At 34.3% G+C, this 72,089-nt stretch overlaps 1 protein-coding gene across 3 annotated transcripts; it reads right to left on the reverse strand.

The window, feature by feature from the left end:
- Positions 1-7,019: 7,019 nt before the first annotated feature.
- LOC142358651 (uncharacterized) lies at positions 7,020-38,333 on the reverse strand. Of its 3 annotated transcripts, XM_075410135.1 has the most exons (4): positions 38,131-38,333; positions 30,987-33,448; positions 12,444-13,024; positions 7,020-11,015 (listed from the first exon to the last, which is right to left on the reverse strand). In XM_075410135.1, the coding sequence occupies exons 2-4, from the start codon at positions 31,996-31,998 to the stop codon at positions 8,238-8,240; spliced, it is 4,371 nt and encodes a 1,456-aa protein (XP_075266250.1). In that variant the 5' UTR covers positions 31,999-33,448; positions 38,131-38,333; the 3' UTR covers positions 7,020-8,237. The 3 variants fall into 3 exon arrangements, 2 of the variants coding, with proteins under 2 accessions (XP_075266250.1, XP_075266258.1); XM_075410143.1 differs by lacking the exons at positions 30,987-33,448; positions 38,131-38,333 and adding an exon at positions 19,687-19,837; XR_012761840.1 differs by lacking the exons at positions 7,020-11,015; positions 30,987-33,448; positions 38,131-38,333 and adding an exon at positions 13,504-15,181 and having other exon boundaries at positions 12,887-13,024.
- Between the last annotated feature and the right edge of the window lie 33,756 nt (positions 38,334-72,089).

Consider the following 72,089-nt stretch of genomic DNA (forward strand, 5'->3'; position numbering starts at 1 on the left):
AAGGGCTGTCATCAAAAGCGAGAACAGATCTGAGCTAGACAGCCTATATTCCTTACCAACCAAGAAAAGTACAGTACTTAAACCTACACCAACAACTATCATCTCTACCTGGCTTCCAGGTAACCAACAGACGCATCGTTTGCCCGAAGAGAGGAACATGAAGAATTTTGCAACAAATCAACCCAACAGCCCTAAAATGGTCAATTAAACTCTTCTTAGAAACAATAGATTAATACGGTGGCTCTAAATGTCTACATTAAAAAAAGCCCATTCTTCGATTGATCCGGAATGACTAAGAAACGATAGATAGATAGATAGATAGATAGATAGATAGATAGATAGAGAGAGAGAGACCAAACATGGGTACGACTTTTTGTCTGTCTACAAGATCATGTCGACACAACCATCTATCCGAATCTGGAAATCAGGTTTGGATAAAAAATTTCCACCTGGGCCAACTCCAATTGCAGTTTTGAGATTCCATAGGTTGCATCAGAAATCATGGTCTTTTTCATTCCTAACTTCTTCAAACTTTTCTCAAGAGTCGCTCAAAATTGCCGAAGATGATTGACTTGGCCGAAATATGTTTCTATCACTTCCCAATGTAATAATTGCGCCCTTAATATTCTTTGTAAATGATTGATTTTTGAATATAAACGAAATAAGTTGGACGAATTGCTCTCAGATGCCCGATTAAGGCACGATTCTCTTGTTGCCTGCAGCAATATGTTAGGCTATATGAATGTCGAAAATTGTTCCTACCCCACTTTAGTAGGAGAGAGGAACTCTATAACTCCACTGAGTTTTAATCAATCAAAATTAGCTGGTCGATATATGCAGATTTTTTAAAATTTTGTTTCTTCCGGAGATTTATGGAGGTTAAAATTTTTGTGAATAGTAGAACCATTTCCACTGTTTTGTAATTTTCAGTAATTTAAGCCCAAATATTAGAGATTTTTTTCTAAAATGCGTCAAAATTGTTAACATTAGTGTTACTTTTTACCTCTAAAAATAGAGCAGAGCTGCTGAAATGTTTGACACAAGTTTTTTTTCCAATATTTTTGCATTTCAGACCTTCAGACCTTCTCGTCAAAAATGGGGCCAAATATGCTTTAGCACAAATTTTTTAAGTTTGCCAGAAGTAGAGACCTGAAAATTCACACAATCTTCTTAAACTCTAAAAGCGGGCTTCTTTTGTTTCTACTTCCTGTAAAAGTCTTCCTTAATTAAAATACTACCCAATGTTTTGATAATTATCCAAAATGTACCATTCATTTTGATATGTTGAAATATTCCAATCATCATAAAATCTATTTCGCAAATATTTTGAACAATTAGGTGAAATAGTTGGAGGCGTAGCTAAATCAGGGCTGGTTTGTTCTCTTTTTGTACACCTACAATAAGAATTTGGGTCGGATTGTATTGGGGCGTGATCATTGATCATTTTTTTCAAAATTTTTGTCGCAACTTCGTTTTACTTTTTATGTTACTTAATGACAAAATTGATTTCAAAAAAATTCAATTAACGCAAGTACCCGTTTCAGAAAAATGGGCTCCAATCATAATACCATATTAGCTTTTGAATATGAGTTCAGAGTAAAGTGTTTTAAGAATATAAGTTGAATTCTTGTGTTTTGCTTGCTTTTTTAATTCATTTTGCAGTCTCATTACTTAGTCCGACTAAACAACCAATCGAATTGGCATCTTTAATTGGCTCAAGTGAAACATTACCGTGTTTGCAATTGATATTTCAAGACTCTAATGAGTTTGTATATATTTAAATTTTTAAAAAATCTGTGAATTTTTGAACATTAGTAATATGAGTAAAGACAGCTCAATTTTTTCAATGTAAAAAATTCAATATCTCTATTGGTTCTTTTCTAACTAGATTATTTGATTTGCGCATTGGAACTTAGTTTACCTATGTTTTTGTTGTTTTTTGAACTCGTTCAAATATTCTAAATTATGAAATATTTGAAAGCGTTCTTTTGAATGTATGACTGAACAACTCAATAAATTCATATCATAGCTAATGGTTTTAATTCCTTTCAGAAAAAACATTTCAAATGAAAACTCTTTAAAGATTTTTCCCCTGTGTTGTTCTTCATTGAGCCAACATCTAACATGTTTTTTTGTGGGACATCATCATGTTTTTGCTGCACCAAAGAGTAGTCTTTCTGTTGACTAAATCTTTTGACTGATTTTTTAAAACTCAGACAACGTTTTGGTAAAAAATTTAATGAGTTTTCTAAACCGTCAATATTTCAAGTCTTTGACTTTTTCATATAGGTTCTTACACCGAGGACCCAATGAGAATAAAACGAGATCAGAATGAGGATTTAAAATGCTTTCACGTTACCACATTTTTTGACGGTTTTTGATACCTCAAATTTCAAAACACTAATTGTTTAGTTTTGATTTCCGTCCGTGTTTATTGACTTAGTCTCAACAAAAAACAGCCCAATTGAATAATACCTAAGGAGGCTAACAACTAATCTACTTTTGTTTTTAATTGAAAACTTTTGGTATTTTTAATGACTTTTAATGACCAATTTTTGCTTTGAAAAAAATACTACTTTTAAGCGTTGTCATTTTGTCTTCCTGACAGTAGGTAGCTTACTCTAGGAAAAGGCAGTTCTCATCTTCTTTCTCGCTAGCCAAATTCCGATTATAGTAACTATTTAATTTTTTTTAACTAATGGTCTCTTGGCTTTAATACTACGGATCTTCATTTTTAAAAAAGCGATTTTGGATATCTGCAAATATGAATTTGTTATTTAATTCGTTGCCACCACAATATCACACTAATGGGTAAGTTCTGTCGACGTCGAAAAGTTCCGCAAACCTCCTAAATGTTTTCTCAGTGAGCGGATATGGCTGCAACACCGTTTATTTGCTAATTTATATTACTTGTTCATAAGAAATTCTTGCCTGTTTTGTCGTTTTGCTGGTAGTCGTATGCATAATTTCGATAACTACAGGTCCGCTTTGTTTCTTTAAGAGTTTTTGTTTACCAGATTTCATTTGCTTCCTCAATTCTTTATCAAGAAGTATGAGTGAATCTTCTTAAAGGTTCCAGTTATTAGCTAATGGTTTTAATCACTTAGAAAGTTGTTTTCAAAAAAGAAAACTCATATTTGAACTTTGCATTTCGTGCTGTCTTTTTTTGAATTGTTACGGAGTGTCATTAAGGACAGTTTCAGATCTTTTTAGTAATGTACGGATTGGTTTGTTTAGATCAGATGTAATTGATTGCAATTTTCACTGTTTAAGTTTTCTTTTTGTCGTACACAAGAAGAATTGTGTACTATGCTAGAGCTTGACAACTGAGTCAGCCTTCACGTCTTCAGACAGCTGTTTTGCTTGGCGTGTTTGCTTTACTACTGTAAGCGGAATGATTCGCTAGGCAAATCTTCTCACTGAATCTTGTCTTCTAGACTTGGGAATGAAAACGACTTGTAGAATTATTGAATTAGAATGTGGCAACTGTAAGCGAGAAGCAAAAGTAAAGGAATTAATTTCAGTAGTTACTCTAAGTCGTGGACAAATAATGATTCCCAATGCGGGAAAATGAACAGCAGACATATGGGTGAACACGACCAGTTAACTTAGGGTGCAAATGAATTAGACATTACTTATTTTTGATAGACCATCAAATAAATTAAGTAAATCGTATTTCAATTTTATTGCTTTAGATTATATATATATGAATTAGCATTACGATCTTTCCCTTTTTTCGACAAAATTTTGTAAGTGAACTAATGTATAAATAAAGTAACAATATTGATAACATATGTATAATTATTTACCTGTTATACAAAAACTAAAATATATGTACTGGTTATGATAGCTAGTAATATTTAGTCAAAAAAGGAAGTTCGTTCCTCTATACACAGTTTTCAATCAATGTTGGTAATTTCCTCATTTGAATCAAAGTTGTTATCAGGACTGTGATCCGCAGGGCGAATTCTTGGGTCTGTGGGTGAGGCAGTACAATGACGGGCGAAGGGAACCGGTTGGTAATTGTTTCGACTTGAGCCGCTGCATCTACAATTGATTGGACAATTGGTGGCAGAAAAGAATCGATATTGCCTGCACGTCTGTTACGCTTGGAGTGTAGCCAGTTGGGTGGGCATGTATTAGTGGACTCCCCAAATGACTCATCTTTATCTAGTCCACAAAATTTGGGGCTTTCTCTGGATCGTTTACCAGATCATGTGAGAATTTATTGAAATGCTTCCTGGGCTGCCGATGCAAAAGGAATTTGTAAACTGCACTAGATTAAATATAAGAATTAGCCTGTACACTTTTAAATATAGACATAGAGTATTCACTATAATTAAAATTTGTTTTATCTGACTTTGACGTTTGTCTGGTCTCTTAGTGTCAATAATGACAGGTTTTTTTGGCCATCTAATGCGGTAATAGTTTATTCCTTCAATGGTTTGCTGAACAAAATATGAATTTTTTGAAAGTTTTCTTTCTCTTGCTCATTTGCTAGAACTTTAATTTAAAAAAACGGATGAGTGCAATCGGAACATGTGCACTTGCATTTTACCGAGCCACCTTGTTGTCTTTATTAGGAGCTTAAAATGACGTCTTTAGAGGTCAGCGTGGAACCGATGTTTGGCTTGTGGTCGAAACCATATTGTTACGTTGTTGCAAAGTAAAGCAGAAAGGGGGCGATTCTTTACTAGGTACCAAGGGGGAGCAATTAATTAAATTATCGTTCAACTGCCTTGTGCTTGCAGCTTAACAACATATAACCTGACTAACGTCGGATGAATTGCTGTCGAACGACAGGCAGGTGCATTTTAATTTAGAGGGGATTGGGCTTGCAAATGTTTTATAGGTGCAAAAAAATAAACGAACCACCCCACAGTGGTTCGAATAAGTCACCTTTAGGTTCGCAGTCTAAAATTTAAACTACTCGGCTACCAGTCCTTTCGCTCACAATCGCTTTTACCAACAAACTTTATTTCAGAACGAGAGCAACTTAGATCACTCGAAAATGAAGAACTAAAGTGTGAAAATGTCTCAAAAAGTCAAAGCATGTTCTAGAACAAAAGCGGAAAAACCGTCAAGCGAAATTGTTTTCGTGATAAGAAACACGTTTAAAATAGTTGCTTAAAATTTCGTTCGAGAACAATTTAAAACATACCCGGCAGATTGCCGGAAAATAGCCGCCGTTGATTCCAATAAGCATGATTGGGATTGAAATAACAGAAGATATTGAAAAAAAAAGATTTTTGTACAAAAACATTTTTTAAGTCCGATTTGTTTTGATGGCATTTCGTAGTTGAATATACTTCTGTTTCGTAGAGAGAGGCTACAGGGGCTACTATCAATAACAATAAGCATTAGAGAGAGGTAACTAATACTTATAGGAACGACGTTCAAATAGCGGGCATCTAAAATTGGGCTTTATGGGTTTATCCCGTTTCTATTTCTGACTTCAATTTTTTATACTGACTCTGTTCATTTTGAATTGCTTTGCTGAGCAACTGATGTTCAAAATCACTTTTAGCAGAATGAGAGAAGAGAGAAACTAGCCTAGAGAAGTCAAAAAGATTTCACGCAAAATAATGAAAAGGCGGCAAAATGAGGTAAAGCGAAACATTTTTTTATTCGACGAAGTAAAAAAAAATAGGAGCGCTATAATAGCCGGCTGAGAAGATGAGGGCGGCTATTAAAAAAGTTATTTTAGTTGTAACTCCTTTAAACTCGGCAACTGAAACTTTTTGTGTGCACTTTGATTGTTGAATTTGACCTTGTTTTCTACCCGCGTTTCCTTACAGTGCAATGGTATAAGTGGGATAGTTCAAAAGCAAATGAATTGACTTCTCATTGCGGCGACCTCTCAACCTAATTTCAGATTAACTCCGTCAACCGTGAAATTCTTTTCTTGTTATCCGAATTAACCATTGTTATACTGCCCTAAAACATTGTCCTATTTACATGCATTGAGCATGGTTGTTTATTTCTCCTTGTTAATGTATAAACATACCCGGGAGATTGCCGGAAAATAGCCGCCGTTGATTCCAATAAGCATGACTGGGATTGAAATAACAGAAGATATTGAAAAAAAAAAGATTTTCGTACAAAAACAATTTTTTAAGTCCGATTTATTTTGATGGCATTTCGTAGTTGAACATACTTCTGTTTCTTAGAGAGAGGCTACAGGGGCTACTATCAATAACAATAAGCATTAGAGAGAGGTAACTAATACTTATAGGACCGACGTTCAAATAGCGGGCATCTAAAATTGGGCTTTATGGGTTTATCCCGTTTCTATTTCTGACTTCAATTTTTTATACTGACTGTTCATTTTGAATTGCTTTGCTGAGCAACTGATGTTCAAAATCACTTTTAGCAGAATGAGAGAAGAGAGAAACTAGCCTAGAGAAGTCAAAAAGATTTCACGCAAAATGTTGAAAAGGCGGCAAAATGAGGTAAAGCGAAACATTTTTTTATTCGACGAAGTAAAAAAAAATAGGAGCGCTATAATAGCCGGCTGAGAAGATGAGGGCGGCTATTAACCATAACAATTTTAAAATTGTTTACCAAATTAGAAGCTGGCACCTGGAGCACTATCTCTACGTTAAGTTACACCGAGTACAAGACTATACAAAAAAACTGTTTTTTTTTTATTTGAGAAAAAAATCATTTGAGCCAAAAATGAAACCTTTGAACGCTCATATCTCAAAATATCCAAAATAGGGTTCTCAAATAATCCCACAACATCTCTTACGATTCATAAAGATAAAAACCATTTTCGGGTGAACAGTACTATTGTTTTTCAAGCACAATTGTGTTGTTGTTGTCTATAGGTTTACTTGACTCTGATGAAGTCGCCGATAAAACTGACATTAATCGAGAACCACGCAGCAGTTTGAGATACAAGCGAAGTGACTCCAGCAGGAGTCACATAACCTAGCTTGAAACACGAATTTGCCAGTTCGAAATCTGACACTGTATACAGAAAAATCTGGCCTCGAAGTATAAAAAAACGCGAGAAGTTGTCTTGAACAGTTTCAATTCTCCATCTGCAGTTTGTTGTTCACAATTGAATAAATTATTAGCTTGAGCCCAAATTTAGCCACACTGTTTTCTGCTGCATTCAATCATTCTGCGCAAATCAACTGCACCACCAATTATCACGAATCTATCAAGAATTTGTTTGTTTTTCTAAATGCATCACTGTTGTAACTAATTCATCACAAAAATAATATTTCCAGCAATAAACTCAACTTATCGATTCATAAAATATGTGTCGTCATCGAAAGCGCCTCATTCTATCAAAACAAATTAGTACACATCTATAATGCCATTAAGGAATTAAAGCAGGTTGCTAGGAAATAGGATGTCGCTTTCTATTTCGAGTGGAATTGAAATTTACTAATGACCAAATTGTTAGTTTACAAACAGACAAAAATTAATCGCCTTCAAAAAACCTGAACAAACGCATCATTTCACATTGATTTTCATTCAGAAAAAATACGTTCAAAACGAGAGCTGAATAACTATTATTTAGTTCAAAGAAAGTTAAGTAAACAAACGCGATATTGAGAGTTAAAACTCTATAAATAGTTTTAACTTTTCAAAAACAGCCACAAAAAACAGACATATCATTCATATCTTTATTATGCAGAAAAAACTGGCTGAAATGTTAACTGAAATGATGCGTTTTTATTTCAGGTCAAACTCTGTTTTGTTTTTGGCCATTTTGAATTTTCTTATTTTTTTAATATTACGATCAAGCTAGCACATGGAAATTGGTTCGTTTATTACAGATCACAGCACTACGAATTGTTTGTTTGTTTGTTTGTTTCTGTATTTAAATTACTGTCTACTCAGAACACCAAATATTGGTCAATAAATACTTTTTTGCAGTTTGAGAGTTATATACTTTTTATATCACCCCGTGCATGCTTGTTTTTACATTTTTAATATACCATTCTATATCTTATAACAAAATATAATCAAAGCACATTGAAGTATTATTATTCATTTGCACAAATCTACACTGTATTTTTCAATAAACTTTTCATCAAAAATAGATTTTTGTTTGACCTCTGCTAAAAGACAGAGTCAGTTTAATCGCAAAATAAAAATCTCAAATTGAATGAATTGTCCAGACAAAATAGCACACTTAGTATAATTGATCAGAATTATAATCCACCGAAAAAAGACACAAAAAAAGTCCTGGCCACTTTTCAAATTAAAAATTTAATCCATCAATAGGCTGCAGTCGTTAACAGTCCTTGGGGCTTTAATGAGGTGTTGCTGTTGGTGTTGTTCGTTGTAGGGGGCGAGGAAGAGTCATGTGTGTTCATCATCATGTCACGCGACACTGTTGATGAGGTCTCTGAAGTCGATGTGACGTCATCATCATCATCATCTTCTTCCTCTTCGTAAACATCATCAACAGGGTTTTTAACATCATACACTTCGTCCTCGTTGTTGGGTTGGAACTGGTGGTGATTGTGTTGAGGTGTTTGTTTATCTATGACATGGTTGGAAGCTGTAAAAGAGGTATTTGCACATGGTGAAGCTTGCTTAGCTGAAGAGCATTCTTTCTCGTCCGGAAAGTTCTGCTGCGCAAAACTGTTCTCAACAAAGTCTTCTGAACATCGGCCGCCTTCAGCATCTTCGCTCCAGCAATCCGTGTTGTATGGCGCTGTACAGGAAACCACTGCTTGACTCTGCTGTCTAGGCGAGTTCGCCGCTCTCGAATGTTGGTTGTTGGAATAGTTATGACCAGAGTTATAACTCGAGGAGTTATAATTACTACCGCTACTGCCTCCTCCAGCGTTAACACTGCCACTGCTGCCGTAATAGCTGCTCTGATAGTAATAAGTGTTTCCACTGTTGTTGGGGTTTACACTGTTGCCGTTGATAGACCTGCTTGATCCCAGGGGTGGAAAAGCGTCGCTGTATCCATCGTTTCCGTACCCACACACGTACGAAGATGACGCATAGTGAGGAGTGCCCTGCGGTCCACCATGATGGGTTCCCAAAGGCGTCATGTAATGTTGTCCACTGACATGATTGTTGTGACTTGTATAGAAGTGGTTGTTGTGATGGTAAGAATTCAATGAAGCCGACAGAGAGTTGACATGGCCTCCCTTTGAGTAATGATAATTGTAGTTGTCCTTGTTCGATCCTTTGCTCCTGGAACCTCCGTGCCCGCTTTTCGACTGATGATGATGGTGATGGTGGTACTGGTAATGGTGACCATTACCATGGTGGTAGCTGTCCCTGCTACAACCAGAATGCCGACTGCTGGCATTGCTGTTCTGGTTATGACAATGATTATGATAATGCTGATGGTTCATTGACAGCACTGAATGGTCAGCACTGCCTCTGGATGACGACGTCGCAAAGCTTCCAACAGCTCCGCTAATTAGAGACAGCCCGTGGTGATGGAAGTTTGTTGCATACGGTTGCGCATGAATCAACTGCGAAGTTGCCGCGCTGAAATGAATTCCAGTCGCAGACGCCGGATGCAAGAAAGATCCATTGGCGGGCACGCAAAGAGCTGCCAGATCAAAATGTGCCAGTCGACTTGCAGTCACATTCTGAGCACCAGTAATACCAAAAACCGCAGCAGCAGCTGCTGAAGCAGGACTGGAACTGCGACTGGCATTGGACACCGTAGTTCCGTTCATGGACACTCCTGGACTGGAAGAGCGACTGAAGTGGGAGGGACTTGACAAGGGGTTCGAGACAGTCGAGGAGTTCTCGCTGTAGTAACCGGACTCTGCCATGTCTCCATAAAGCTTTACACCTTCCGCCTTTGCAATGTAAACACGAAGCAGATCTGAGATCATTCCATCAAGAAGATTTAGAGTGCACGCACGCTCGATGTTCATCAAACAAACTGTGCTGTCATCAATTATGCGCCTGGCAATCAACAAGAAGTTGATCCTGTGCTGCTCCAAAGAACCATCGTCCAAACTTTTCTCTTTAACGTGAACAGCTGCTGGCACTGAGATTTGGACAGGACTTGAAATGTTGACGGAAACGTTTTCTTTGTCGTCATTTGGAGAGTCTGCTTGTTGTGAAGCAACAATTTGCTGGTTTTGAGTGTTGGTTGAAGCTGATTTTATGTTTTGAGTACTTTTTCTTCTCGATGATCTCGGCGCTTTTCTCAAGTGAGTTCGGAGATAATTCTGCAGTTTATTCTGCTGAGAATTTGCATCAGGAAAATCAATGAAAAACCTCGAACACATGTATCTCTCCATGTTTTTAATATCAGAATCTGCAATGTTGTATCCATTCAGAAGTAAATTGCAGTACTTCAGAAGTCCACCTCCCCGGATTTCTTCTGGCTTCAAAGTTGCAACCAATTTGTTGTTCAGATGGAATAAAGCTTCATCAAATTTGCCGAACTTGCTCTCGGCCATCACAGTTGGGTAAAACTCTTTGGTGAAATTAACAGATTTTCTATCGTTCAAATCGTAGTAGCACAAAAGCGAGTCCAGCTCAATTTGAAAGGAGTCAACGCTAAACTCGTATTGTCGTTTCATTCTATGAACAAATTTAACTTCAACATTTTCACCGTCATTGTTGTAAAGCGAAATGAGGCTCCAACAGTCATTGTTGTTGGACACCTTCACCATTTTCTGCACGTAGCCATCATCAATGACTCCATCTGATAAAGCACTAACATGACTACTGGGAATCATGACGACATCGGAACTCCTCGAATGCTGCTGCTCTGTGGTAGAGTTCGATTCTTCGGAGGTTTGACTGGAACCCTGTGAGTTCTCGAAAGGTAACAAACTTCGCAACGTTGCATAAAGCATCAATCGGACTACTTCGAAGACGTTCTCGTCATCCGACTTCAGTCCAAATATGAGATCCAAGTCGTTGTATCCGATGTCGTCAATCATCTGGCGCATTCCAATCACGTGACTGGCAGCGCCCCCATTGAGTCTGATCGAATCCAGTGGAACTTGTTCATACTCCAAATTCTTCTTCAATCGCACTACGAACTCTTTCAGTGTCACCTGCAAACGAATCACTTAGTAACATAAAGACAGCAAATTTGGGACACCACATATAAATTCAATTCTATCTTCAGCCAATAATTAAAACATAGCTGGCAGATTGCCAGAAAATAGCCGCAATAGATTCGTAGATCGGCAGTCTAAAAAACAGTAAAAAAGACAGACCAAAATAATTCGTCTTTTCATTGAAGGCTGATCTGTTATATTTTTATTAAAAATCTGTATAAGCTATTGCTGCCTCTATTAGCTGATCTCAAATAACCTTCATTTAGAGTGACACACACCCATTTGACCTTATCTCTTTGAATTAAAGTAAATAAAAGTCAATTTCAACGTAAGGAAGTCATTTTTGAGAGTGAGGTAAGTCAAGTGTGACCAAAAATTTAATCACGCGCATGAACAAAAAAAAAACTCGCTCCGCTAAGAGCGAAAAATGACGTCACACATGGAATTCAGTTGAAGTTGCATGAAAGAATGAACAAAAGGCAGATTTGAAGGGGTTGTGACGTCATATGGTCGTAACAAAAATCATGACGACGAAATAAAAAAAAACCAAGAGAAGTCCAATAATAGCCCCAGCTATCGCTGTGCGGCTATTAAACATAACCGACTAACTTCGGGCGAAATGCTCCCAAACGACCGGCGAGCGGTTGGCTTCAGTAGTAGCCAGCTGGGGCTTAGGGATGCTAGCATTGACCGGAGTGTGTGGGGGGGGGGGCGAGGTGGAAGTTGGGGGGGGGGGGGGGGGGGGTTGGTCAACTGATGGGGGCAGGGTTGCGAAGGCTATATGATAGGGGGTTTAAATTGACAGGCGGAGGAGGGGAGGGAGGATAATGGAGTGTTGAGGGGGGCTAATGCGGGGGGGGGGCTGCTGCGAGGGTCAAACTTTTAAGATTAAGAAACGCCCTTCACATCATAAAATTGTCTCCTCAAAACAAATGTGTTGAATCGCATTCTTAGAGTATAGTAAAGCTTAGGGCTCTAAGAGAACTTAATGCCCTCCAAGCACTACCTAATCGAGGTTCAGCCACAATGCTGATCGCCAGAGATCCCCGGTTATGAGACTCATTCATGACAACACCCTCGGCCCCAGAATGGTTAATTTATAGTCTTGGCTCACCCAAATTTTAGTTGCCCAGTTATTGCTGTGCGAGAACTTGTTTGTCAACCAATGACAAGGGGACAATGCTCACTTTTTTTCCGTTCAACCCGATTGTGTGGCTTGATGAGGACGAAATTTCGTATGAGAGCAATTAAACAATTGCAAACATAACTTACTAACGTCGGGTGAATTGCTCTCAAACGACCGCCAGGCATAGCTCTGGGATAAGTATCTAGCATTAGTGGGGGTGGGGTGAGCGAAGTTTGTGAGCAAACAAACCAATTTCTCTCATTATATTTGAGGTGTGATCTATTTATAAGACGTACCTTGATGTTGGGGAACGTGCCTTGTCCATGGATCTCAATGTCTGAGTTCATGAGATTGTCCAACTTAGTGAACTGTTCAAAGGTGAGCACTTTGTAGCTGGACGAGTAGTTCTTCCCACCCCCTGCCCCATTAGACGAACTTCCATTGGACGATGAAGATGATAATGCAGTTGCTGATGATGAAGAGTTGCCACCCCCGTTGGGCGACGATGCTGGGAGGGTGAAACCGGCTGACTGCATCTCGATAGCTGTCGGGTTCTGACTGTTATGATAACTTTTGCCTTGATTATTGATGATGCTGCTATGGTGAGCCCTGGTGCTGCTGTTGGTGTTTACCTGATGTTGTTTACCTTTAAAGCTCTGTTTGTTGCCCGACTGTTGCTTTCGCTTAGACTCTTTGTTTCTAATGGTTGTCGTTGTTGAGTTTTCTTCGCTGGTCCTGTGATTGTTTGGTGCTGTTTGTTGGCCGTTGCGTTGCTGTCGTCTAGAAGTGGCTGCTGCTGTTGTCGATGTCGCTGAGGATGGACATAGTCGAAGAGGCGATGAGGCTTTACTCGATTGGTCGGCAACCGTTGTCGTTTCTAAAACAACACATACGTGATAGAGTTTACGGTTACATGGCAATGTACCCAAGATACCCAATGTACTATTATATTCCTCTTTGATCTTTTCGTTCAATCATTTTATTACAAATTAGCACTCGGTATTTCAACTATGTTTTCGCATACCTATGCAATAATTTTGAAAATAACTTCTGGCGAATAACAAGAAACGAACAAACTATATGAGTCAAAACTCCAGTTGAATGACAAAACTGACTTTAATATTTTTCAAATAATTGAGACTTCAAAAATACAATATTTCTTCAAACTGCCACAAAGTAATTTCAGCTCACGGTAAAAAAAGTCATTTAATAGTAATGTTAAAAACCGCCATATTTCTCTAAGAATGCAGAAAAAAAGCTTGAAAAAAATTTGGAAAATTCCACAAAAACCCTAATTTTGTGCAAAGAGGCATAAAATGCGGGTCCCAGAGAGTACTCTAGGATTCGTGTACTTGCCTTAAAAGGAAAGAAGCGCTCAAACTGTGCAGAATGGAGATTTGAAACTGTTGCAAGACAAATAATGACCTTCTCGTTGATAAGGCCTTAGTAAATTTCTGGAATGCTAAGATGGATTTCGCGTGTAAATCACCCAGTTGACAATATTAAACTAATCTGCTCAATTTTGCTATTTAAACTAATTTTTCTTGGGTTTTCTTGGTTTCGACAGAAAAATAGAAAGTTTAAATTTATAGACAAACAGTAAACTGAGAAATGTTACAGCGAAAGTAGCAAATTCCCTCTCAGATTTCCAACTTCAATTTCGTTGAGTGGAAATCCAAACTTTAGCAGCCTCTCGAAATTGGATTGAAAGTGGCCGGCAATCGTCTGCGTGTATAGGTACGCGCGGGTGCGAGCGTGTTTGTCTAGGCACGTTTTGGTAATATTTCTGGGCCTTTAAGCAATCCCAATTGTTTAAACTTTGTTATGTACTGACGACGTCTAATGTGTTCCCTATAAATCCACAAAACTGCTAGTCTAATACCAACAGTGGTGTTGAATATGTGGTAAGAGAAGGAAAACTGGTTAAAAGACGTAGGTGTTGGTTAGTATATATTGGTTGCTAGATCGAGAAAGAGAACAACGAGTAATGTTCTCAAACTTGATAATGTATGGAGGAGCGCTGCAGTTATAATTGGTAAGTTAAAGAGTTGGTTGGTCTCGTGATATTTTGCAGATATCTACTCTAGTTATTATGTTAGAGCGAATATTATAAGTTAGAACTGAACTGGAGTTTGCTCGATCGTACGGCGTAGTTTAGCTTACAACAGTTTCAAGTACAATGACGGCTCCAAATTCTGTAACTTTCTAACTCCTTCTAACTCAATTTGTTCGCTTGGTCTCACCAACACTAGCAAAAGCTGCAGTTTATTAATAAACGTGACGATTATTCTTTAAATAATCTCAACTCTTCACACTCTTAACCAGCGCTCCCTTTATTGGAACTATGCTTGTCATGCAAAATTCTTTCTCTTTCTCGAAGCATGCTCGAACTATAACTTGTTCACACACGATACCAACCAATCCCTCAAACTATTACGAATTTGTGGCAATAAGAGCTCTAGTTATCATTTTAAAACCTCATTTGGGTTGTAATAATTAACCTATCTGCTATGATAATGAAATAACTTAATGGATAAACGAATAGATGGTGGACCTTGATATCGAAATTTGAACGAGGACAAACTTATCAAATATGAATTTGGGGCATGTCTACTTAAGTGGATTAATGTTAAACAGAATATCACTGCAATTTTCAACATTCAAATTGTTTGTCAAAACTCACAGACACTTAGTTTTAAAGGAACAAAAAGTTGATTGCATGCTGACATGTTTATCGCAAAAATAGACTTATCACATGAGCACTAACCCTCGCAAGCAAAAAAATACTATTGTTTTCAACTTACAGCAAACTAAACATTATGCATTATTGTCAAAGAATTTGGTCCAAGAAGATTTTTGCCTGTTGTAAAATTATTTGTTCAAACATGACACAATTAAACGTGGACCCACAAAAAAGTCAGTTTCCAAATGGTGTCCCGCTTTTTCACCCCTATTCATTTAACCCCCTATCATTTAACCCTGATTTATTCACCCCTGTATCATTTAACCCCTCTATCTTTTCACCCCTCTATCATTTCACCCCGATTTCAATCTTTCTGGAAATAAGGATTATTAAATTAGCAATATAATCATTTGGCCATGCCTTAGCGGCCCCTGGGAATTGATATGAAACTATCACAACCAACAAACTATCTCACAACGTGAGATTAATTAATCCACTTAATTATGACAAAACATTCCTTTACTGTCGACTGCTAATTGGCGGGATGAAATGACAGAGGGTTGAAATGATAGAGGGGTGAATAAATTAGTCTCAGTTACTGGCTATTACAGAAAAAATGTCTTAAAAAGTCCAAAAGCTGACTACTTCAAAAACCTAAACATAAACCGGCAGTGCGACTGAACATTTTTAGTGTAGCAAGCGGATGACCAGAATAGCTGCAAAATAGACATGTGCTATAGAAAATTAAAAATAGCTACGTATATAGAACCTTATATTTAGATTATTAATTCAAATTTACTACATTAGATAAGACTCCTTTATGTACTTCGAAAATGTTCAGAATATCCTCAGTTGATTACAACATTAGTGTTAGAAAGTCGTTGAGAGAAGAGAGAGGACCGTCTTTTATGATCAAAAACTCAACACGCAATTCAGCTTAAAACTCACGGCCAATTATTTTACGCAATCAAATCAAGCCCATAAAAAGCAAAAGAAAAGTGGAAGAGCAGAATGAAAGTGTGAACGCAACCGCTCTTTTGACGCGTGCAGTGTAAAAATACCAAAAAGACAAGAACGTCAGACAGGAAACAAACAGGAACATTAGACGAAGAAAGAGTACCGCAATTCGTCAAAAAACAGAAAAGTTCGAAAAATATTAAACACTAAAAACAAAACATTAATAATTAACATATGTACAAAACTGCTGGTCAGGAAATTTGATTGATTTATTCAATCACCCCTAAAGAAACGGATAAACATTGGACAAATTACTCTCACGCAAAAAGCGGCAGAAAGGGGGGGGGGGTTCGATTAAATCGTCTATACCGAAGCGGGGGCTGTAGGATATAGCGTCACTGAGCCTCTAAATGATATAATTAGAGTTTGCTGCAGGCAAATACAATAATTTCAAAAGAAAAATATACAAATTTTGGCCGACTTTTAATTAACGTTTGAGAGTAAAATGTGGATAATTGAGTTCATCTGCCTACGAATCTGAATGAGATTAACGTAAACCGCGTTCTTATTCAGAAGAGCCATTTGAAGCACGCAAAACGCAAAACATAGCTGGCAGATTGCCAGAAAATAGCCGCAATAGCTTTGTAGATCTGCAGTCTAAAAAAAACAGTAAAAAAGACAGACCAAAAAAAATAATCTTTTCATTGAAGACTGATATGTTATATTTTGATTTAAAATCTGTATAGTTTTCTGCTGCCTCTATTAGCTGCTCTCAAATAACCTTCATTTAGAGTGACAGACTCCCATTTGACCTTATCTCTTTGAATTAAATTAAATATAAGTCAATTTCAAAGTGAGGAAGTCATTTTTGAGAGTGAGGTAAGTCAAGTGTGACCAAAAATTTAATCACGCGCACGAACAAAAAAAAACTCGCTCCACTAAAAATATCTGGATGAACATAAACCGAATAACTTCGGAAATACGACAGGCGAAGTATACTAATTCAGAGGGGGCTGTAGCACGGGTTCACAAAATCCGACCAAGGAGGGGTTCGATACCCCAGCCTCTAACTGACAGTTATGACGAACTTGCCTCTCTGCTACCCGTGTCTTGGACTAGCCAGGAGTTAGCGTGAAAAAGTCACTCGATAAGTGAAATCAAAATGCTCTATATGTTCCAGAAAAAAATTTTGCATACAAAAAAGACACACACATTACAATAATGTCTTCAAACCTCGTTCGAGAGCAATTAAAAAGACGACCCACAGGACTAATATAATTGCTAGAAACTTAGTTTGCGGGCAATTAGTCATGTAGATATCAGAAATTAAAGCGTGAATTTTTTTCGAAGAAGAAACTAGAACAAACTTAATCAACAACAGACTTTATTCGTTAAGTACTCTAAGTAGGCGCAACTACTGTGAAAATGGACCAGTACTAGTTTCAAACCAGCAACGTTTAATTGAAAGTCATTACACCTACTTTTCTTAATATTTCAAACACTTCTTATAACCCCTTCTCCAGTTCTTTCTTGTTCCTCGAGACTTTATCTCTCTGGCCACGTATACGTTCAACAAGTAGAGCTTCTTGTCAAACTAATCTTATGCACAATCTACAAACAATAGACTGTTCTCTCTAAAAACATCTAACATAAGCCCTTGTGTTTTCTCATCAAATGACAATCAAAACAAAAAAGAAACCTTTATTCAACTTCATGAAGCAACATTAAATGACGGAGTCATAAATTCTCGCAACGCAAGTACTAACTAATTACTGAAAAAGCCCATAAATTTAATCAACAGAAATCCAATTTCAATTTTACAACCCAAAATCTAATTAAATTTTGAGCAGATCCCCACCTCCAAAACAAACGGCCCAATTCCAATGGAACTTCGGACAGAACCATACCATAGTTCATGTAGACACAGTGCCATGTATAACCACATATACACTGCACAGTTTACAGACTACTATAATTTGTCATGAATATGGCAAATGTACTTTAAGGAATTGAACTTATGTGTGGGGCACTTCAGTTCACTAGTTAATAACCCCTTCAAACCAACTGACAGCTACAAATGCATTTAAGACCATATTGCATCAATATTCCCATTATTACCACCAGGGAGTCCAATGTCAACAGAAAAAGAGGAGAACACATGTGGGAAACAAATGAATAGTTAAACTTAGGACTGACAAGCGTCTCTGCTGTGAGCCTAAATAAGAGAATCTTGTCGAGGCAAAACTCAAAAAAATGGTTGGTTGTCTTATTTGTCCAGTATCAAGTAATAAACAATCTGGAATAAGCCAGAAAAAAATCTGAAAAAAATGTAGTTGCTTGATCGCAGTAGAATGGCGTCAAAACATATTGATAAGGTATGTGACACTCAAATACCATAGGGCAGGTAAAAAGAAAATCTATGACCTTTAACTTTTGATCTGTTTTCCGGTTCTGATTTTAAGATCAAAAAGCTCTTAAGGTTAAGTACACTACGCTACATTTTTAGGCTAAATGCACTCAGCTGGCCTTATATTACAAAATTACAAAAGGAGAACAAATTGCAACGATTACCAACTAACTACTCAGGCAAGGTTAATGACTTTATAAGAACATAAACCGACTAACGTCGGACAAATTAACCTTGAACGTCTAGCGGGGCAAACAATCTAGAAGGCGGCATAGGCTAGAGAAACTTTTATGATAAAAACATTTTTGACTAGGGATGGGTTCCAACCCGTGCCCTCCCGTATAAGATTCCTCACCATTAACCACTACGCTACACGCGCCATGTACACTGATCTCTCACAACCGGTTTTATTTTTCCAACAGACTTAATTTCTGAATACTCGCAATTGAAATCATTCAGAAAAAAATCAAAAAGTCAAGCGTAAAAAAGTGACTCGAGAAGTGATATTCAAGCTGAAATTTGCCTATTTTGACACACAGGTTTACAAAAATTGCTTCAAATTTTGTTCGAGAGCAATTAAACACTGTAAAGCAGAAATCAAATCAGAGCAAGAGATATATAATCTTATTGAAACTTATTGTTTTTTTGCTTTTTATTTAGCTATATTGACAGTTTTTCAATTTAACACAATTTTAACTTAATTTTGTTAAATTTATGCCATCTCTTTGAGAGAACTGGTGAGTTATTTATTGAAACTCATTCCTAAAACTTTTTTGTTGTTATGTATGCAGTCTAAGAGCACATATATCCCTCAATTCGAGTAATCCTTATCATCAAACCACCATATTGTCAAATTAAGCTAATAAAAGTCACTAGATATCTAAACCTACAGCGAGAGAATTTTAAAAAATCAAGAAACCAAAACAACCGATAACTGTCGGCAAAATTATGGTGATGGGGTGACTTTGGAAGAAAGCCATTCAAGGCCTTCATGCCCACGAGCTTTACCAGTTTTTTTTTGAAGAAAAATCAAATCTCTCAAGCGAGAGAAGACCCCTTTAGGAAAAAGGGTCATGTAAAAGTTTAGCAGAAAAACACACCTTGACAATAATTGCTTGAAACTTCGTTCGAGAGCAATTAAAAACCTGCTCGCCATCCATAAAGGACATAGTACAAAGAGTTATTATGACAAATATTTCATTTTTAATTCTCAGACACCCACAAAAATTATTTGAAATGTTTTCTTTCTAGTTAAGGTGAAATATGTATAATCAAAGAAGCTATCAGAAAAGTACAAAAAGCGGTGCGGCAAAACGTCAACAACAGAAAAATGATGAAAGAAATCAAAATTTTGGATTATCAAGAGATGACAAGATGAATGCAATATTTGTACGTCATCGTTTCGCGAATTTGTCCTGAGAAACGATAGTTAGCTCTTTGTTTCAGGTTTCAAAAGCTATGTGAATAGAAAATATATTGCAAGATCATTTACCTAACATTTTACCGTTGTTCCCAGCTCAACTTTGAACACCTCGAGGATAATAGATGGTAACGAATTTCCAATTAATAAAGATTAAGAAATCTAAACTTGCAAATAAAGAGAACAAAAAAACCAAGTATTTCCTTTTATGGTACAAATCTAATTTTAGTCGACTACGTAATGCTTCATAGATTACAACAGAACGTAATGTATAAAACAGCACTGAGCTAAATTTAGGCTGCTAAATTCATAATGAGATTACGCAACGGTGCACATAGTAGATATGTGTGACGTAATTGCATCTATTTTTCGCAGTAGCTAAAAAATGGAACATCCCTTGACAATCAAGAAGCTCAAAAAAATAGTTCACTCGATGGCTGCTCTACATGTAACATGTCTGCATGACTGCATTAGATAGTAAAAATGAAGATGAATTTATAACTCTTCTTCATTACACAGACAAGTCGTAGATTAAGTATGAATTATTTGATCACACAATTATTCTAAATTTATAAGTTGAAAAAAGACATGCGAGCAACTGCAAAACGTTGCGGGCGGTCATCACAACTTTAAACACGGCTTTTTTAATGTAGAAAACGCGTACATTTTCACATTTCGCGAAAGTGAAGGATATAATGAAAGTCAAAATAAGAAAAAAAATGATAGTTGAAATTCCAGAAACCAATCCGAGCAGCGAAGTTCAATTTTTTCCAAAACAGTCAACAGTGAACTTGCATGAGTTACAACGTAATGAGCAGTATTTTGTGACGCCGTGTAAAAACACCTTCAACATCTCAAACAAACGCATTTTTTTTCAATTACTCAAATGACATATTTAACAGCTTACTTTAACTTTATTATTTACGTGGGTGCAAAGTGAAACTAATCAAATCAGTTGGCCCAGCCAAGTCTCAATAACTGCTCAAGTGCTCAAAAAGTAATTAAACAAAAACAGACTAAACTGATGCAGTTCAAATGCAAATTATTAATTGACTTGAATTTAATTAGATGAAAATAGAAGCTCGATTAGTTTTTATCGATCTGCAAACTTTTTCTAATTTCCAGTTCATAACTGTAAATAATGCTCCATATACAAACTGCACAAGAAATTTAAAAGAGAAAACATAACCGACTAATATCGGGCGAATTGCTCCTAAACAACCGGCGAACGGTTGCCTTCGATAGAAGCTTTGGGATGCTAGAATAAAGGGGTGGGGTCTCAGGGGGGATCAAGCGTGCGGGGTGGAATGAGACTTAGGGGATTCATGAAATGGAAAAAAAAAATTAAATCGAAATGAATTTTAAAAATGGCAAAAATTGGTCAGAAGTTGCTTTATTTTAGATTAATTTTAATTTTACTTTTCAAAAATTTTGGGCGCTGCCTTACTTTTGACGCTCAGCATAATAAAATCAACTGATATCAGTATTTCGTTGATAAATTGCACAAATTTTTGAAGTACACTGAACGTCAAAATTAACTTAGCACCCATTAGATTCACGAAGTAAAAACAAATTTTTGACGCAATATCACTCCATCTTGCAATCAAATTTCGGAGGAAATTTATTCATCATTGATCCAATTGGCTTAAGATCTTGTATGCTTTTAGAATTTAGATAAAACGTAACGGTAATCGACCAGATACTCAAATGTAAAGTTGACAGACTCCAACCATGTTTCATTGTTAAAAGAAAGTCGTCTCAAAATATGATGTCTTCACGTTTGTTCAACAATGATTGAGTTGATTCAATAGCTTTCTAGAAAAAACAGTACAAAGACAGACCAAAAAATTACTCTTTTCATTAAAGGATGAGATGTTATATTTTTATTAAGAATCTGTATAAGTTATTGTTGCCTCTATTAGCTGCTCTCAAATAACCTTCATTTCTAGTGACACACATTCACTTGAACTTATCTCTTTGAATTAAAGCGAATGAAAGTCAATTTCAAATTGAGGAAGTCATTTTTGACAGTGATGTAAGTCACGTGTGACCAAAAACTTAATCACGCGAATGAACAAAAACTCGCTCCACTAAGAGTAAGAAATGACGTCACGCACGCACTTTAGTTGAAACTACATGAGAAAATGAACAAAAAGCAGATTTGAAGTGGCTGTGACGTCATATGGTTTTAACAAAAATCATGACGACGAAATTAAAAAACCGAGAAAGCCAATAATAGCCCCAGCTATCGCTGTGCGGCTATTACAAAAAAGTTATTTAGTGACAACTTACTTTTTTGTGAGAGTTGGATGGAGTTGATCAACTTTATATTGCGGTGCCTGGCAGTTAACCGTAACGTATTATCTAAATTTCAAAAACAGACACAATCAATAGACAAGGGGATCAAAGGTGTAAGAATTTTCCAAAAACTAATTGCAAGTTGGATTAATATTGCGTCAAAATTTGAATTTTTACTTCGTAAAGCTAGAGGGAGCTAACTTGTTTTGTACGTTCAGTATATTTTTTGAGCAGCCTTTGACTGCAAAGCAGGAACAACTGCAACGGCACGGCTGATTACAAAAGGATGATGCATAAACGACTGCATAAGAGCTTCATAAATAAAGAACTGTGGGAGACAAACATTAATGCAGTTAAAAAATCAAATGTTCACTTCAATAAAAGTTTAACAGACAGACTGATCGTACAAAGAAATTATACCTACAGTCACAAAACACAAGATTGTCACTTTTTCTGAAAAAAATTTTAAAAAAATTTGCCGGTTAATTTTGCTTCAAAACGATACGTAAAAGAGCGGCGATAAAAGTAGAGGATCTCAACCTCTGTCGTCGTTAAAACGAAGAAACGCACCAAGGATCTCTAATGATGAAAAAATATGGGGGCAAATAGAATGGTTATATGGGACTGGGTGCCAAAAACAGAAAAGATCCATAAAACGGTCAATGAATGCAAGATTTTGCCAGATAATCTTTTTTCTGGCAAATTCTGCCATATAAACCGTTTTCTGGCAGAATCTTGAAAGAACATCATTTTTCTGTCAGATATTGGAAGTTAATCATATATCTGTCAGAATCTGACAAATTCCTACAAGATGAACATCCGGTCCCGACTAGGGTTATAAGTTAATTTTTTTATAACTAAAAAGCGTTTTACGAATTGCTCTCAATCGAAGAGTGGGATTAAATGGTCTTTCTCAAATTTGTTCTAAAAGCAAGACAAAAAACTTCACTAGATAGAGCAGGCGAGCGGTTTAAATTGTGAATTTATCAGTGTTCATTGATTTCAATTGAACAACAAATTTACATTTAAAACAGCATTTGAAAAAAAAATTTAAATTTAAATTTCTTTAGTAGAGCGCTTGATCAAAACTGCAGTTGAATAGCTTGCTCAATTAAAACTTCTTTCAATCATGTGCAACAACGATTCGCATAGAGCAAAAATTGAATTTTCCTGAGCCAAAAATAATTTTAAAAAACAAGTCGGTCAGACAAAATTTGATCAGCAAAAATCGCGGATAAAGGACGTACAGGACTAGTAATATTGTGACAATCTTTGAGACCAATTCAGGGTTTTATATAAAGGCCAAGCTTGGCCAAAACAATCTCTTTGCCTATAGTACCGGTACAGAATTATAGACATACATTTCCCCTTCGAAAACAACCGTTAATTTGCTAAAATTTGAGCTCTATTTAGATTATAAGCAGAACTTTACATGCGCCTCAGTTTTTATTTAATAAATATTACAATAAATATATCGTAAACTTTAATATCACCAATCAATTAACTGTCTCAGCTCAATTCTGTTTCCAAATTCTCTTTCTAAAAAGCATGAAAGAAATCTTTTGAAGTCAACGCTCCGCAATTAGTAGCAAGTATTACATTTCACAATTACGTTTTCTTGCCTTTTCTATTCAAATCGCAGTTCCGGACTACAAAACACGCACTTAATACTGTTCCTTTTATATACCTGAAAATAAAAATCGAAAATTGACATAATAGGTAACGCAAATATTTTATTTCACTCCTCGAGGACAAACACGTGACGTATTAACACGCTCGGCGTCATTTCTCGTCTTCTGTTTTGTGTGTGTTTGTGTGAATGAATACGTGTTTTAAGTCAAGAGTATAAATCTGTTTGATGAATTGTTCCTTTTCTGTTCAGCCGAGTGCACAAATATGAAATTTACAACGACGCTTGTGCCTGTATACCAAAGTGCATAGGGGACGCTTACGTCAGAGACAGCTAAAAATAAATAAATTAAAATAACACGACGTATCCTCACAACGTCAAATAAACCAATCTTTCCTCTTTTACACGCTGAAACGACGCGAATCGGAGCAAGTGGAGGGTCGGGGGGGGGGGGGGGGGGGGGGGGGAGGAAACGGAGAATAATTGGAAACTGGAGAACAGAATAAAAATCGTCGTCTTTTTAAAAATTGTATAAAATAATTGATCGTTTACAGCTAGTGGGAACAATTTCAATGGGTATTATGATGGGGTTTTGTAACGACTGAAAAGGCAACAATTTTTCTATTTCAGTCAGGGAGAAATTACTTTTTCACGTTTACAACAATGATCAGAATTTTTTTACTCAAAAGACAAGCGGTGTATTCATACAACAGCTGGCCTATTTTGAACTATATTGAAACGGATCACACGTCAAAACTCTCATATACTGCCAAGAGTTTTTCTCAGCATAGATTGACATGTGAATATGCTGTATAACTCTTTACGCAATCGGCATTTTGCTGATTTGGCAACAAAACTATAATCTAGCTGGCAGAAAATAGCCGCAAAAGCTTCGTAGACTTGCAGTCTCTAAAAGATAGTGAAAAAAACAGACCAAAACAAATTTTTTTACAGGGCTGAGATGTTGTATTTTGAACCGCAAAAGTAAGTATGCACCCCCTATTTTTACGAAGTAAAAGTTCAATTTTTGAGGCGATTTTACTCCAACATAGAATCACATTTTGAAAACAATTTTTACAACATTGATCCCGTACACAAGTCCCTTCGCCTAATTATGAAATATCAGATAAAACTCAACGTTCACTTACCGAAACTCCCAATGCAAAATTGATTAACTTCATCCAAGTTTCACAGTAAAAAGAAAGTTGCGACGAAATCACTTTTTAATAACATCTTTTTCTCTAAAGCAAATGCAAACTCAGCCATTGTTGAACAAACGTGGAAGCATATCACATTTTGCGACAACTTTCTTTTCACTGTGAAACCTAGATGAAGTTCGTACACTTTAAATTGGGATTTCCGATAAGTGGACGTTGAGTTTTATCTGAAATTCGTAGATAGGCGAGAGGACTAGTGTACGGGATCAATGTTTTTAAAATTGTTTTCAAGATGTGATTTTAAGTTGGAGTAAAATTACCTCGAAAATTGAATTTTAACTTTGTAAAAAATAGGGGGCGCTAACTTACTTTCGTTGGATTCGGTAGTAGCCAGCTGGGGATTGGGGATGCAAGCATTGGGGGGGGGGGAGTAAGATTAACAGGGTGTGTGTGTGGGGGGGGGGTCGGGGTGACTGAGGGGGTCAAACTTTTAAGATTAAGAACTGCCCTTTACGCCATGAAATTGTCTGCTCAAAACAGTACGGCCAATCACATAATAAGAACTAAGTAGGGCATAATGCTCTAAGTGAGTTGCTCAGCGACTTGATGCCTTCCGAGCGTTACCTGTTTATCAGGTTTGTGAGGAAGAAAAGTCAAAAGAGTCAGACCAAAAATCGTTCCAGCAAAAAATCGTATGAAATTACCACAGGGCTAATTAAATTGCTGCAAACTTCGTTTGAGAGCACGTAAAAAAATTCAAAGATCAGAATATCTTTGAAAGTCAGTGACGTCAACAAAATCCTTCCATCAACAGAGAAAATGGTCGACGTAGTTTTGTTCTGAAAATTGAATTTAACGGGCCGGAAAATAACCACGATAGACCTCCTTCACTATCATTGGAAATCAGACAGTAAAAAATAGCAGTTTCGAACTATCAGTGTTAGATACGGAGTGTAGTTTTTTATGGCATGAAGGAGCAAAGCACTCGAACAATAAAGCCCTTTAACAAATAATGTTTAAGATGAGCACACTAATGACCCTCATTTGAGGACCAAGTTTGAAATTTAAACTTATCTAGTGCGGATAAAATTCAATGTTTCGAGTAAAGTAAAAACTTGCTCATACAGATTACACAAACGCTGAAGCAACTAATACTGGCAAATGACTTAACGCACCCAGATTAAATTGCTGAGAGGTAAAAGTTACGGAAAAACATCTTAGTCAAATAGTCGCAAAAGAACATTATTCAGACCAATACTACCCTTGCTATAGCTTCGAGGCTCATAAAACTGTTCTCTTAAAAATTGTTGCCAAATAAATTTCTTTAGAGTCTCTTTACATTGGAAATGACCGTATTCTGTCAATTTCGACGCAAAAAAGAGCAAACGCTTAAGTTATTTTAATTTAGTTTTCGAAAAATTATCTTAAAAGTTAAAGCGGATTCATTTAAGACTGTGATCTGTTGTCTGCTTCTTTAAAAAAAAGACCAACGCTCAAATAAAAATTGATTCCTTTCACCCAATAACTAACCAAACCTTTCCGACATAAAAAATGCTCGCAAGACCATCGGGCTTTACGATTTCTACGTTTGAACGTTAAAAATGATTAAGTGCCGAGCAACTTTACGTAAAATTTAATTTTGGTCTTAAAATTACAACAACTTTGAAAACACATAAATTTTGAATGAAAAATGCCTCACTGTTACTGACACTGTTACCTTTAACTATCTAAAATTTGAAGCAACTGTGGCCTCTCTATATTCTTAATGTAAAAAATTGGCTCCATTAAATTTTTGCAGTTAGACGATACATTCGTTAACGGCAAAAGCAAGTTAGCAACTCCTATTTTTACCCAGCAAAAGGCCAATTTTTGAGGCAATATTACTCCAACTTAAAATCATATTTTGAAACCAATTTTTTCACTATTGACCCGTACATTAGTCCTCTCGAATACCTATGAAATTCAGATAAAACTCAACGCTGACTCACCAGAAAGCCCAATGTAAAGTTGATTAACGTCATCCAAGTTTAACAGTAAAAGAAAATTGTCTCAAATTGTAATATGTTTTCACGTTTGTTCAACTATGATTGAGTTCGCAGTTGTATTAGACAAGTGATTAATGTGATTTCGTTGCAAATTTCTTTTTACTGTGAAGCTAGAATGAAGTTCATCAACTTTACATTTGGATTTCTCGTAAGTGAACGTTGAGTTTTATCTGAACTTCATGCAAAGGCGAGAAGACTAGAGTACGGGATTAATGGTGTAATTTTTTTTCCAGATGTGAATTTAAGTTGCAGTAATATTGCCACAAGAATTGAAATTTTCTGTAAAAACAGGGGGTGCTAACTTACTTTTGCCATTCAGTACACATTGTAAATGAGGTGCAATTTCATTGATATGTGGTGCAATTTCAGTAGTTATCTGATTTCTGTTTCCGTTAAATACTTTATGAAGAGATTGAAAATGAGTAAAATTTTATTTCATATAGACTCTACGGAAATCAAAAGAATACGGAAATTTTCCAATGTTCGGAAGAAGCGCTAAGTTGAATCCCAAGTGAAATTGTAGAATTTTACCATGAAACTCTTGAATTCACAATGAAATTGATTATACATGGGACTCAACATCTCAGAGAAAGTTGGCAAAATTATATTTAAAATTCCGTCAATTTTGTCCACAAAAATGTATTGAATTCTGTCAATTCATAAAACAACAACAACAAGCAGTTTACCATCTATATAACATCCGACGACAAAAATAAGTTGGAAATTTTTAGTTCCACGAGGTAAAAAATCAGACTTTGACGCAATATTGCTACATATGACAATTTCGTAAACAATTTTCACACAATTGCGTTACGGAACTTACAACATACCCCAACCAAACAGGACGAATTCTATTTAAATTTAACAAAAAAAGAAAGTTCTTACGAGCTTACAATTTATTCACGTGTTATCTCTCTCTCTCTCTAATGTTTAAAGCAAACGCAAACTCAACCAGAGTTGAACAAACGTGAGAGCATAACCGACTAAACGTCGGAAGAATTGCTCTTGAACGACTAGTGGGAGCTCTAATCAATTGCAGCCTGCTTCCGTCGGGGGGGGGGGGGCTAAATGGGACTAAGAAGTTCTATAGTGGGCTTCAAATAACCACATTAGAGGTTAACATATACCACTATTAACATTTAAAGTAAAAAATGACACCAGTTTCGGCGCACTTTTCATTTGACTTTTAGTATTAAATTACCGCCAATTGAGTTCAGCTGCTTGGAATTGTGATTGAGAGGGAATTTTAGATCACGCGAAATACAAAAAGTCAAGGGCGCAAAAGTCACTCGAAAAGTCAAAACCGTCAAGCGAAAATTTTGCATAAAAAAAGACACACACGTTTACAATAATTGCTATGAACTACGTTCAAGAGCAATTAAACATCAAATTTCAATAGAGTGTGCCTTCCTTGTGAAACTTGGGTAGAGTTCGTCAACTTTACGATGGGGTATCTGCTAAGTTACCATTTCGATTTTATAGGTAGCCCAAAATTTGGCCGCAAGATTTGATTACAAGATGGACTAATATTTGTACTGTATTAAAAATTTGAGCTTAAACTTCATAGAAATAGGTGATACCAACTTCGTTTTGGCATTCAGTCTAATTTTGCATTGTAATATTTACTTTTGATAACGGGTGTAGTTGTCACGAAACGAAATTTATTAACATCGTTTTCTTTCAAATGTTTTTAGCGCAAGCGCAAATTTCAGTTGAATAAATGTGAAAATGAATCACAAATTAAGACAATCGTTTTATTGTAAAATTAATCTGGAGTTCATCATCATGACACAAGTAACAGACTGCTGCATTTTTATTCAATTTTAGATGTTAAAAAATGAAAAAAAAAATTAGCGAGAAGCTGCTTTAATTTCAGATTAAATTAAATTTTACTTTTCAAAAATTTTGTGCGCTGCCTTAGTTTTGACAATTATTGATATCAGTATTTCGGTGATAAATTGCAAAAGATGGACATTTTTGAAGTATACTGAACTTCGAAAGTAACCTAGCACACCCCAGATTTACGAAGTAAAATTAAATTTGTGACGCAATAATGCTCAATATTGCAATTTGGCAAAACATTTTTCACACCATTGATCCCCTATGCTAAGCTACTTATGAAATTGAGACAATGCGCAGTGGAACTTACTATATATCACAACTAAAGTTGACCAACTTTACAAGTTTTACAAGAAAAGTTTTTTTTACAAATTCACAATTTATTCACATATTTTCTCTCCCTAATGTATAAAACGAACGCAAACTCAATCATAGTTAAACCAACGTGAAAAAATCAGACTTTGATAAAATTTCTTTTTCTTGTGAAACTTGGATGGAGTTTGTCAACTTTACGTTGGGGTATCTGTTTGGTTACCATTGCGAATTATTTCGGTTTTATAGGTTGCACGTTCTGGTTGCAAAATTTAGCTGCAAGTTTTGATTGGAAGATGGCTTATTATTGGTATTACGTTAAAAACTAGAATTTATACTTCATGAAACTAGGTGATACAAACATGTTTGGCGTTGTCACGAAACAAAATTTATTTACATCGTTTTCTTTCAAATGTTTAGCGCAATTTGAAATTTCAGTTGAACAAACGTGAAAAAAAATCACACACTAAGACATTCATTTTATTGCAAAATAATATGGATTTCATCATCATGACACAGTGATCACAACCAACAGACTGTTGCATTTTTATTAAAATTAAATTTTTTTATTTACATTGAAAAAATTTTGGGCGCTGCCTTACTTTTAACGTTCAGCATTTTAAGATCGACTGATATTTGTCTTTCGGTGATAAATTGCAAACGATGATAATTTTTTAAGTACACTGAACGTCAAAAGTAACTTTAATTGACGAAGTAAAAACTAAATTATTGACGCAATATTACTCCATCTTACAATGAAATTTGGGGCAAATTTTTACACCCGGAATTGGGAGGAGTTGGTCGACTTCTTATTGGGGTGTCTGGTAGTTAACCGTTACGTATTATCTAATTTGCAAAAATAGACCAAATCACTAGCCAAGGGGATCAAGGGCGTGAAAATTGCTTCAGAAAAAAATATCAAGATGTATTAAAATTGCGCCAATAACTGAATTTTTACTTCTTAAAGCGAGAGGGTGCTATCTGGCTTTGGACGTTCAGTATACTTTTTGAGCAGCCTTTGACTGCAAAGCAGTAAAAACTGCATTGGCACTGCTGATTAAAAAAGGATTATTCATAAACGACTGCATAAGAGCTTCGTAAATGAAGACCTGTGAGAAACAAACAATAAGGCAGTTAAAAAGCAAATGTTCACTTCAATACAGTAAGAAATGACGTCATGCACGCACTTCACTTGAAATTGCATGAACGAAGGAACAAAACGCAGATTTGAAGTGGTTGACACCTCATATGGTCGAAACAAAAATCTTGACGAAATTAAAAAAAAAACAAGAGAAGGCCAATAATAGCCAGCCCAAGCTATCGCTATTCAACTATTTAAAAAAGTGATTTCGTGCAACCAAACTTTTTCTTGTTAGACTTGTATGGAGTTGATGAACTTTATATTGGGGTGTCTGGTAGGTAACCGTTACGTATTATCTAAATTTTATAAAAATTGACAAGATCACTTGTCAAGGGGATCAAAGGTGAAAACATTTTCTCCAATAACTAATTGCAAGATGTATTAATATTGCGTCAAAAATTTAATTTTCACTTCTTAGAGCTACAGGGTGCTAACTTTTAGAGCGGCCTGACTGCAAAGCAGTAACACCTGCAGGGGCACTGCTGGTTAAAAGAAGATTATGCATAAACGACTGCATAAGAGCTTCGAAAATGAAGAGCTGTGAGAAACAGACAATTAAGCAGTTAATTAAAAAAAATCAAACGTTCACTTCAATAAAACTTTAACAGAGACTGAAAGGACAAAGAAATTATACCTAAAATCACAAAACACATGGTTGTCACTTTTTCTAAAAACTTTTTTAAAAAAGATTTCGCCGGTTAATTTTGCCTCAAAACGATACGCACAAGAGCGACAAAAAAGTAGAGGATCTCAATCTTTGTCTTCGATAAAATGAAGAAACGTAACCAATTGCCGTCGGAAAAGTTGGAAAAGTCGGAAAATTTGCGAAAAGTTGCTGAAAAAAAATGAAATTAGCGAGAAGCGCTGTGGTGGCAGAATTACTTAACAATGATGTGATTAGGATGGTACTTAAGTCAGGTGAAAATGAATGAAATCAAACATACACTTACCATTCTCTGAAATGCTTTCTCGGCTATCTGAGTTGTGTTCTAGAAGCCTACGCATCTGAGCTGAGCTTGAGCCTAGTGACGTTGTCAGACTATTTGAGTGGTATTGGTACTCGGGTTCGTGATCCTCACAATCGAAGAACGTCTCGTCCTCACTACTTGCACCTGAATCCGCCTCGGAATCCGAAGTCTCATTGTAGCACGTGATTGTGGGAACCGGTAAAGTGCTGTTGTTGATATTGTGGGCTAAGAAGAATTTGGCCAGCACGTTGTTGGTTGTGGTGCTAGATTTGGCGTTTGGGGTTGTTTCCCCATCACTACTTGGATCCTTTCTGGAACAGAAGCCACCGTTGTCCTCATGATTTAGGGATGCTCGTTCAGTACGAATTTTGAGTTTTTGATTAACCATTAACTGCCTATTTGAGAGCCTAGAGCTAGGCAGCATTTTTATTCTAGTTTGACTCAAATTCACTTGGGGCTCACAGTCTGTTTCTGTTAGCGCGTTGTCTGACATAGAGATCCCAGTTCCTGATGACGTCATACTGCTTCTTCTCGAACATTCGTCATCGTAACTAATGACGTCACACTCTGTATCTTGATCACAACTGCAGTCATGACCGCTTTCAACAGAACTAAAGCTAGTTATAATATCGGAACTAGTGCTGGGTGAAACGTTGGGATTTTTAATGTTAAAAGGAATGGATTTTTGAGGAATGACATTGGCTGCTCTGAGGAGTTTGGACGCTTTAGAGACTACTGAAATATCACCGCCGTCTTCATTGCTCGGTGGGGTTAAATCAGAACTTCTCACATCACTTGATGACGACTGGAGTTGTTTTCGGTGGAGTTGTGTAGGGGTTCCCGTCACAGTCGAGGAGTTTCCGGACGTTGACAGACCCTCATCCTCGACGTTTTCTAATGCTGTCCCTTCTGTTTCAGCGCATTCTTTGGTATCACCAGATTTCTGGGCTTTCCCTTTGAAACTGGAAAGAATGTTGTCGATATAAGAAAGCATAATTTCCACAGCACAAAATGGATGACGGATAATCGGAATTTTAATAGAACGGCGTAAAAGTGAAGTAACTCAATTAAGCTGGAACAAACTTTTAAAGGGGACTGAACTTTGAAGCCAAAGTTCTGTGTGTATGTAAGCCAGTAACGGTGGAACTAACTATACACTCACTGTACGAAGAAAAAACAATTTAACAATTGGAACAAAATTCATTTTTGGTGCTGCTGGTTTTTTTAGCTAGCATAGCTGAGCTGTATAGCGATATGTATTATACGGAAATACATTTTGACAAAAATAGCCAGAAGTGTGGTTTTTCATTTTTCATGCTAAAGCTTTTTTATTATAACCAGCGACCACATTAAACGAGGGGAATTTATTCAACAAGAGCACTTTTTTTCTAATCTGTGCTACAAGTTTGAAAGTGTGAACAAATATTGGATCAAATGTAACTGTGGGGATATTTAAAAATAACCAGAGAGGAAAAAATTGGGAAGGATAGACGACAAGAGAGGAAAAGAAGGCGATAATGTGGAATTAATGTACCGTTATCAGTTTTGTTAGATTCCTTCTTTTTATTACAAAACTCTCAAGTCTTTCTTTAATTAAGCAACAGATGTTTGGTCGCTTATCGTTATTTTTATTCCATATCTCCACCACACTCACATTAACACCAAAATGTATCTGAGCACAGCAAAGTCCAATTATTATGTCTCATTCTGAATCAATTCAAAATATGATGGAGCATAAAATCTTTTCCATGTCAAAAAAAATAAGGATGCAAAAATAATCAAGTTTTATGGTTGCGCGAGTTTGTCACTTGTCCAAAATAACAGCGTCTGTTTTTTCTCTTTAGAATAAATTAATTATGGCCCCAGTCAGCAGTACCGTTCAATGAATTCTCGAAGAAACGTTTTTTGCTTCTTTTTGGTACAATGGTAACAAAAACAACGAAATGCTCAAAAGTTGATTAAGTGTTACAGGCGTTTCCTAACAAACAGACAAGAGAAAGCAATTTTCTGCTGTTCTTTTTGCTACTAAATTGTAACATGAACAAATTATAACTTGAGGCGAATGAATAAATAATGCGAGGCAGTTACGAAAATGTTGGGAAAAAGTTGTGCCTGTTTAGCTGAACAAAACGTGTACACTTTTTATAATGGAGGGTAAAATGTGAAGAAAGGAGAAAAGGAAAACTAATTTAGCTCTGATGTAAATAAGTCACCAATTTCACTTGATAAAAATGATAAAGGAGGCGAAAGAAGCGAAAGAACTAAATAAAAGTCATCTTCTTGATACGTAAGCAAACAATCTTCTTCTCGTTCAGATTTGCTCCATATATGATAAAGTAATTGGTAACGGTTCAATTAACTTGAATAAATAACCGCGAGCAAACTTAGATGAGAGAAACTGTCTTGTTGATTGTAAACAGCAGGTCAATAGCCGCTACTGTTACCTAAAACAAAAAGCAATTTAACTTAGATCAATTAATCCATAAAATTAGTTAAAACTGTTTTTTAAACGCAAAATAGAACTTGGACGGTTTCTGAAAAAAACCTCGTAAACCCCACTTAATTTTAGATAGGAAATAAACCCCCACGGAAATACCCCCCCCCCCACACACACACATATATATATATATGACTTTTAAAGAGCTGCACATTTAGCGCGTTTGCCGGCTGTCACGCGGGCCATGGCTATGCCTCAATATAAAAAAAATTAAAATTCAATATTTAATTAAAAAAATAACATTCAATAATTTTAAAATATTTCACAATGAGAATGAGCGTAAAATAACTACTAAATGTAGAAAATTATGCGTGCAGTTATTTTTCACTGGAAATTCACACATCAAATTGGAAGATTTCTAACTTTAAATTCTGTTTGCTGAGAGATTATTAGCAAAGCTAATTAATGCTTTGAAAATTGTTTCTGGTTTTGAAACGTACCATTCTTGGTTTTTTTAAAGGTCCCATTCTCTACAAAATTCAAGCAGAGATGAAAAAGGACGTTTCTAAATAATTCTCGATTCTTTTAGCGATAATAATAATAATAATTGTGGTTCCTGCGTAATCGCGGCGGAACAGCATTATGCCACAGTGGGATGTTCTCAGCTGTCCTTTTTCTTATTATTCCCCACATTTCAGACTGTTCTTTTCATGAGCAGAATTGCTCTTTTTTGGTGACTATGGCCACTTTTTTATTGTTTGAAACTTTCGGTCACGTGGTACCATCATTGCAGCCAACATTGGCCAGGCTATGGTCAACTTGAATACAGTAGAAGCAGTTGTCTTTATTTTTTGTAACACAACAAACAAAACTGAAATTAGCGTCTGGTCAAATTAAGTACTGTTTTAATGGTCATAAAAGTAGGCTGAGCTCAACAAAATATGAAGCATAGCCACTCAGAAAAAAATCATAGCGGTTACAATTTGCAAACTTTTTGAAAAAATTTAAAAAGTAAAACTTAGTTTTTTTTTTCAAAATAAAATGCACATTCGCATCATCAGATTCTCCTTTTTGCGATTTTTCATATTGACTGTCTTTAGTTCAAGGCGGTTCAAAAGAGAGCATGTTACAACTAAATTTTAAAAAGTATAAGATAAATTTGTTCTTTCCCATCAACAGTCCTCCATTAGTGGCACTATACTCTTAAACCATCGATTACCGCAAATCAACCATTATAGGGCGGGGGTTCACTTCGCCCCGGGAAGACAGGTATAATCGGAAAGAATCGACGGGAAAGTTAGAAAGTAAAACATACAAACATAATAAGATAAGTGAAAAAATGGGCAAATTGAAATAAATGTCTGAACGGAATGACGGAACGTCTGAACAGAAGAGAATGGATTTAATATTTATCTATGGCTAGACTTGATTTTGTCTCCTCAGAAAAAAAGAACCCGAGATTGCCTCCGCCTCCATTGTTTGTACTCCCTTCCGCAGAATAGGAGAATGAACAAATCTGATCAAATTTCCCAAAAGCATCAAAGAGAATCATAGCCGCGACAGTGCCCCTATTTTGCATATTCCATAAATGGAATATATCGGAATTGCTTTCTGACTGCTGGTCGAATTGCTTGTCTCGAAAAATAAGGAAAGACAGAACAAAAAATTTGGAAAATATTTACATTGCTAATAGATGTTTCTGTCATCGTAGGAAACGAACAGTCAGGACTTTTTTATGCTTATTCAGCTAATTTATCTTTCATTATCCAATTTGGTTTCATTTTTAACTTGGAAAACCAAATAATGATTTACTGCTTTAACTATCTTGGCAACGAAAACAGTTGGCAATTTTTTCTATAGTTAGAAAAGTATTAAAGCAAAATCAGATTGCAAAAAAAAACGACAGCCATGCTAGTATTTCGCTGCAAAATTGTTTTTGATCGACCTCTTCTCTTCTGAACATGGTCTAGCGTTTCAGAGCAATGTTTCTGGGTCACCCTTTGCTTTTATTGTCACATTTCTAAATGCACCTCAATTAAAATTCAAAAACAACTCAATAGCAGGTGAATTACTAAAACCAATATCGAATGTAACGTTCATCCAAGCTTCATTAAGGATGAGGGTTGAAGAAAAGATTATAAACTAATTGTTTTATTTGGTAGTTCCTATTTTCTGTTACAGTCCGCGAATCGAAAAAGATTAAGAATCTCATCGTATGAGAGCAATTCTTACGACGTTAATTCATTATGTTTTAAATTCGGGTTGAATAAACCAGGCCTATTTAAAAGACCAGAATTGAAAAAAAAAACTTAGCGATACCCAGCTGAACAATAACTTACACTGGTTAAGAACTCGAAAGATTTACTTTTGAAATGAAAGGACGCAGCAGCATCAACATTTGCGTCATATCTTCCGTTTTAATATTTTACAAAAAGGTCTAAAAATAAAAGAAAAATAACTCTGTGAGAGATGCGACTTCGATATCAAGAGACAAAAGATTAGTGTATTCCTTGATGAGTCCAAATATAGTAAATCGTAGATTTTGAAGTTTAGCTCGCTTTCGCGTATCGACTACATATCCGCATATTTGTATAAATATAGTAATGCCTCGATAGGATTATGTAAATTATGGACAAATATATCTCACCAAAAGTAAGCAGAAGAAAGAGTAAATTATACAAAATTCAAATCTCCCAAAAATGAAAATGGTAAAAAAAGCAGAGACGCGTAGAGATAAAGCTTGTTTTTGTTGTTATGTCATCAGGACACTTAACAATGTGATTAGAATGGTATTAAATGTCCTTACATTAATGCGGGGGTTGATCTATAAATAGATTTGTCTCAAGATGCAATAGTAGCATTAGAGCCGATATGTTTTCTCATGTTGGCAATTTCGGAGGGATGTGTGGGCGGGTGGGGTGGGGGTGTTGAGGACACGAACGAGAGAGGGGAGGGGGGTATTATAAAAGTGAAGAGGATTGTTGAGAAGGCAAGAAGAAGAAGAGAAAAAGGGAAGAAAGAGAGGATACTTAACAGGTTTCAACAATCTCTGACGTCATAAGGCGAGGAAAAGTGAAGGGATTATACCTTATGTGACTATTCTATAATTCTTTTCAGTCAGACATCTACAACTACTATACTATCACTACTGTTACCTACTGTTATCTATAATACTGTTACTACGACTAGAGCCTTTGGTTACAAAGTGGAACAAACATAATCAAGAAACATTCATTGTACTTCTGGAGGGATAATATCAGAAAGAAAAAAAATCAGAGATCAAGAAAGTGGCAAGAGATAACATATGAAGAATATAATAGCAGTTTTTTAAGGGGTTGATTTATTAAGGGAAAACAAAAACAAAAGGGGTAAAATTGGAAATTTAACGAGAAAAAGGGGGGGGGGGGAGGGGAGAGAGAGAAAATGCCTTCGTATAAAACTGATTGAGTGAGAATGATACCCCCCCCCCCCCACCTTCTTGTAGGTAGGGTTTCTTTTAAACCAAGCTATTACTCCATATTATCTATAAACTTCTTAGTACCAGAAGAAATTTCTCCCAGCAGAGGTATGCTTTAACAATGAACATGGGGGGAAACCTAACCCGAAGAACAGAAAAGGTAAAGCGACATTTTTAGTACCGCGTAACTAGCAGCGAACCCAATGGTTAGTTAGTTAGGAACGGAAATAAAGTAAATATTTACGAGGGAAAGTAAAAAAAAATGGGAATATATTCCTAAGTGTGTCAGGCACAGTTAACTACCACACAGTTGTTATATGATCACTGACTAGTTGTTAATTATTTTGCAAATGACAGAAAAAGCATTTCAAGAGTATCGCGAATACATCGACCCATTTTCCCAGTCAGCACGTCATACTAAAAAATCCCCGTTCTAAATATATCCCAAAAACTCCAAATAACAAAGGAACCCACCTCAAAAATGTGACCTAAGTAGAAACGTAACCTACATATACAAGTCCAAAATTAATGAGGTAAAGTTAACTTACCAGAAACTCTATCTAAGTTATAACGAGAGAATTGTACAAGACGAAGAAAAAGGAGAGAAGGAGAAGGGGGGAGGGGCTAAGGTGACTTTTGAATGCGTGTGACTAGACATGGAAATGATATGGTAATAGAATGCGAACAGTTTCCTCTCTTAGATCGGCTGATTTACACAGATAGCCTTACAGACGGATGTTTTCTTCCTGCCTACGCAAAAACACAGAATGAATATATGACCCGATCTATATACTATACCAACGCTTAGAGGATTTTGTGGGCAGATAGTGGGGCTGTAATTAAGTGTGACAATATTTTTAACTAACCATTGATCGAAGAAATTACAAATTAGAAATTGTTTGATTTTGATTGCTTAAAATAAACCAAGAGCGCAAATTCAAAAACTTGACAAGCAGCATCGAATAATCAAAAATTGATCACTATAAATAAACGTGCTTGTGGCTATTTATAACTAAATTCGAGTTTAGAAAATCAGTAAATTTTCCACCGCGATTCTGCATCAAGCAAAACTTAGTACAAAGTTTGACCTTTAAATATGCAAAATATGATTATAATCACCAACCATTCCAGCCTTGTGACACAGTCAATCATAGAATATTTTGTCGCAATAAATTTGGTTGCTATAAATGATCCGAAAATAGAAAAAGGAATAATGTCAAAATTAGCCTTACCTTAGCATCATAACTTGCTTGCGTCACAAACGGCGTAAGTAGACCCAACAGAAGCGAAGGTTAGAATAGGGAAAACAAAAACAAAGACATACATGAAGGAATTTAATCAAGTAGGAAATAAAAAGGGAAAGTATAAACAGAAGGAAAAACGCGATATTTAGACTGAGAAAACGTCACTAAAATATTTACCTTTCGGGTGCTTCCTAACAAGTAAATGTACACGATTAAGCTCAAATCTTTCCTAACTAACTAGTTAAGATATAAGCAGCACTGAATATAAGAGCAACAATGGTTAAACCGTTAGTACCATTCACAGTCGGTGAAAATCCTCTAATAGGTTTGGACTGTACTAGAATCAAGTAGAAAGTGGGGGTATGGAGTAAAAATGAGTGAATGAACAAATGAATAAAAATATCCGCATCCCGTACCAATCAATTTGTTCATATCCGCCCTACCTCGTACGCATTATAATACCACAACCACACTATTCAATCTGCTTACAATATACCACCATTCTATAATTCCCAGAACGAAATAAACCTTCTCTTTTTCGCTTTGTTGCGTAATATCCCTTCACGAATCACGCTCAGTTACGTAACATCCTGTTACGTTCGAAAAGAGCCACCACATTCGAGCCAAAAAAGGAAAATTTGATCTATAAATGGAACAACTGCAAATTTCTTGTTCCTATAGTTTGTTGCGGTGGTAATTCAAGCATTCGAGTATACAAAATCGAGCGACCTCCTTTTTTTCCTTGTAAATCTTAATCCCACATTTTGCCATAATAAATCTCAATATAATGTTTATCAGGTATCACTTGTAAAGATATATAGACAATATACTATGTACGTCATCAACACAGAATTTACTCTTTTATCCAGTCAACCTCCAAAAAAGCCGATCTTTTGTTCATCTACTAAGTGCAAGTGCACCTATAATATGCCAGTAGTACACGCCTAACTGGCTGATTGATGGTCTGAGATAGAACAAGCGTAAAAAGGACACCAAGCTCACAACAATGCTGAACAAAATATCTCAACCGATTTCAAACTTCATAGTATAGCCCCCGCAGTAGTCGAAACAAAACACTTTATATAAAAAATTTGATGCAATGACGTAAATAAAAGCTAGCTTTTTGTTCATTTCACGCAACTAACCGCTCAGATTGAACTGACCATAAAAGGTGCATATTTAATTGATTAAAAATTTAATGTCCTCCCACCACTACCGTTGCGTACATCACAAAATGGTAGATTGACCAAGCGCCGCCCCAGCTCGCCTTTGATATGTTAAGTTATGAATATCAATGAGACAAAATGTCACAAAAATTGCTTACGCAACAATCAATTAGATATTTTTATCCACCGTAAAAATATAGAAAACGCAAACTTATGTTTATTTATTTGTCGTAGTCAATCTAAATAGTAATCTAAAAATAGGCTATGCTTTGTTTTACTTGGGTACGTGCCATTTTAGATCTCTTACGGAACCTCTGAAATTAAGTTCCCTCATATTATCAGGTGCACATTTCAACTTCAAATTGAATGCTAACAGGGCTAAGGATGCGGCTTCATTATTTCATTTTTCGACCAATTAATCGCTTCAACAAAAAACAGAACACTCCCTAGGCAACCGTCAGAGAAATCTAGTTGACAGATCAAGCAGTGAAGAGTTTTACAATAATATATTCCAGAACAAGTTATTATGTTCGGAAATTCTGACCCATTGGTTAATTCACAGGGGAGAATTTTGGTAGTTGACAAATCGAGAGGAGTTATCTGAATTCAATGCTGCAAAATTATCAGACTTTCTAAAATAGTAACCCGATGTTCTTGATGATAGCCGAGACGTCTACTATTTCATTTTTCCCTAATTTCAATTAAACACTTCTCTTTTTAAGGACAGCAGATGAACATGTTGAAGTTTTTTGTCATCAGAATTCTTTCTGACTTTGCTCATTTTCAAAACAAAAAAGAGCAAAAACAAAAAAATGCTCAAAGGTCCCCAGCTTTTCCCACGTTAATACGCTTTTCCGCAAATCGCTTATAGGTCGTTTATTTTTCACAAAATTCTTGAAAACTGACAGAGGGACTAAGAGTCTGGGTCTCCCTATAATTTCGAATTAAGCAACTAATTCAAATTAATCTGAAGCCTGATGGTAGAAAAAAATTTGGCCGAGCCAGGGACTACTAAAAAAAGCATAGTAAAACAAAGGTACGAACAAATTTACAAAGGTACGAATTTTAAAAACAATTTTGTAATTTTCCCAACCAAGCGTTGAAAGTTTTAGAAAGTTTTAGAAACTTTCTAAAAATATCAGTACAAACAAGTTTGATAGCAGGAACCAAAAATGGAAATCAAAAACGGCTTAACAATATTATAGTTAAATCCAGAAACTAATCATATCAACCAATACTACTATGATTAACAAAAAATCATGACAGATTTACCGGTTATCCAGAATTAAAAATCATAAGGCTAAAATTTTAAAAATCGCAACAAACGCGAGACGCTGTACGTTAAGACTTTTTAAGGAGAAAATAGCACGGAAAGAGGTTTGAAACTTTAAGTAGTTCAAACCATTCTTTTCTCGGATACAGTAATGCCGATATCCGCTTGGACTATGAAAAATTACAATATTCAGTTTTTTGGACTTTTAGAACTATAACTAATTGAAATCGGTACATTTAAAAATTATAAAAGTTGACAAAGTTCTCTTTAGAAAACATCAAAAGCAATTAATGAAAGATTTAAAATATGAAACAGCCAGCACAACACGAAAGGTAGGAACTTAAGCTGTTATGCTTAACTATGTCACTTAAAACTGTTTTCTCTTTCGTATGACTGGCGAAAAAGTCTCAATAACAATTTAAGTATAGGTTGCTAACGTCTGATTTTGAGAAAATGAAGTTTCTCCTCTCAGGCCTGTGAAATCACATGAAAGTAAAGCTTTTGAGGGGGGGGGGCAAAAATGAGAATAAAAAATATAGAATTACCGATCGAATCACTTATCAAGAGCTTCTTAATGGCATTGTTTCTTAATGGCATTGAGGGGGGGGGGGGGGGGGGGGCAAAAATGAGAATAAAAATATAGAATTACCGATCGAATCACTTATCAAGAGCTTCTTAATGGCATTGTTTCTCTTTGAAAACTCAGAAGACTGGAAAAAAATTGACTGGGCAAAAAAAGTTTCAGATCTTTTTGTCTATATTCTTTTCTATCTTAGAGTGCCCGTTTCTCGCAGTCTGTTTTTTTGCAGTCTGTTATTTTTATTATGATACAAATGCAACTAGAGTACCAGTTAAAAACTGCAATAAGCGCCGGGATCCCGCCCAAATTACGTGCGAATTGCAGCTCTTTGCGACAGCTACAACAGCAACAACAACTTAGAATGCCTATAAAAAGTTTTTTGATGAAAAAAGAATAGCAGTAACAATAAGCGACTGTTTAAGCTATGTTGAGATAGTTTTAGTTTTATGAAACCAAAAGAACCCAGCCGCTAAAAATTTATTCTTTGAAACTCAGGCCAAAATTACATTACGAAAATATTTACAATTAATTTCAAAAACTAGCAAAAAATTGATCAAGCAAATTAAGTTTTGACTTCTAATTTGATAATTAGAACTGATAATTTGAACCTCAGACTATAATCCATTTACCGAAAACTACGATTGAAATAATAACCAACTTATTTTAATATAATATACCGATTCTTCTTCATTAGATTATGCAACTTCATAAAAATTGATTTATTGCAGTCCTCCGACTTAATTACGAAAATCAGTGCTTGATTCGACATTGATTCTAAAGTTAATTTTCCAAAAAATATATTTGGCTTGAAACGTCTGGCGTACGAATATTATCAAAATTTAAGATCAAAGCTCACAAGCGAATATTATCAATATCTAAATTGAAGATCAAAGCTCACAAGCGAAGTTTCATGGAAAAGGCAACCTCCTAAGAAGTATCAAAAACAAAATTAAATGGAAGTATCAAAAACAAAATTAAATGGTTGTAGTTTGCTTGTGCGGATTGAAGTTCATTACGCTGCAAAAACCAACAAAAAAGCTGATATTTTGAAAACAGTTAATTAAAAATAAAATTCAAACTGAAAATTTTAGAAGGTCATAAAAATTGATTAGCAGCATTCAAATAAGGCAGCGTAAATTTCGGAATAACTGAAGCTCTAAGAAAATTTTCTTTCAAACGCCGGAGACTAATTTTCAGACATCGACTGAAATTATGCGTGCTGTGCTTTGAAATAAGCAATCAAATAATTCTCTTAACGTAGGAGGGTTGAAGTTACAATTATATCATGCTGAAATCAGACAATTAAACCAGAAGGTAAAGGCGATGAGGCAAATTTAATTTAATTGACTGATGCGTGGGTAGAAAAAAAGGGAGCAGTTTTGCTGAAAAAAGTCAGTTGATTTGTTTGCATATATCTTCAGAGGTCAAAAAAAAAACAAATTGAAATACAAACTGTAAAACTTGCTGTAGAATTTGCCATAAAATATAACCGAAGGAATAAAACCAATATTCAAATCTGTAATCGACAAACCGCAGAAATAGAACTACAAATACTGTCTTTCTTTTTGTTCCAAATTTTATAGAAAATACTTTACAGATATTTCTAAAGCTGTCACTAGATTTTGAAAAGGAAATAAGCTTCAATTCCATTCGAAGTTCCTGGCCGCAATTGTGAACGAAAAAATGGGCATCTCTGTTCATGGCCTTGCTATTCAATCGAATTTATTCAAAACAGACGAAGCGCTTTTCAGCTTAGCCTACCTAGTCTATGTAGTAGATAAAGTTCAGTATACCATACATATGTATTTACAAAGCCTCTGAAGTCTTATTACTTTCCAATTTCTCCCTTGATATTCTTGTTGAAAGATCATTATTTTCGAGAGAAAAAAATGACAGGATAATTCCTGAAATACATTCCAAAGAATCGAATGAAAAACTGAGAACTACTGCACCTGACTAGCAGATCAATTGAACAATCTCAGCCAAAAAGAAAAAAAATCACAAACATAAAACAAAAAATAATTATTGCTAAAACACTCTGAAGATTTTACCCTGAAGGCCAAATATGATGCAATTCATTATACTCATTAACTAACGCATGAGCCATGAAAAAGATTTATTTACCGCTAAATGTAGATAAACTCGAGAAATATAGAAAAACTCGTGAAAAGAGAAAAACTTAAAGAAAGTTTCTAAATTTTGCAGAAATAAAATGTCTAAAACCATTTTTTTTGTCGCTGGACTTCTGCCATGTAACCCATCTGCAGGACCTAAAAAAATTGTTGGCCAGTAAAGATCGTTAAACTCAGAAAATGACAGCAATTTTCAAAAATTTAAACAATTGCAAATTTTAGCAAGAAGTTGCGAACATTAATATCTCCAGAACCGTTTCATTGTCTCCAGAGACTATGCAGTATCCCTATTTCAAGCTTTAAATACTTTCACTCACTCACATAGATCGATAAAGTTGGAAAAAATAGTTATCAGAAAATTCAAATTTTTGCCAAATATTGATACCCATTCCATTACCACAAGCAACTATTCAGTAACTTAATGTCAAACCCTAGAGTAGGTACCTCGGCCCCTGATGCCGGCAAAACTCAAAATAATTCAAAAACTGAACAAACTTTACCCCCTCAACCTAAAATTTCACCTCCTGAAAACCTAGAGGAGTTAACATACATCCTGACGGTGGAAAACTCAAATATCGACTAAAGTTTTAGAAAAACTTCCACAATTAATTAAAATTGAAAAAAAATCATATTAAAAACTTGGAAACATTTTTATTGTCACTAGAAACTATGCAGTAACGTACTAGAAAACACTAGAGGACGTTCCCCACTGACCATTGGAGAAAGGAATACTGAAAAAAAAATTTCAGGAATTTAAAAAATTCAGTTTTTTCCAAAATTGCTGAAGTTTGTGATATTAAAATCTGAAAAATCATTCCATTGCCCAATCTACTATGAAGTAACGTTTTTACTGAACCCTGGCGGAGGCTACTTGGCCACTTGGGATAGAAATACTCAAAAAACACAAACTTACTTTCAAAAAACATGACAAAAAAAGATTTACCAAAAAAAACATTGCTTATATTTGTGATAATAAAATCTTTAAAATCTTTCATTGTCTCCAGAGACTATGCAGTATCCCTATTTCAAGCTTTAAAAACTTTCACTCACTCACATAGATCGATAAAGTTGGAAAAAACAGTTATCAAAAAATTCATAAAAAATTCAAATTTTTGCCAAAAAAATTGCAAGAACTCGTGACATTAAAATATTGACACCCATTCCATTACCTCAAGCAACTATTCAGTAACTTAATGTCAAATCCTAGAATAGGCATCTCGGCCCCTGATGCCGGCAAGACTAAAAAAAAACAAAAACTCAACAAATTTCACCACGTGAACCTAAAAATTCACTTCCTGAAAACCTAGAGGAGGTAACATACATCCTGACGGTGGAAAACTCAAATATCGACCAAAGTTTTAGAAAAACTTCCAAAAATTAATTAAAATTGAAAAAAAATCATATTAAAAACTTGAAAACCTTTTTATTGTCACTAGAAACTATGCAGTAACGTACTAGAAAACCCTAGAGGACGTTCCCCACTGACCACTGGAGAAAGGAATACTGGAAAAAAAACAAAATTTTCAGGAATTTAAAAAATTCAGTTTTTTCCAAAATTGCTGAAGTTTGTGATATTATAATCTGAATAATCATTCCAGAGCCCAATCTACTATGAAGTAACGTTTTTACTGAACCCTGGCGGAGGCTACTTGGCCACTTGGGATAGAAATACTCCAAAAACACAAACTTTCAAAAAACTTGACAAAAAAGATTTACCAAAAAACCATTGCTTATACTTGTGATAATATAATCTTTAAAATCTTTCATTGTCTCCAGAGACTATGCAGTATCCCTATTTCAAGCTTTAAATACTTTCACTCACTCACATAGATCGATAAAGTTGGAAAAAATAGTTATCAAAAAATTCAAAAAATTCAAATTTTTGCCAAAAAAAATTGCAAAATTTCGTGACATTAAAATATTGACACCCATTCCATTACCTCAAGAAACTATTCAGTAACTTAATGTCAAACCCTAGAGTAGGCCCCTGATGCCGGCAAAACTCAAAAAAATAATCAAAAACTGTAAAAATTTCACCTCCTAAACCTAAAATTTCACCTCCTGAAAACCTAGAGGAGTTAACATACATCCTGACGGTGGAAAACTCAAATATCGACTAAAGTTTTAGAAAAACTTCCACAATTAATTAAAATTGAAAAAAAATCATATTAAAAACTTGGAAACATTTTTATTGTCACTAGAAACTATGCAGTAACGTACTAGAAAACCCTAGAGGACGTTACCCATTGACCACTGGAGAAAGAAATACTTAAAAAAAAACAAAATTTTCAGGAATTTAAAAAACTCAATTTTTTCCAAAATTGCTGAAATTTGTGATATTAAAATCTGAAGAGTCATTCCATTGCCCAATCTACTATGAAGTAAAGTTTTTACTGAACCCTGGCGGAGGCTACTTGGCCACTTGGGATAGAAATACTCAAAAAACACAAACTTTCAAAAGACTTGACAAAAAAATTTACCAAAAATAACATTGCTTATACTTGTGATAATATAATCTATAAAATCTTTCATTGTCTCCAGAGACTGTGCAGTATCCCTATTTCAAGCTTTAAATACTTTCACTCACTCACATAGATCGATAAAGTTGGGAAAAAAAGTTACCAAATAAAATTCATAAAAAATTCAAATATTTGCCAAAAAAATTGCAAAAAATCGTGACATTAAAATATTGATACCCATTCCATTACCTCAAGCAACTATTCAGTAACTTAATGTCAAAACTTAGAGAAGGTACCTCGGCCCCTGATGCCGGCAAAACACACAAAAAAATTCAAAAACTGAACAAATTTCACCTCCTGAACCTAAAATTTCACCTCCTGAAAACCTAGAGGAGGTAACATACATCCTGACGGTGGAAAACTCAAATATCGAATAAAGTTTTAGAAAAACTTCCAAAAATTAAGTAAAATTGAAAAAAAAATCATTAAAAACTTGAAAACCATTTTATTGTCACTAGAAACTATACAGTAACGTACTAGAAAACCCTAGAGGACGTTCCCCACTGACCACTGGAGAAAGAAATACTGAAAAAAAACAAAATTTTCAGGAATTTAAAAAACTCAATTTTTTCCAAAATTGCTGAAATTTGTGATATTAAAATCTGAAGAGTCATTCCATTGCCCAATCTACTATGAAGTAAAGTTTTTACTGAACCCTGGCGGAGGCTACTTGGCCACTTGGGATAGAAATACTCAAAAAACACAAACTTTCAAAAGACTTGACAAAAAAGATTTACCAAAAATAACATTGCTTATACTTGTGATAATATAATCTATAAAATCTTTCATTGTCTCCAGAGACTGTGCAGTATCCCTATTTCAAGCTTTAAATACTTTCACTCACTCACATAGATCGATAAAGTTGGGAAAAAAAGTTACCAAATAAAATTCATAAAAAATTCAAATTTTTGCCAAAAAAATTGCAAAAAATCGTGACATTAAAATATTGATACCCATTCCATTACCTCAAGCAACTATTCAGTAACTTAATGTCAAAACTTAGAGTAGGTACCTGGGCCCCTGATGCCGGCAAAACACACAAAAAATTCAAAAACTGAACAAATTTCACCTCCTGAACCTAAAAATTCACCTCCTGAAAACCTAGAGGAGGTAACATACATCCTGACGGTGGAAAACTCAAATATCGAATAAAGTTTTAGAAAAACTTCCAAAAATTAAGTAAAATTGAAAAAAAATCATTAAAAACTTGAAAACCATTTTATTGTCACTAGAAACTATACAGTAACGTACTAGAAAACCCTAGAGGACGTTCCCCACTGACCACTGGAGAAAGAAATACTGAAAAAAAACAAAATTTTCAGGAATTTAAAAAACTCAATTTTTTCCAAAATTGCTGAAATTTGTGATATTAAAATCTGAAGAGTCATTCCATTGCCCAATCTACTATGAAGTAAAGTTTTTACTGAACCCTGGCGGAGGCTACTTGGCCACTTGGGATAGAAATACTCAAAAAACACAAATTTTCAAAAGACTTGACAAAAAAGATTTACCAAAAATAACATTGCTTATACTTGTGATAATATAATCTATAAAATCTTTCATTGTCTCCAGAGACTGTGCAGTATCCCTATTTCAAGCTTTAAATACTTTCACTCACTCACATAGATCGATAAAGTTGGGAAAAAAAGTTACCAAATAAAATTCATAAAAAATTCAAATTTTTGCCAAAAAAATTGCAAAAAATCGTGACATTAAAATATTGATACCCATTCCATTACCTCAAGCAACTATTCAGTAACTTAATGTCAAAACTTAGAGTAGGTACCTCGGCCCCTGATGCCGGCAAAACACACAAAAAATTCAAAAACTGAACAAATTTCACCTCCTGAACCTAAAAAATCACCTCCTGAAAACCTAGAGGAGGTAACATACATCCTGACGGTGGAAAACTCAAATATCGAATAAAGTTTTAGAAAAACTTCCAAAAATTAAGTAAAATTGAAAAAAAATCATTAAAAACTTGAAAACCATTTTATTGTCACTAGAAACTATACAGTAACGTACTAGAAAACCCTAGAGGACGTTCCCCACTGGAGAACGGAATACTGAAAAAAAAAACAAATTTTTCATGAAGTTAAAAGTTCAATTTTTTTCCAAAATTGCTGAAGTTTTGAAGTTTGTGATATTAAAATCTGAAGAATCATTCCATTACCCAATCTACTATGAAGTAACGTTTTTACTGAACCCTGGCGGAGGCTACTTGGCCACTTGGGATAAAATACTCAAAAAACACAAGTTTTAAAAGACTTGACAAAAAAAGATTTACCAATAAAAAACATTGCTTATATTTGTGATAATAAAATCTTGAAAATCTTTATATTGCCACTACAATTTATGCATTAAGCTATTATCAAACTCCAGAGGAAGTTCCCTGACCCCTGAGGCTACAAAAACACAAAAATGACAACAAATTGTCAAAAAATTTTGAAAAAATTGTAAAAATTAGTATCATTTTGCGTGTTTATCTTTGCAGTACCGAAACATATAGCTCAAAAAATGTTCATTAAAAGCAATAATATCTCGCAAAAGGCTTTTACCGAATTTGACAAATGTCAATTCAAGACTAATTAAAAACTGGAAAAATGACGAAAAGACATGGAGAGCGAGAGAGGAGGCAGGCAATATTCAATTCAAAAACTAGCATAAGCTAATAGACAAAAAGAATTACTAATAATCTGTTTGCTTTGGTAACCCATAATCATAAATCAAACTAGGACAAAATATGTTTTTTTTTCATGAAACAAGGCGCGGAAAAAAACAAGGACGATCAGTTGAATATTAAATTGAGAATATTGTCTGTTATCAAAATCTCAAGATCTGATTATCAACAGTTTAGAAAACATTGATAAAATGTCCCACCTCCGGCACTTTTTCCAAAAGTTATTTAAGCAAAAATAAGAAACTTTAAATAACGACGAACTCCTAAAAACTGTTCAAACTTGTTAGTAGACCTGATTTCATACAGTTACGCAAGAAAAACTGTTGAACAAACTTTCATGACTTTGGATAATAGCCACCTAAAAATGTCAGGAATAATGTCACTTAGTTCAATCCACATTTCTGAAACGAATTGAGACGAAATATATTGTTTTCATTTAAAACAACAGCGCTGGTTATTTTTAGAAACGTCGCCCAAACAAGACATTTAAGTAATAAAAAAATCAACAAAATGTAAAAGTTTCGATCTTCTGTTATGCAAAAATGCTGCAAACATAAAATTGACGTCCGTCCCGTGATTGTTCTATTCCCTGCTTTTCTCTACGCTTATATCAACTTTAAGTAGCCTTTGCGGATCTTTGATGCATAACTTTTCAGTTCGTTACCCATAAAAAAATAATGTGCATGAGAATATTGCTCTTGATGTCAAAGATAAAATTTAGTTCATACAAAAAACAATTTGCAAGAGACAAAGATATAGAGCAAGAACTTAGAAATAAAAAACCGCAGCAGTTCTAAACAAGATACATTGAAATGGGGAAGGTTTACAGCTCAGTTAGACAATAATTTAGTCGCGGACAGAACACTATCTTTAGTTTGAGAACATTTAGAACCTTTAACTGTATAAAAATGGCAGGTGATTGTCCAAATTGTGATCATGCGACAAAAAAGTTGGACGAAGACTTGATTATTAGAAGCCATTTGTTTTCTGTAAATATGGATGTCAAAAAAAGAAAAATAAACAAAGGTGGCTCAATTTTTTTAAAATTAAATACCTGAAAATTAAACATCTGCATTTCTAAGACAAAAGAGTTGAGAAATCAGCTTTAAGTCTTGAGTCCGTTGTCACCAACTATCAGACTTCTTTTTAAATTTTTTTTTTGTTGTTTTCACATTCCTTAGACAAATGAAAGTTAGGAGATTTAGTAAAACCAAGAAAACATTAAAAACTAATTCAAGAACATGCTTTGAAAGATTAAAAACCATTTCAGATTAAATTAAAACAGTTTGCAGAACTGATTCCGAGAAACTTGGTTGTGAGCTAAACAGATAGTCCAAACGAAAGTTTTCGGACAGAATTTTTTTTTTAAATTTTGCTTTACAAACAATTTTTATTACACAACACTAGGCATTTTCATTTATCGAATATGTAAAGACATTTTTTGAAAATCTCTGGTTTTAACGTTTTTTGATAAACCATGGTTTTAGTATTTCAACATTTTCCTATTTGCTAAAAAACTGAAGTTCTCAATGGACTATTTAACTAGTTTCTTAGTCTCAAAACATTAAATAACCAACCGCTCTCAACTTTGCCGGTGAGAGCGGTTTGAACATTATGTGCGGACGCACATAAGCGAGTCTCCTTGTCTATTATCAACGGTCTGCCCTAAAAGTTTTATTATGAAATCAATACGCAACAACTCAAATAAAAACCAACCAATACAGGTGTAAAAATAGGAAAAAAAGGAAGTCGTAAATATTGTTGCTCATGATACTTTGTGATACGTTAATTGAAACCAACATTTTGTGTGTAACAAATGCTCACCAGTAGTTCTCGCGAAACAAAAAAATAAAAAAAGTTCCAAATAGTTTGAGCAATACCAGATAACAAGCAATAGATTTAGCTTCGAGTGCTCTCAATCGATACTTTTTTTGTTGAATCTAAACTGAATTGGATGAAGAATCTTGGGTGAAGAAAAAAACCAAGAGCAAATTCCGGAAAACCCAAGTTTCTTCAAAATTCTCTTTGGGGTTGTCGACACTTTAATCAAAAGATCATCTTCAGTTTCAAAGGCCAATTTTTTATCTTCTTCGAGGAAATATTTTGGATAGAATGGAACAGAACTTAGTATGTTAATGCACTGTACCGACCCCTTAGCCCCTTATACTGAAATAGTTATGGATTTCGCGTTGTCAAATTGGAAGTTGTAATTTAGCAAAAACGTCAGTTAAAGCTGTTAAAAACAACAAAACAAAATACATAAAATCTATACTTCAGAGCAAAACGCCATTCGAACGGAATGGCCATTGAAAATAGTTCACAAATAACATTGTATTGAATTTGACCTAAAAAGGACAAACAACAAATCTATCAAACTATCAAAAGCTATTATATTTCGCCAACAACCCAATGACATCTCTCTTAATTACCAGCGACATTTGAACAGGACGCGGCCATATTTTGCCATCAGCTTTTATTAAAATGAGAGCTCTGTCAAAAACATTTCACACCCTCGGCGATGATGTGATGTTCACTTTGACCGCGCGTACACCCAAACGCAATTCGTTCAGTGAACTTTGATTAAAGCAAACAAAAATCATTTTTAAAAAGAGGAAAATAAATTGAACAAACTTAACCCTGAGAGTACTAGAGTAAGAGGAGAGATAGAAACGAAGTATTAATTATTACGCACGTGTGTTATTAAAAATGAAAGTTTATTAACCTGAAAGAGTTTATCTAGCCACGCTAGATGATAAAACCTGAACAAAAAGAAAAGCAAAAACGCTTCCTGCATTTAAGACAAAGCAGATATAAAATCAATTAAGATAAAGATATTATTGTAAATATAAGGCAATATTAGCGCAATCTTTCTTAAAAACATAAACAATAGCAATAAAAGCGAAAAGATACACATGTTATGAAACGAGAAAGAGAAAACACACAAACAAATTCAGTAAAAAATGCTATCTATTTATTATGTTTTTATTTTCATTAGAACCCATTAATTATCTCACGAAATTTACAAGCCCGCTGATAACGTTCCTTCGAAATAACGGGAAATGCAACGCTAAAGCGCAATAAATTTAAATTTTCTGTTAATTATCAAATCTAGGTTGGCAAATTCAATTAAAATAGAGGGGAAAAACAGACGAGAAATTTCAGGTTTAAAACTCTACCAAACGATTACCAAGCATAAAAAAACACTAATGCTTGGATCTCAAACAACTCGGCACTGCACACATTCAAAAGTCGGGCAAGCATTCATATTAAAAATGTTGCGAGAGTATTCACCCGCTTCAACTCTGTTTTTTTTTATGTAATTAACAAACCTAATATTAGAGTTTACCTACTTACCAAACTGATCATGTGATATTCCTGAAGCAGCTCTTCCATCCCTCAATTCGTTGAGCAAATTAAAAAGAGAATGGTAGCAAAAATAGAAGCAGCAATCTTTGATTAAAAGAGAACATAATAAAGTTAATATTAATAACTATTTGATCGGAACATTCTAATCATAGACTGATTTGAATTCGCGTATAATGAAACAATATGCTTGTCACTATTCATCCAATTGAAATAACATAAATGTCAACCATCAGCCTTTTCATTAGAGACTTCATTCATCAAGGTATTCTGATTGCTCAAAGAGTCAGAGGTCACCGTTTGAGGAATAAGATAGGCTGGGAGAGAGAGAGTGTAAGGTGCACGTGAACAGACATCTCCCAAAGAGGAGAGAGGACGAAAGAAGAACCAAATTAGACTCAAATCAAAGATCAAAATAACATCATAGCACCTGTTAAAGACCGACTCCACTTCAAATGAACACAGACTAACACTTCGAGTACCAATTATTCTCATCAATTAGGCTAGGATTAGCTACTATATATTCCAATATGTAAAATACTCAGATAACAATTCACCCTTTTATTGTCAACAATTTAACAAATAGAAGCAGTTTTGGGGCCATTTTCTCAGAATTAGACAAAATTTTTTAATCTAAAACACCTGAGATCATAAGAAAAAGTCCAGTAATTTTCATAACAATTGGAATTTAAATTAAGAGAATCGTAGTTTGATTAAATCGTGGTTGAAAAAAAAATATCAAACAGTTAAAATTGAAGTTTCCCCTATCATTGGGTGAGGTTGAAGTTAAGAATCTTTACCCCCTCTAATTGGGTGGCAAGAATTTGTTCACGAGAACACTCATTGGCTAATGCGCGACTCAATGGGCGACTAAAATATTGGTGTTATCTGTCCAGTAATTATAGAGAGGTTGGTTTCGACAGCCCTGCCCTGAGAATTAAATTAAGTGCTAGCTTGTGACATGCATTAATAATTATAATAATTTCATAATTATAAATTTTTGAATAAATTACAAAAAATTTGCTCTTGAGTACCAGACCCACTTGATCAGTAGTCGAAGAGGACTTGAATCTGCGTTCTGATTTTAGCAGAGAAAGGTTGTTTGTTGATGTGTGCGCTCGGAATGGCGTATCTTAATTATTTGAGTCGAGTAAAACCGCAAAATTTTGTCAACAAACAAATTTAATGTCACTACAGCTACGAGGGATTGAAATCTCGACGTATCAACTTAAGAGACCCCAAAATATCAATATATTATCTGTGGGCAATGATTCCTCTATAAACAAAATTAAACTCATTCGGTAATTTTACAGGTAACAACCCAAAAAATATATACCCAAAATCGTGACCAGTGTTTTGAACAAAAAGTTTGAAACTAATTAGACATACAGAAGCTAGATACAGAAAACAGAAAAAAATTGCTGTACAAACGCAGTCCAGGAAAGAGACGTTTAAACTTGTTCGTTAGTGGTTTTAAAAGTTGTGTTGACGCACAACTGAAAATTAGTGTAGCATTTTGTCTGCTCCTGTAGCCTTCATTCGGCCTCTTCTTGATCAGTGAAAAGGCTATGAATTTTTCTGCTTTGTTTCTCGCAAAAATTTTTGATGTAAAAGAGAATGTTGATGTGGGGAAGGAGTCCAGAAATATTTTTGCGCAGTTCTCAAATGCAATAAATTTAGAAAATGGACAGTTTCCTCGAGGACTAGAAAAACAGAAATGTTTAATAGATCGATTACTCTGTTTTTCATGGGCTTTAGAACTTTTCTAAAATACAATTTTTCTACGCCCGCAAGAGTTAATTGATCGGGCAATAATTGATCGTAAAAGTTCCTCTTCCGAATTCTGTTGAGTTGGTATAATTAGGCACTAAATACGATAGAATTTGATGGTTGGTTTTAAAAATTGTGATGATGACAAGATGATGATATAAATTTTTTTTTCCAAAATTAGCAAAACTTTTAAAGAGAAATCACTTTATAACAAGAATTTCATTTTTTCATTTAATTGAATTTTCCCTGCCTACGAAGGAAATCAAGCGAGCCTCCTTTTTGTTAGTTATACTCACGAAAAATTTTAAAAAGATACTGACAAAGTTTTATCGAAGACAAAAATTGACCCGAGACAATTGGATCTAAATTTAGGTACTTCTAAGCCGTGAGCAACAAAATGACTGACCTCAACAGCATCGCTACTTTTTGCACAGCAAATAAGAAAATTGGCAAATTTGAACAAATCTGCTTAAAATCAAAAACTTAATCAGCCAATTAAACTTTTTAGTGATAATTGTTTCCAATTAGGTTGCATCTAATTGATGCAAAAAATTCAAACAACAACAGTAGCTGAAATAAAAAAGATTGTACATTTTTTTAATCAAAACATATACTACCCCTCTGAACTGCAGATCAAAAAGAAATTCGGCAATAGCATATGAGTTAGCACCAAGAAAAATGAAAACGTTCATGGGAAATTTTGAAAAAAATAACGGATAAATAACACTTACAACGTTATTTGCGTAGATCATTAAGTCCAATGACATCTGAATATAAGATCTGCCTTCGTTAAAGCAAGGGCTCCAAACGAAAGCATATTGAAAATTTGAAGAAAATTAATAAAATTGCCTGGATTTGATAAATGAATTCCATTGTAATTTTCGGAAATTATATCCCCGTGAAGAAACTTAATGCTATTATTGCAAAACTTAAACAGAACTAGCTCTTATTTTACACTGAATGGTTAGTAAAGCCTAACGAAAAGTGGGATAACATATTACTCTTTCTAATTGGAGTGAAAAAGCTTGAAAGAATTATGTGGTTTAATCTACCAAGAGCCAAGAATATTAATCCAGGAACTACTACAAGAGACGTTTAAACTTGTTTGTTGGCGGTTTTAAAAGTTGTGTTGACAAACAACTGAAAATTAGTGTGGCATTTTGTCTGCTCCTGTAGCCTTCATTCGGCCTCTTCTTAATCAGTGAAAAGGCTATGAATTTTTCTGGTTTAATTCTCGCAAAAATTTTTGATGTAAAAGAGAATGTTGATGTGGGGAAGGGGTTCAGAAATATTTTTGCACAGTTCTCTAATGCAATAAATTTAGAAAATGGACAGTTTCCTCGAGGACTAGAAAAACAGAAATGTTTAATAGATCAATCACTCTGTTTTTCATGGGCTTTAGGACTTTTTGTTCCGACCCACTTGTGGGGGAGGAACTATATACTCAAATGGGTTTTTTTTGTTCAGTCAATTTTGGCCGATCGATATATTCATCGTAGAGAAATGTTAGTGGTATCATTAAAAAGCTCGTCCAGCGTAAAATTCGAAATTAATTTTTTTTTTTTGAATTTCGTTTTTTTTCGAGGAGTTATCGAGGATTAAGTTTTGTGTGAACACGCGATATTTGGCATGATTTTGTTCACGTTTAGAGGAATTTTTGTTCAAAATAAGACATTTTCTATAAAAATAGTAAGTCAAAATTACATTTCACGTCACAAAATTAACCAATTTTGTGTTCCTTATAGACGAAAGGCGATAAGAAGACTAGTTCTGGTCATATAGGAAAGTTTACTATAAAAAAAAATCGAATTCTATTTGAGAGCTCTTTAAAAAACGTTTCATTTTTTTGTTTTTTTAAGTCACCTAGAGGCTAGTCATTTTTCATATTGATGTTCCGTTAATGATAAACCCCATTTACACTCAATTGAAACCCAATTAACGACAAATTCGCTTTCAAGGAATCGCTCATGTTTTTTTGCTTCGACTCTGAGTTTTCGTAATTTTAATTGAAATTTGATTCTTTTTTTTGGGTTTCACAAAATTTTGAGTCCCATTGCCTAGACTCGCTGGCTAAAAGTGCAATAATTTTCGTAATGAGCATTAACTGAACCTATCTAGTGCTTCAAATGGACAGCTAATGGCTGTTAAGACTTTGCAAATATATATTTTCGGAAACTTTTTTCAACATTAACCAATCATACACTTATTTTCGTGAACTATAAGTCAGTCTCGTTAATTACAGGACCCCTTTCCTCTCTACTTCAACCAAAATCAATCTGGTTAGCGTTGTTGCCTTCTAACTGTTGGTCATTTGACTCCAATGCCACAAGATTTCAAAAAAAAATTCAAAATTTTTGGATATTTTCGTATTATTGGTTCCTTTTCAAAAATGAACTTATTTTTATTTTGATAGCTCCCTTTGGCTTAGAAGAGACGTTAAAAGGATCATAGATAAAGTTTTACAGACAAAGAAGTATGGTTTAAATGACTTCGACAATTTATCTCGCACTTTTCTACTGAATTTTTGGGTTTTTTCCCTGTTTTTGTTGTGGTTTTCATAGTCAATGACTTATCGTGAAGTCTTATTGAAGATCTGCGAATGACAAACGTCTTTGTCGTCTCATCTAGGCGTAATCTGTCGTATTTATTAGCTTCCGTTGAGAGCTATTGAATTTAATGGCGTTGTGAATACGGGTTTTCTCTAAAATTTCGTGGTTTTTATGTATTTGTTCATGTTTGTTGATTTATTGGAGTCAAAATGTTAAGAAGAACAATCCCATAGTTGATAAGAAGTTAAATGAAACTAGAAAAGTATTTACTTTAAAGTTCATTGTTTATTGGCTTGGACATATCTCTCGCTCATTTTTTTTGAATTTGATGTTTTTGCCTGTTTTTTTTATTCTTCAAGTAGCCGTAAAATGCTAACCGGTCTCAAAAGCTTATAATTGAGGATTGAAATAAAAATATTACTCGAAGCAGTCAATTTATAGCGAATAACTTTAAAGTTTATACATTTTTGAAGGATTTTATACATTAAAGATTTTTCAGGATTCTTCAATTTTTTCAGTTTTTGTTGTTCTTTTCGTCAACATGTAATTTATTCTCGTCATTGAGAGGTCCCATAACTTATTGTGATCTCTTATTGATAACCTATGCTTGACAAACATCCTTGTCATCCCATCGAGGCATAAGTAAGCGTATTTATTGACATCCGTTGAAAGCTAATGAATTTAATGTCTGTCAAAACTTTAAAAATATTTGTTCAAAATTTTTTTGAACATTAACCAATCGTAAACTTATTTTCGTGATTTCTAAGTCAGTCTTAGTAATGTCAGGACCCTTTCCCTTTCTACGTCAACCAAAATTTATCTAGTTAGTGGTTTTATCTTCTAATTCTAGGTTTTATGACTTCGATGCACGAATTTTCATATATTTCTTTTATTTTTCAGATTTTTTTTTCGTAATTTTTGTTCCTTTTGAAATCTTATCACATTACCTGAATATTGATAGTTTCTCTTGGTTTAGAGAAGACGTTGAATGGATCACATACAAAGTTTTCAGAGAAAAGCTTATGGTTTAAGTGGCCCCGACACTTGCTTCTCGCACTTTGATGAATTTTTGGATTTTGCCTGTATTTGTTGTTGTTTTCATAGTCAATGACTTGTTGTAATGTCTTATTGATGACTTATGAATTACCAACATTGTGGTCCCAACGAGGCATAATTTATCGTATTTATTGACTTCCGTTGAAATCTATTGAATTTAGTAGCGTTGATACAACGGGCTTGATAAAAAATTTCGCGGTTTTAATGTATTTGTTCAAATTTGTTGATTTTTTTGAAGTCATATTGTTAAAAAAGGAAAATACCATTGCGTTGCTGTTAAAAATTAAATGAAAATAGAAAAGATTCTACTGAAAATTTCATTTTTAATGGCTTTTCGCTCGACACTTTTCTCGTTCAATATTTTTTGAATCTGCCGTTTTTGCCTATTTTTTCTTCTTTGTAGACGTTAAACGCTGACCGGTCACATAAGCGTGTAATCAAATGCTGAATTAATGATGTTATCCGACACAGTCAATTTATAACGAATAGTCAAAACGTTTATAATATTATACCTTTTCAAAATTTTTTCAAAATATCAGTTTTTGTTGTCCTTTTCGTCAACTTGTAACTTATTCTCATCATTGAGAACTCCCATCCATTTCCTTGTATTTCAAAAATTGACATGTCTACTGATATTATGTGGTAACTGATTTTTGTTTGTTGGACAAAATGCGTTTTCATAAAAGTTTTATGAGTGGCATATTTGTTTTTTTTTCTATTCTTTTATGACATTCGGGTAGTAACAGATCCCAAAGATTTTCAAATTTGGCCCAAATGAGCTCATTTATTTTTTCAGTATAATTTTAGCTGAATTTATATATATATATATATATATATATATATATATACATATATATATATATATATATATATATATATATAAACTGAAAATAAAATTTATTCAGATAATAGCTAATGATTTTAATGGCTCCAATAATTTATGTTTTCGCAAATTGTTTGTAATTTTTTGAGTTTTTCTGTATCTTTAGTCCATTCCCATGGTTTTTCTAACCAAAGACAGGTACCATTGAAAGAATTATTTTGTTATAAGCTAGTGATTTCTAAGACTTTTAAAATTATTTGGTTTAAAATATGTTGATTGATTTTTGAAGTTCGCCTCATTATTTCTTCTCTTTGTGGACTTGTTACTTAGTCTCATTAAGGAAAAATTCCATCTGTTGTATAAATAGGAAAAAGTTAGTTTGTTTAGTTAAGGTTTTATCTGATTGCATTTTGACGTTGTTACTAGGTGCTTTTAAACTTAGATAGAGTTTTTGCCTTGAAATTTTTGTTTTTGTTTATTTTGTTGTTTGTTTTTTTTTTCGTAGTCTTTTTAATGCCAGATCTCTTGCGTGTTGTAATGAGGCATGGCATTATGTAACTCAATTAGTAGTTAGGTTTTTGTAACAAGTTTTTAAACTCAAACATCTATTTTTGTTGTCTCTTATTTGGTTGACAATTAAGTCAAAAATGTAGATGAGCTCGGGTCGGAACATCATGTGCGAACGCACATTAACGAGCCTCCTTGTCTAAAATACAATTTTTCTACGCCCGCAAAGGTTAATTGATCGGACAATAATTGATCGTAAAAGTTCCTCTTCCAAATTCTGTTGAGTTGGTATAATTAGGCACTAAATACGATAGATTTTGATGATATAGGTCAGTTACTTTTATAAGAAGCGCAGCCAGGCGATAGAAAGAGGCATGCGCTACCATTTTTCGATTCAACTTTTTACGGCTCCAGGTTAATGACTAAATATTTAAAATAACCTAAAAAAAATTGACAAGTAAAGATTCAAGACACCGTAGCTCAACAAGATAATTTATGAGGAAAAAGTACAACTTAAAGAGCAGTCTAGAAAAATATCAACAACTATAGTGAAAATATATATCATAAGCAAGCAATTATTAATCATTAGCTAGATACCTTTTGTTAAAATCATCGAGTGTCTGACAGAATATCCATGGATAAAAAATATCTAAGACTGCAATTAGCAAGTAGAGATGACGTTGAACCAATTATACGATGACGAAAAGAAGAGCTTTGAGATATGCTGTAATACAGTTTTATATGATAACCAGCTAGAATGGGAATGGTTTAAACCAATACACATCTTTAAACACTTTATCAAAAATAATTGGAACGTTCAAAAAGCACTTTTAGCCCTAAAATGGCCAAAAAATTGAGCGACCTATAAAAATTATCAAAAATTAAGCTCAAGGGATTGTGGGGTAATGTTCAACATGAAGCCCAGAATATCGGGGAAAAGGGGAGGGGGTGGCAGGCAATAGCGCAATTATAGGAGTGAGAGAGGGAAGGGATTTGTGAGGATGGAAAAAAAGGGGGCAGCTCTTTAGATGTTTGAAATATAATGACAGAGCCAAGAGTGAAACAAGAAATGGAAATGGGGCTAAATCCTCTTCTACTAACTTGTACAAATGAAGTGATCAAATAAATCAAACGAGGTAACCAGGGAAAAGATTATTACAAACTACTTTCAGATTATTCTTTCTTTTTACCTTTATATATTTCCCTTCCCGTAACTATCTCTCAGCCGAATTCAGTACTGAGTCAGAGTATAATTCAGGTCACATTTTGCACTGAATTTGTCTGATTCAGAGTTAATTCAGTGATTCATTCTGAATTTTGCTCTGATTCAGAGAAATTCAGAAATCACTTCACAGTTTGTTCTGAAATCCTTCTGAATCAGTACTAAAATTAAAATTTCTCTGAACATGTTCTGATTCTGTACTGAACGTCAATGAACTGTAGGTACCGGTTCTTAAAAACTAACCACATTAACGGAGACTAGCGAGGAAGAACAAAATTACACTCTTTAAAAACTTACTAACCAATTCCAAGTTACTGTTACGAGAAGATTTCAGCAACATACTAACGCTGTTTCAAAATACGGAATAATTTCTTGTTGAATAATCGAATGAATTGGTTCTCATCAAGAGAGAAAGCTCGTAATGTTCAATGATCCTCATAAAAATTTTTCAAAGGGAGGCCAACCACAATTACAGTGTGAAAAGATATCATTGACTGTGGTTAATTTTTATAGCTGTACTTAACTCTAAGACGTCTAGTCTTTTTATTGGTACATGTACTAACATGTAAATAAGTGGTGTATTAATAGCCATGTTTCCGATTTGAAAAAAAAAGATCGATTTTGTCTATGCTGATGTGCTATTCAATTGGAAAAATGACACCTCGAGGAAATAGTAGATAACCGCTTTTGATGTAAAACTCGTCTCGCCATTATCAATATCTATGAATAAACAGAGGAGGCTCTTTTTATTGCACATCGTAAATTTGAATTTGGGAAACTTCTATGATGCAAAAACAAGAAAATCTGAAATTTTGATCGCATAATAGAAATTGCCGAGCTCAGTTTAATCTTCCAATTTTGGAGAAAATGAAAAGGAATTTTTACTATTCTTTTTGCAAAATCTATTATTACACATTTTAAAAACTTAATTTTTGTCTGCTACAGAGTTTTCGCGGACAATTTTTCCAAAAGCAAGAAGTCGTGGCGATATGAACAATCACCCTTGCACACCACAGCCTTGATGGTTACACGACCAAGAAAAATTTGTTCTGTTCTGTTATTTCTGACCCCCCCCCCCCCCGAGACATTCATGGTAGAAATAAGAATGGTATCGCTTGCAGGCTAAAGATGAGCATTGCGTTGCCAACGTTCGAAAACGCACATTTCAATAAACCAATAAACTATGCGTATTGTGGAAACCATTTTGAGCATGTAATTAACCTAGAACTTCACAGCCCGAATTTAATTAGAAATTACTTGAGACCAAATTCAAAGACTTGATTGTTCTTGTGAACAGTGCTACGGATAAGTTCAAAACCACCCATTGTTTTCTTAATCTACAACAAGGCGGCTCGTTAATGTGCGTTCGCACATGATGTTCCGACCCGCGCTCATCTACATTTTTGACTTAAATGTCTTTTGACCAACATTTTTGACAAAGAGATAATCAAACGACGAGATCTTTACAACAATACCTGCCATTAAAAGACTACGAGAAAAAAAACAACAACAAAAAAGCAAAAACAAAAACAAAACTCAATATCTAAAAAGCACTTAGTAACAACGTCAAATTACAATCAGACAAAACCCTAACGACACAGATTTTCTTTTTCCTAACTCAAACAGCAGATGGGATTTATCTTAATGAGACCCGGCAGCAAGTCAACAACAAGAAGAAATATTGATGCGAAATTAAAAAATCAATCAACATTTGTTAAACCAAATAAATTCAAAAGTATTCAAAGTCATTAAAAAATCATTAGCTTTTAGCAAAAAAATTATTGATAATTTTGTTAAAAAGTCAGAATGAAACAAATACATCCGGTTTTTGGTTAGACTAAGCCATAGAACGGACTAAAGATGTAGAAAAACTCAAAGAAATGCGAACAACAAATTACAAACATTGCGAAAACACAATTTAGTGAAGCCATTAAAATCATTAGCGATTATCTGAATATTATGTATTTTTTTCGATTTCTATGTATACTAATTCCAGTAAAATTATACTGACTGAATAAAATAGTTCTATTGGGCCACATTTGAAAATCATTTGGACATGTTATTACGCGATTGTAGGAAAGGAAGAGAAAAGGAAACAAATTCACCGCTCACACAACTTCATGAAAACGCAAATTGTCAAACAAATAAAAACATCAGTTACGTCAAAAACTCAGTTAACATGTTAATTTTTAAAGTTTAAGGTATTGTATGGGACCTCTCAATGATGAGAATAAATTACATGTTGACGAAAAGAACAACAAAAACTGAAAAAATTGAAGAATCCTGAAAAATCTTTATAATGTATAAAATCCTTTAAAAATGTATAAACTTTAAAGTTAATCGCTATAAATTGACTGCTTTGAGTAATATTTTTATTTCAATCCTCAATTACAAGCTTATGAGACCGGTTAGCATTTTACGGCTACCTGAAGAATAAAAAAAAACAGGCAAAAACATCAAATTCAAAAAAAATGAGCGAGAGATATGTCCAAGCCAATAAACAATGAACTTTAAAGTAAATACTTTTCTAGTTTCATTTAACTTCTTATCAACTATGGGATTGTTCTTCTTAACAATTTGACTCCAATAAATCAACAAACATGAACAAATACATTAAACCACGAAATTTTAGAGAAAACCCGTATTCACAACGCCATTAAATTCAATAGCTTTCAACGGAAGCTAATAAATATGCCAGGTTACGCCTGGATGAGACAACAAAAACGTTTGTCATCCGCAAATCTTCAATAAGACTTCACGATAAGTCATTGACTATGAAAACAACGACAAAAACAGGGAAAGACCCAAAACTTAAGTAGAAAAGTGTGAGAAGAAAGTGTCGAAGCCATTTAAACCATACGCTTTTCTGTGAAAACTTTTATGTATGATCCATTGGAAGTCTTCTCTAAGCCAATGCAACTATCAAAGTTAGAATAATGGGTTAGGATTCCAAAAGGAACCAAATTACAAAAAAATATATCTAAAGATTTATCAAAAAATTATGAAAACTCGTGCATCGAAGTCATAACACCAATAGCTGGAATATAAAACGGCTAACTAAATCATTTTGGTTCAAGTATAACGGAAGGGGATCCGGTGATTACTGAGACTGACATACAGTTCACGAAGATATGCTTAAGACCGGTTGATGTTAAATTTCTCGAAAAATCATTTTTAAAGTCTCAACAGCCATTAAATTCAATAGCTTTCAACGGAAGTCAATAAATACGCTCAGTTAAGACTGGATTGGAAGACAACACTACTTGTAAAACATATAAAACATAGGTTATCAATAAGACATCACAATGAGTCTTATGACTATGGAAACAACAACAAATACAGGCAAAAACCAAAAAATCAGCAAAGTGCGAGAAGAAAGTGTCGAAGCCATTTAAACCATAAGTCTTTCCCTGAAAACTTTATCCATGATCCATTGAAAACGTTCACTAAGCCAATGGGAGATATCAATATCAGGATAATAAAATAAGATTTCAAGAGGATCATATATTACGAAAATATCCAAAAAAATTTTTGAAAAATTTTGAAATCTTGTTGCATTGAAGTCATATAACAAATAGTTAGAAGATAAAACCTTTAGCCAGATTAATTCCGGTTGCAGTGGAAAGGAAAAGGGTCCTGTCATTACTGAGACTGACTTACAATTCACGAAAACAAGTTTATGATATGTTAATGTTAAAAAAAAATTCGCGAAATATCGGTTTTAAAGTCTTAACAGCTATTAGCTGTCCAGTCAAAGCTCTAGATAGGTTCACTTAGCGCTCATTTCGGAAACTATTGCACTTTTTGTTAACGAGTTTAAGCCATAGGACTCAAAAAGTTTAGTAAAACCTCAAAAAGAAAATCAAAATTTCGTTTAAAATTACGAAAAGTCGAAGCCAAAAAAAACACGATTGATTCCTTGAAAACGAATTTTTTGTTCACTGGGCTTCATTAGACTGTAATTCAGTTTGTCATTAACGGAACCTTGATATGAAAAGTGACTAGTCTCTAGGTGACTTGAGAAAACAAAGAAAAATTAAATTTCTAGGAAAAGAGCTCTCAAATAGAATTTGAATTTTTTTGATAGTAAACTTTCCTATGAGACCAGAACTAGTCTTTTTTTATCGCCTCTGGTTCGTCTATTAGGAACTCAAAATTGATTGAATTTGTGGCGTAATATGGAATTTTGAATTAAAATTTTTATTAAAAGGTCTTAATTTGAAGAAAAATTGTACTAAAGTGAACAAAATCATGCCAAATATCCCGTTGTTCACACAAAACTTCAAACCTCCATAACTCCTCGAAAAAAACGAATTGCAAAAAAATCTTTTCAGTTTCCAATTCTACCCTGGACGAGCTGTTTAATGATGCCACTCACAATTCTCTACGATGAATATATCGATCGGCCAAAATTGACTGAACAAAAAAAACCCATTTGAGTATATAGTTCCTCCCCCCACAAATGGGGTCGGAACAATTAGTATCGAGAGGGACATTTCTGAAATCTTTGACCAAATAAGCTTGCCTAAATTTCGGTAATTAGATACTTTATCCGTGGGAAAGGGGAAAGTTGAAGAAAATTTGAACTATTTAGCCTGGTGTCACTCGCTTCCACACATGCGTACAACTCAACTATATAACATGGGAAGAAAAAGCCCGACATAACCAAGTATGTACCCTCGAGTTTTCGGAGAATAGCCACGTAATGATAATATTATAGCAACGCGAATTTTGGAATTTAGTAAACTGGGTATATATATATATATATATATATATAAGGTTTTGAGAGAAAAACTAAGTAATACGGTCAACTTTTCTGCTTTTCTTCCTGTTTGTCCTGTTGTTTTTCAAATAATCTATGATACTGGACAACAACAAGGAGGCTCGGTAATGTGCGTCCGCATATAAAGTTCCGACCCCGCTCATCTATATTTTTCACATAATTGTCTACCAAATGAAGAAGAGAAAAAAATTAACATATCGTCCACCAAACTACTAAATGAATAAAAAATCTACCTTAGAGGACCTATGAGACCTATGACTACCATAATGTCTACCAAAAAAGACGGCGATAAACATCGAACAATTACAAATATTAATTACGACCAAAACTCGGTGTCCATTTTTTTGAAAATCATTAATAAACAAATCAAAAGGGCATCAGATAAATCTTATACAAAGAACATTAACCTGTACTTTATTAGGAAAAAAATGGGGAACTTTTCCTCAATGCGACTTGGTGACAAGTTGACATGAAATGAGCAAAAGAGCAAAGATTAATAAAACATTGTTTTTTTGCAAAGAGTTTGAAACTGATTAGAAACATTATGCATCAAATGAAATCATTGAGAGATTCTTCTTTAACTCCATAGAGAGCGATTAAGAAATTTCATTATCCAGGATATGTCATACGACTAAAAAAAACGACACATACAGGAAAAAATTGCACAAAAAATGTGCACGAAAACGATGTCCAAGCCAATTAAACATTTCGTTGTTCACTATAAACGTTACAAATCTTTGATTGCGTTTTTTTCAAATGACCGGAAGACCGTTCATTATTGTAATACTGTGAAAGAAATCAAAAACCTGAAAGGGCGATTATGAAAAAATCACAAATATTTTAAAAAAACTGGTTGTACCAAGAAAAAAGACCATTTAAATAGCAAATTGTAGTTCAAGGGATAGGGGATGTGAGTTGTCCAAAGAGATGCTACGCTACATGTTAACAGAAATAAGATTGGCAAATCTCAAAACTCCAGTGTCTTTTACAAAACAAAAACTCATAGCCAACATAAGATTTCGAATAAAAGAGTAGACAGTTTATCGCGCATTTTCCTGGTAATCTATTTGAGACTATTATTAGTGGGACCAAGTCATAAGACTAAAATAACATTAAATAGAAGCTTTACTAAAACATTTCACAAACAACTTTACGAAACCAGTGTTGAAGCCATTCAATTTATAAAACATTAACCAGGAGAACCCAAAAATCTTCTTTTGCGTCTCCTTTATCATCATAAAGCTTTTTTGTAACACGACCACTACAAAATGACAGCAAAAAGAACAGCAAAAGTATCTAATTTTCAAAAATTTCGTTTGAAAGAAATTGTCTAAGCCCTGAAGACATCAGTCAAAACAATTAACAACAGAAAAATTAACGTTTGGTTCAGCAAAAAATTAACGAAGCCTCTCAAAAATAAGCCCGAACTATGACAACGATACAACAGTGAGGTTAAGAAAAAAACGCAAACCAGAACAAAAAGGGATAATTTGAAGAGTACTTTCACTCTTTTTTTTAGAAATTTAAATTCAAAGTCAACAAAACCATTAGCTGTATACCGATATTAGTTATCAAGTTCAGTGATGTATCTGTAGTCGGCCACTGAGACCTTTATTTACCCAATATTTGGCATACGACAACAAAAATCAAAAACAAATAGAGGGCAAACATAAGAAAATTCTACGAAATTCGGCAAGAGAACGGCGTCGCAGCGCTTAAAACCATATGTTATGAAAACAATAAATATGTTCAGCTACAATATTTCAGACGTGTTTTTCAGTTATTGTTAAGTAATGTGACAATTTTCAAACAAAAACAACAGCAAAATTGTGCTATTATGCACAATTATAAAAAAAAACATTTTGTTTGAAAACTCGTAGTACCAAAAGCACGAAGTTCTGTTAAAACAATCCGTCACAAAATTAGTTTTTATTCTATATGAAGCAAATCTTGGCATGTATTTTCTGAGAGTAAGTAAATAGTTTTTTTCTGAGAATTTACTGATATAATATACAAAAAAGGGCAAATTCAAAAAATCACTAAAATTTTCTTATAAAAAATTTATTCAATGACACAAGAGACATTAGGTGAAAACCGAACGCAAGTTACAGGTTGGCGTACACCTCTTGAGGAGGCCATTTGGATCTTTGTATGTTTAAACTCAGTAATCAGACTGCAAAAAGAATAACAATTGAAGGCAAAACTAAAGGATTCAGTTAAAGTTTACTAAAACTCTTCCTCAAAGCCAAAAAAACCCTTAGGTTCTCTGAAAACAAACTATATGGCAGCTGTAAATTATTAGAGCCGTGAAATTTACGTAAATGGCAGCTGTCATTATTAGAGCCGTGAAATTAAAAAATTCTCAGTAATAATCAAGGCAGCACCGAAACAAAAATTAAAAAATTGAAGAATCCAGGATAATATCAAACCTATCCCTGATTGTCCCGAACGCTCAACATTCACCAAGTGTTCCAAGTGTTTGCGAATTAGGCCAATTGTTGAGTGAAATTCTTCAAATATTAAAAAAATAACGTTTAATTCCAGAAGACTTTCATAGGGCGACTAATTTCAACTAGCGCTCTTTTGGAGACTACAAAGTCTGTGTCAACATTTCTTGTTCTAATTTTAAAAATTTTACTAAAAATTTTAGCCAAAAAAAAACCAATCAAACAATTCGGCAACGCTCTTCAACAAGGGTAACAATAAAACTCCATCGTTAAAATGTTGACTTACTTTAAATTATATTAGCGAAATGGCGCTGAAAATGTGAATAAAAAATGTTTCATTCACAAAACTTCAAACCTCGATAACTCCATTTTCGAAGTTAAAACGAAAATCAAAAAAGTCTTTTTAATTCCATTTTCTAGGATGTACGTGCTTTTTAATGATACCACTTACAACTCTCTACAATGAATATATCGATCGGCCAGAATTGTATAACAAAATTACATTAAATAGAAGCTTTAGTAAAATATTTCACAAACAACTTTGCGAAACCAGTGTTGAAGCCATACAATTAATAAAATATTAACCAGGAGAACCCAAAAATCTTCATTTGCGTCTCCTTTGATCATCATAAAATTTTTTGTAACACGACCACTACAAAATGACAGCAAAAAGAACAACAAATAAGTATCTAAACTTAACAAATTTCTTTTGAAAGAAATTGTCTAAGCCCTGAAGACATCAGTCAAAACATTTGACAACAGAAAAATAAACGTTTGGTTCAACAAAACAGTAACGAAGCCTCTCAATAATAAGCCCGAACTACGATAACGAAACAACAGTGAGGTTAAGAAAAAAAACGCAACCCAGAACAAAAAGGGATAATTTGAAGAGTACTTTCACTCTTTTTTAGAAATTTAATTTCAAAGTCAACAAAACCATTAGCTGTATGCCGATAATAGTTATTAAGTTCAGTGATGTAATTATAATGGGCCACTGAGACCTTTAATTTCCCAATATTTTGCATACAACAAAAATCAAAAATAAACAGAGGGCAAACATAAGAAAATTCTACAAAATTCTGCAAGAGAACGGAGTCGCAGCGCTTAAAACCAAATGATATGAAAACAACAAATATATTCAGGTAGAATATTTCTGAAGTGTTTTTCAGTTATTGTTAAGTAATGTGACAATTTACCAAAGAAACAAAAACAACAGCAAAATTGTGCTATTTTGCACAAATATAAAAAAAACATTTTGTTTGAAAACTTGTAGTACCAAAAGTACGAAAACGTTCTGTTAAAACAATACCACCACAAGGTTAGATTTTATTCTATATGAAGCAAATCTTGACCTGTATTTTCTGAGAATAAGTAAAGTTTTTGGCAAATTCAAAAAATTACTAAAATTTCCTTAAAAGAAATACATTCAATGACATAAGAGACATTAGGTGAAAACCGAACGCAAGTTACAGGTTGGCGTACACCTCTGTAGGAGGCCATTTGGATCTTTGAATGTTTAGACTCAGTAACCAGACTGCAAAAAAAATAACAATTGAAGGCAAAACTAAAGGATTCAGTTAAAGTTTACTAAAACTCTTCCTCAAAGTCATAAAAACCCTTAGGTTCTCTGAAAACAAACTATATCTACATTCGGCATCATTTTTACTTAAATGGCAGCTGTCGTTAATAGAGCCGTGAATTAAAAATTCTCATTAATGAACAAGGCAGCACCAAAATAAAAATTAAAAAATTTCTGATTGTAGAATCCATGATATCAAAACTATCCCTGATTTTCCCGCACGCCCAACATTCACCAAATGTTCCGAGTGTTTGCGACTTAGGCCAATTGTTGAATGAAATATTTCAAATATTATAAAAAATAACGTTTAATTCCAGAAGACTTTCATAGGGCGACTAATTTCAACTAGCGCTCTTTTGGAGACTACAGAGTCTGTGTCAACATTTCTTGTTCGAATTTTGAAAATTTTACTAAAAATTTTAGCCAAAAAAAACCAATCAAACAATTCGGCAACGCTCTTCAGCAAGGGTAACAATAAAACTCCATCGTTAAAATGTTGACTTACTTTAAATTATATTAGCGAAATGGCGCTGAAAATGTGAATAAAAAATGTCTCATTCACAAAACTTCAAACCTCGATAACTCCATTTTCGAAGTTAAAACGAAAATCAAAAAAGTCTTTTTAATTCCATTTTCTAGGATGTACGTGCTTTTTAATGATACCACTTACAACTCTCTACAATGAATATATCGATCGGCCAGAATTGTATAACAAAATTACATTAAATAGAAGCTTTAGTAAAATATTTCACAAACAACTTTGCGAAACCAGTGTTGAAGCCATACAATTAATAAAATATTAACCAGGAGAACCCAAAAATCTTCATTTGCGTCTCCTTTGATCATCATAAAATTTTTTGTAACACGACCACTACAAAATGACAGCAAAAAGAACAACAAATAAGTATCTAAACTTAACAAATTTCTTTTGAAAGAAATTGTCTAAGCCCTGAAGACATCAGTCAAAACATTTGACAACAGAAAAATAAACGTTTGGTTCAACAAAACAGTAACGAAGCCTCTCAATAATAAGCCCGAACTACGATAACGAAACAACAGTGAGGTTAAGAAAAAAAACGCAACCCAGAACAAAAAAGGATAATTTGAAGAGTACTTTCACTCCTTTTTAGAAATTTAATTTCAAAGTCAACAAAACCATTAGCTGTATGCCGATAATAGTTATTAAGTTCGTTGATGTATTTATAATGGGCCACTGAGACCTTTAATTGCCCAATATTTTGCATACAACAAAAATCAAAAACAAACAGAGGGCAAACATAAGAAAATTCTACAAAATTCTGCAAGGGAACGGAGTCGCAGCGCTTAAAACCATATGATATGAAAACAGCAAATATATTCAGGTAAAATATTTCTGAAGTGTTTTTCAGTTATTGTTAAGTAATGTGACAATTTACCAAAGAAACAAAAACAACAGCAAAATTGTGCTATTTTGCACAAATAAAAAAAACATTTTGTTTGAAAACTTGTAGTACCAAAAGTACGAAAACGTTCTGTTAAAACAATACCACCACAAGGTTAGATTTTTTTCTATATGAAGCAAATCTTGACCTGTATTTTCTGAGAATAAGTAAAGTTTTTGGCAAATTCAAAAAATTACTAAAATTTCCTTAAAAGAAATACATTCAATGACATAAGAGACATTAGGTGAAAACCGAACGCAAGTTACAGGTTGGCGTACACCTCTGTAGGAGGCCATTTGGGTCTTTGAATGTTTAGACTCAGAAACCAGACTGCAAAAAAAATAACAATTGAAGGCAAAACTAAAGGATTCAGTTAAAGTTTACTAAAACTCTTCCTCAAAGTCATAAAAACCCTTAGGTTCTCTGAAAACAAACTATATCTACATTCGGCATCATTTTTACTTAAATGGCAGCTGTCGTTAATAGAGCCGTGAATTAAAAATTCTCATTAATGAACAAGGCAGCACCAAAAAAAAATTAAAAAACTTCTGATTGTAGAATCCATGATATCAAAACTATCCCTGATTTTCCCGCACGCCCAACATTGACCAAATGTTCCGAGTGTTTGCGACTTAGGCCAATTGTTGAGTGAAATATTTCAAATAATTTAAAAAAAATAACGCTGCATTTTGTATAACTATTGAGATAAAATGCAAAAAAACGGCAAATGTTTAATTCCAGAAGACTCTTATAGGGCGACTAATTTCAACTAGCGCTCTTTTGGAGACTAGAGAGTCTGTGTTAAGGTTTCTTGGTCACTACGTCTGGCAAAATTTAACAAAACTGACCAAAAAAGCATATTTTCTTCCTTTTTTGATGAAAAAAGTTCGAATTTTGAAAATTTTACTAAAAATTTTAGCCAAAAAAACCCATTTTGACTTATTTTAAACTATATTAGCGAAATGGTGCTGAAAATGTGAATAAAAACTGTCTCATATTCACAAAACTTCAATTCTCGATAACTCCCTTTTCGAAGTTAAAACCAAATTCGGAAAAATCTTTTTAATTCCTTTTGCTAGGATGTACGTGCTTTTTAATGATACCACTCACAACTCTCTACGATAAATATATCGATCGGCCATAATTGTATGAACAAAAAAACCCATTTGAGTATATAGTTCATCCCCACTAAACTGGGGGTTGGAACAAAAATTATTTCTATTGAAAACCCAGTGTCTGAAAATCGGTTATAAAGGGAATATTTGAAGCACCAATAGGCTAAATTGCAGAATATTTCTTAGAAACTCAATTTTCTGAATAATTAGCCTTTTTCCATCAAAATGTTACTCCGCATTAAGTAGGAAATGAAGCAAAATAAACTTACTCTGAAACAAAAAAAGGTGATAAAAAGTACTAAATGCTAGATTCCTTTATCACAACTTTTGAACTCTCTTGAGAGTATTTTCATCTTCTTGTGGACTTTATCAGTTTTTGGAAACAAACTATTTGTGGTTGGAGGCAAATGGCTAAGTTTAATGAAAAAATGCATAGCAATTTAAGGTTGAAGGCAAACGGCTCACGTTTATGAAAAGATGGAATGCAGATTCTTTTACTTGCTGTGCTTTATTTTTTCAATGACCTGATCTTCCGAGCTTCAATTTTTGCTTTACTGCCATATAACACCAGCTTAGACCTAATATTTAAGCAGCAGCCAACGATTCATTTGAAAACACGTTGGAAATGCAGAAAAAATCTTAAATTACAAAGATGCAAAATCCAAATGCTCAGATGCCAACGGTTTTTTTAAAAAAAAAACTGAAGTTCTGCTTTTGATTTCGTTTTAATACTTTCACATCGAATAATCCTATTTTGATCTGTTTTTGCTCGTGCTAATAAAAAGTTATAAAACGCAAATTAAAGACGCAGTTTTGTTAACTAAAACTACATAGCTCTCCGAAAACCAACATACTTGTCCAAGATGTATCTTCAGTTCATAGTGGTTTCATTTTTTGACCAACAAAATTCAGACTACAACAAAATAGGCTGAAAATATTTTTTAACAGAATAAAAAAACAAT

This window comes from Convolutriloba macropyga, chromosome 1 (assembly GCF_964194025.1).
Source record: "Convolutriloba macropyga chromosome 1, txConMacr16.3, whole genome shotgun sequence".
Classification (NCBI taxonomy): domain Eukaryota; kingdom Metazoa; phylum Xenacoelomorpha; order Acoela; family Convolutidae; genus Convolutriloba; species Convolutriloba macropyga.

What these genes read in the sequence shown, in the direction of transcription:
- LOC142358651 (XM_075410135.1), bottom strand. Translation starts at nt 31,998, where the DNA reads ATGCTTTCTTATATCGACAACATTCTTTCCAGTTTCAAAGGGAAAGCC. An exon ending in AGAAAGCATTTCAGAGAATG is followed by an intron (nt 13,025 to 30,986) that starts GTAAGTGTATGT and finishes GTGTTGTTTTAG; the next exon opens with AAACGACAACGGTTGCCGAC. An exon ending in GCACGTTCCCCAACATCAAG is followed by an intron (nt 11,016 to 12,443) that starts GTACGTCTTATA and finishes ATTCGTTTGCAG; the next exon opens with GTGACACTGAAAGAGTTCGT.